The sequence below is a fragment of the Cajanus cajan genome, chromosome 8, assembly GCF_000230855.2.
Source record: "Cajanus cajan strain Asha chromosome 8, NIPB_CcT2T_4, whole genome shotgun sequence".
In the NCBI taxonomy this organism is placed as follows: Eukaryota; Viridiplantae; Streptophyta; class Magnoliopsida; order Fabales; family Fabaceae; genus Cajanus; species Cajanus cajan.
The window spans coordinates 12,961,980-13,026,576 of NC_138524.1; the positions used below are offsets into that span (position 1 = coordinate 12,961,980).

The 64,597-nt window shown below is 31.1% G+C and overlaps 5 protein-coding genes and 1 non-coding gene across 12 annotated transcripts; 2 read left to right on the forward strand and 4 right to left on the reverse strand.

The window, feature by feature from the left end:
* Nucleotides 1-666: 666 nt before the first annotated feature.
* On the reverse strand, nt 667-5,925 carry LOC109815229 (protein ACCELERATED CELL DEATH 6). Its single transcript, XM_020379884.3, has 3 exons — nt 4,771-5,925; nt 2,419-2,966; nt 667-1,435 (listed from the first exon to the last, which is right to left on the reverse strand). The coding sequence occupies exons 1-3, from the start codon at nt 5,540-5,542 to the stop codon at nt 773-775; spliced, it is 1,983 nt and encodes a 660-aa protein (XP_020235473.1). The 5' UTR covers nt 5,543-5,925; the 3' UTR covers nt 667-772.
* Nucleotides 5,926-9,291: 3,366 nt separating this feature from the next.
* LOC109815257 (Tetraspanin family protein) lies at nt 9,292-13,790 on the reverse strand. 4 transcript variants are annotated; one of them, XM_083062095.1, is made up of 6 exons: nt 13,449-13,790; nt 12,498-12,597; nt 11,082-11,162; nt 10,848-10,952; nt 10,179-10,359; nt 9,292-9,585 (listed from the first exon to the last, which is right to left on the reverse strand). In XM_083062095.1, exons 1-5 carry the CDS (start codon nt 13,616-13,618, stop codon nt 10,183-10,185), a joined length of 633 nt encoding a protein of 210 aa, XP_082918221.1. In that variant the 5' UTR covers nt 13,619-13,790; the 3' UTR covers nt 9,292-9,585; nt 10,179-10,182. The 4 variants fall into 4 exon arrangements, with proteins under 4 accessions (XP_082918221.1, XP_082918219.1, XP_082918218.1 ...); XM_083062093.1 differs by having other exon boundaries at nt 9,292-9,590; XM_083062092.1 differs by having other exon boundaries at nt 9,292-9,662.
* A 101-nt stretch (nt 13,791-13,891) lies between these two features.
* Nucleotides 13,892-13,964, forward strand: TRNAV-UAC (transfer RNA valine (anticodon UAC)). Its single transcript has one exon. It is a non-coding gene; the product is annotated as a tRNA-Val (tRNA).
* A 546-nt stretch (nt 13,965-14,510) lies between these two features.
* On the reverse strand, nt 14,511-15,912 carry LOC109815258 (Acyl-CoA N-acyltransferases (NAT) superfamily protein). Its single transcript, XM_020379919.3, has 2 exons — nt 15,541-15,912; nt 14,511-14,861 (listed from the first exon to the last, which is right to left on the reverse strand). The coding sequence occupies exons 1-2, from the start codon at nt 15,773-15,775 to the stop codon at nt 14,632-14,634; spliced, it is 465 nt and encodes a 154-aa protein (XP_020235508.1). The 5' UTR covers nt 15,776-15,912; the 3' UTR covers nt 14,511-14,631.
* A 3,460-nt stretch (nt 15,913-19,372) lies between these two features.
* On the forward strand, nt 19,373-26,643 carry LOC109815264 (CAAX amino terminal protease family protein). Of its 3 annotated transcripts, XR_014428426.1 has the most exons (5): nt 19,378-19,811; nt 19,915-20,076; nt 21,096-21,314; nt 22,423-22,682; nt 23,334-23,473. XR_014428426.1 is itself a non-coding variant. In XM_020379930.3 (4 exons), the coding sequence occupies exons 1-4, from the start codon at nt 19,596-19,598 to the stop codon at nt 23,673-23,675; spliced, it is 939 nt and encodes a 312-aa protein (XP_020235519.2). In that variant the 5' UTR covers nt 19,373-19,595; the 3' UTR covers nt 23,676-26,643. The 3 variants fall into 3 exon arrangements, 2 of the variants coding, with proteins under 2 accessions (XP_020235519.2, XP_082917986.1); XM_020379930.3 differs by lacking the exon at nt 22,423-22,682 and having other exon boundaries at nt 19,373-19,811; nt 23,334-26,643; XM_083061860.1 differs by lacking the exon at nt 23,334-23,473 and having other exon boundaries at nt 19,376-19,811; nt 22,423-22,829.
* Nucleotides 26,644-45,886: 19,243 nt separating this feature from the next.
* LOC109790702 (E3 ubiquitin-protein ligase RMA1H1) lies at nt 45,887-49,540 on the reverse strand. Of its 2 annotated transcripts, none has more exons than XM_020349899.3 (2): nt 49,382-49,540; nt 45,887-46,836 (listed from the first exon to the last, which is right to left on the reverse strand). In XM_020349899.3, the coding sequence occupies exon 2, from the start codon at nt 46,789-46,791 to the stop codon at nt 46,069-46,071; it is 723 nt and encodes a 240-aa protein (XP_020205488.1). In that variant the 5' UTR covers nt 46,792-46,836; nt 49,382-49,540; the 3' UTR covers nt 45,887-46,068. The 2 variants fall into 2 exon arrangements, with proteins under 2 accessions (XP_020205488.1, XP_029125545.1); XM_029269712.2 differs by lacking the exon at nt 49,382-49,540 and adding an exon at nt 49,107-49,367.
* Nucleotides 49,541-64,597: the final 15,057 nt, after the last annotated feature.

Below are 64,597 nucleotides of genomic sequence, written 5' to 3' on the forward strand. Positions count from 1 at the left end.
GATCCACCCGACAAATAATCTCTCCCTCAGCAATTGCTCTTGCTAGGAATCAACCATGCAACCTTGGCTTTGATACTAATTATTGGATTGAGCACTCACCACTAGGCCAAAAACTATAGTTGTTAGTCAGGGTGCAACTCTTTTTACTTAATCGTAGCAGTCCAAACACTATGTATTGACTGTGACTTGACGTACCCACCTGGATTTCTATCATGGGACAATTGATGTCACTTGACAAACAACTTTATTAAACCTCACTTTCATTCATTTAAACACTCAAATCCTAATTCTTTAGAGAAAAGAGCATAAGTTCCCTTATTAAGCATCAATCCCTTAAATATCAAGTGCAAGTTGACTTATAACTATATTCTTAGAATACCTCAACTTTTAATGTTTTTGGGGGCATGATTCCACTCCCCACCATTTTTATGAAGTTCTAATGTGACGATAGTTATGTGATTAATATCCGTGGTGACAGAAATATATTCTAGAAGTGAGCAAATACTTTTAATTTAATAAACTAATTTAAAAATAATTTAACTTCTAATTAAAAAAAATTGTTCAATTTTCAATCAATATTTCAATTTTAATGTAACTAATTAATTATATTTTTGCAACACAAATCCCAAGTTTTCATATCCACATCATACACAAAGAAAAATTAGATAACAGAAACAAAATTGAACGATTTTCATTCTCATTTTATCCGATGAAAGCAGTACAATATACACCAATACATGGTTCAATCTCCTTATTACACATGTATGCTCCTCTAATTAACCATCCTTGTCTTGTCCTCTTTCTGAGGCTTATCATCATAATCTATTAATTTTGTGATTAAAATCCAGAGAACGAGTCTACCAGCATGACGCAATAGAGGAATCTTAAGGCCAATTCCAACGGGAAAAAATCCCGAGAGCAAAGCCAACAAGATGAGAAAAGTGTACAAACCTCCGATGATAGTTATAAGAAGGGCAAGTGCAGAGTCATTGGCCACAACTAAACGTACAGCAGCCATAAATGCTACAGGTACTGTTAAAAAGGCAATAACCAAGCACAACATTGCAAGAATAGTTACTCGTGTTGCCAATTTACGATCAAAAATCATTGCCATCAACATAAGTCCACATGCAATTACGGAGCTATACATAGCTATCACGTTGAAGGTGGTGAATACCCAAAAAAATGGTTTATGAGCCAAAACTGCCATCCCTCTCTTTTCTGGGTCTGGATCATCAGAACCATATACACCTCCTGGCACAGTGAAAGCAGCAGCAAAAGTCACAGTGACCATCAATGTGGCCACCACTAAAAATGTGTTTAGGAGATCTTTTAAACTCATTTCTGGTTTTGGTGATGGTTGGTGATGAGAATATAACACATCATTCACCTTCAAGGGGACGCCAGCTTCTTTAAATACTAGATTAGCAAGGAACTACACCAAGACAGTACAAAATAACATTAGATCTTATGCATCATCAACAAATTGAAACTCTAAAAAGAGAGTAGAAAATAACATTAGATGCTATGCATCAGCAACAAGTGGTATAGAATACAATGAAATAACATGCAGCAAAATAAATGAAAAAAGAAAAATTATAATTCTACCATTTAGATATATTCACACTGAAACCAAATAATTAAACATTTCAAATGATAAAGTATTTTGCTGAATATCAATTTTAATTGATTTTCACATCATAGAAAATAGGTTAAATTAATTTTTTATCCTTTTTTATTTACATTATTCATATAGTTCCTTTTTTTTTAAATGTTAAATTTGGTCTTTTAATTTTAAAAAATATCTGTTGTTATACTTATATCTAAGTTGACATTAATAAATGAAATTGAATGAAAGAACAACCTTGAACATTTTAAGAAAATATATATATGAATTTGAATTTTTTTTTAAAAATAGAAATTAAAAACCAAATTGAATAATGTAAGTACAGGTGAATTAAATTGAATAATAATTGTCAAATAATTTATACTAATCTCTAAATCATATTTTTATTTATCTTATAATTAATAATTGTTTTAGATTAGATTAAATCAGTAAGAAAATAAAAAAAAAAATGTAAATTCTGAAATATATCCAAGTTTTTTTTTTTTTTGAGTTTTGGATTAGATAAGTTGATTCTTATAAATTATGAGATGAATTATGTCTTAGAAGTTAAAGGATTGATCACTATTCTAGTTCCCAATCAAACGGTTAGAAATATGACATGTGAAGTTTGGTTTTCAAAACAATGATTTAGAAAAAAAGATGGATAAAAAATTAATTTAATGTTGAATTTAATACCATTTTACATAATTTCATCCTATCTTTTTATCATCCATTATTTGTTTGAAACATATTATTCTAGTGCATAAAGTCATTATTATATATGGAGCCTTGAGCACTTCTAGAGATCATACCTGTCGAATCGACCTTTGATTTTTCCCAGCCAGACGAACGATATCTTGAGCCCTTAAACCCTTGTTATTCAAGAGATCCACTTTTGTCCTCTTATCTCCGGTCATAAAGTACACAACTCTAGGGAATAAATTCATTGAAGCCAAATGCAGTGGAGTGTTTCCATCATTGTCTGTTTGGTTTATAGTAACGTCATTAATCTTCGGATTTTTCAAAAGGTATTGTACCACATTACTTCTTCCATTTTTGGCCGCAACATGAAGAAGGTTCTGACCCTTTTGATTGAGGAGAAGGTGAAGTTTAATAGGCCATTCATGTTGAAGGAATTTTTTTACCACCTTAATATGACCCTTTTTGCATGCAAGGTGAATAGGAAGATGACCTTTCTTGTTCCCTTCTAAGGCAGTTTGATCTGATTTCGAATTTTGTAACAGTATATGAAATCCTTCATCATAACCAACATAAGCTGCATAATGAAGTGGAGTACCTCCATGTTCATCCCTTAAATACACTAGCTCTGGTCTTTCCTTTAGTATCTCTTCTATTAGATCTATAATTCAACAAAAGGAAAAGTAAAATAATTTTATTAAGCACTTGTGAGGGACAAAGTAAACAATTCTAATTAAATATATTTGTTATAGAAATATTTTTCTAACAAAATTTTGTATCCTATTAATATAAAAAGTATGCTTAATTTTTCTTACAAAGTGGCATTCGGGAGCTAGAATTTATGCTAAACTTATTTAGACTTATAATAAGCCTTTTATATGTTCTTTTATACTTATTTTAAATAAATTTTATGGCAAACTTTATTGTAATAAGCTATTTCCAACTTAGTTTTAGTAATTTTCAAGGTTTTCCATATTATAAGGGGTGATGATATATACATCTCCTATTTTTTATAAATACACTTCCAATCTCTTTTTTTTTTTAAATAAAATTCCTAAAATATCCTTTTAACTAAATACGATTATATTGATGGAAACGTTAATTTTAGCATTCTGGAAAGTATTTTCCGGAATAGTAAAATTATTATTCCAGAAAGCATTTTCCGGAAGTGTGTTTCTTATATAATTCCGGAAATTTCTTTCCAGAACATTAAATTTAGTATTTTGGAAAATATTTTCCACAATTATGTAACAAGCACACTTCCGAATTTATTATTTTTCTAACTTATAATTTTTCAGATTCACACCCTCTTTCTCACCGTTCTTCTTTCTTTTTTTGTGCACCCTGTTTCTTCTTCTTTACTTTTTTCTCCGCACCTCCATACCTCCCCTTCTTACCTTTTCAATTTTTGCATTATCCTCTTCCCATTTTAGTTTTGTTATAAGTTGTAAGTGGGTTCAATATCAAAGGGAAATGTGTCAAACCATATGTATTTTTTCTTCCAAGTAATTCTTCTCACTCTTTGTTCCGGAAAGTGTTTTCCAGAATAATAAAGCTTTTGTTTCGGAAAGTATATTTAGGAATAGTAAATTTTTTATTCTTGAAAGTATTTTCCAGAAGTGTGCTTGTTACATAATTCCGGAAAATATTTTCCGGAATACTAAATTTAATGTTCCAGAAAGAACTTTCTAGAATTATATAAGAAACATACTTCCGGAAAATGCTTTCCGGAACAATAATTTTACTATTCCAGAAAATACTTTCTGGAATGCTAAAATTAACGTTTCCATCAACATAATCATATTTAGTTATAAGGATATTTTAGGAATTTTATTTATATAAAAAAAAAAGAGATTGGAGGTGTATTTATAAAAAATAGGAGGTGTATATATCATCATCCTATTATAAGTAGGGCCGGGCTAGGTATGCAAGCAGGTTAGCTTAGCCCTTTTAAGCCCAATCGATTATGAATCCCCATTTTATGTATTGGACTTGGTTGTTCTATATGGGCTAGTAAAATATTTGGCCCGTGATTAATTAGCCCCTTGACCCACAAATTAGCAAGTTCTTTTAACCCATAACTAGTGCAAAATAAGTCAACAACCCTTACATTTAGACGTACCTATATTATACTAGTCTAATTACCTCACGCAGGCAAGTTGTGAATAATACGATCAACTTGCAGGTTTAATTGTTTAAAATTATGTACACAGCTTTATTTATTAATGCATGAAACCAGTGTTTAATTTAAAAAAATTGTATAATCATAATATTCGTATAAATTATTTATTACCTACTGATATTGATTTGTCTGACATAATTTATTCCATATCTAACATTTGAGTTTCGGATAATTTATGAGTTATGAGGTGGTTCTATTTATATCGACCAATGTTTAATTAAAATAGTATAAGTATAGTTATATCAACGTGGGAAAAAAATAATTTGGTGTAAAGAAGAAATACCAGGATTCCGTTCCAGTATTGCTGCATGGAGTGGAGAGTTTCCAAAGTGCTGTGGAAGCCGTTTATCTGCAGGGAATGGAATTTTCAATAGAAGATTCAGAATGTCTTTATTCCCATTCACAACTGCCAAAAACAGTGGTGATCGCTTTGACTTGTTCAAACAATGGACCACATCCTTATCTGCATCAAAAATCACTTTAACCACACCAAAATCCTTACTATTCACAGCCTCGTGCAAAGGGGTGTCCCCATGTTCATTTTTCTCTCTTGTTATATCCTTCATGCCATCATGTTTTGCCTTCTCTGTGCCATATTGTGAGAGAATGAGCTTGACTATGCCACAGTGCTTGAACCTCACAGCAACATGAAGTGGAGTGTCCCCTCTCACGTTTCTCCTAATAAGAAGCTTAGGAAAGTGACGAGAAATCAGCTCCACAATCTTCTCTTTCCCCAAACGCACTGCCATGTGAAGCATTGAATCACCTGCACGTGTCACTTGATCAAAAACATCGCACAAAGCTAGTTTCCTTTGCACACAAACTTGTTCCAACACATCCACAAACTCATCCACCTTTTCTTTTTCAACACCTTTGTACAACTCAGGAATCATCACGTTTTTCTCCCCAATAAGTTCCTTATGCATTAGTCCCGATGAGGCTGCATCATCACTTGGGAATTGCTTATTCTTCAGCTCCTTCATCCTCCTGTTGCATCTTCCCCTCCAGTTTGCATCATCTGGGTCGATTGGAATTTGCACATGATCACGAGTCATGATTTAGCTATGCTAATCGATTAACTACACTAAACCCAGAAAATTAGGATTGTAATGTATACACTCGCAGCAGATGTAACCCGCATCACCTCTATATAAATCAAGTAACAAGTCATACATCTCTCTATAAATTATTTTATTATATGAATTGAGTAATTAATTCACATCTACTATTATCAAAGATGTTGTATATGAAAAGTTGTTAGAATAATACTCAACTCAAATTTCTTAAGGGATTCTACTCGAGTTTTATAGATAAAAAAAATATATAATTAAAAGAAGAAATCTCATAAAAGATGATCATTCATATCCTCTATAAAGAATAATCATTAATAAAATGGGTAGATATTTTATATTAATAATTTGTATATAAAAAAAGACATGTAGAATGTGAATGTATATGGTAGGTATCGTTATTTCCGTGCATATATAATTCTTGGTTGACGTGAAGTCAGTTTTTTTAACCATTTATTCATGAATTGTGAATACTTAGATCTTATATTTATTTCCTTTCCCACACCACGATCTTATAAGAACGGAAGATGTAGACATGATAAAATTTAAGCTCTCATTATTGTTACAATGATGACCTGTTCTCCGTTTGTGACAGCGAGGCCAATCCAGTGGCAGATTTTATTAAAAGTCAACTTCATGATCTTAATTTCTTTGTTGATTATACGGAAACTTCAATATATTTGTTCTTTTTCTTGTTGACTTACCAACTTTTTAGATTTCTTTGAGTTTTATAGCTAGATCAAGACAAATTAACGTACAATGTTTAAAGCCAAACTATTTTGATCAAGTCATATAATGAATAAAAATGCTTGTTCATACCATATTAATCTAATTTGAATCCAATATTATGATTAAAATTAATGATAATTAAATATATTTTTTAATTTATTAAAAATATAATAAATTATGTCAATTTTGAAAATATCACAATAAATTATATATATTTTGTGTCCTATAAAATAAAAATAGTGATAATACAAATTGAATTTACTATAGTAACTATAAATTAAATGTTATTAAAGAAATTCACCACGAAAATATTATTAATGAAAATGAATGTATTTTTTTTTTGTTAGGTTGTAATTTAATAAAGGACCATTTTGGAAACGAGCAGCTAGGTTAAATTTTTATAAAAGTCAATATTTGGCTGTGGTAGACTTAGGTCATTCAAAGACCTTCTAGAATTAATTAGCAGATCAACTAATTCAGAAAATACGAATAATAACTTTTTTAGTACAGTTATTATATTCTTTTACAATATATTAATATATACTTATATATGTTTTTAATGCATATAAAATGATTAAGTTCTACTTTTCATTCCTGGAAATTTTCTCTTTATTTTTCATCTCCTTACTGCTAAATGACCCCCTTTGCATTATTGGTACTTTTTTTCCCTCTAAAAATATCCTTTTAATTAATTTCCAAATCGTATTTATACTGATAGATAAATATTTCAGAAATTAGTTTTCGAAATGTGGGCCGAAGCAATAAGGAGATGAAAAACAATATTCTCCCCTTCATTTTTCGCCTTTAAATGGTTTTTATTTTTCAGGACATATATTTTAAGAAAAGCCTATGCCCTAGTTCTTGAAAGAAGCTTCGACTTTGACAGACCAAATTTGAAGTATGAAGTGATTGTTATTAAGACACAAAAGAGCTAAAGCAGCTTCGGCAACCACTAATTGATCGGTTCAAGAGTCAGCGTGTAGTTTCTTACTACCTTTCAAAAAGTGAATGTGTTGATGTCTTGTATGGCTAGAAACTACTATGAATAGTCCCTTCAAATTTGTATGCGATTGGTGTCAATCAAAACACATAAGATCATAAAATATTTATTAATATTATGTTTTTCAATGATTTCAGTAGAAAGATTTAGAGGAGTATTACATTAAGATTTTATTTTTTTAAAAAAAATATTATAAAAATGTGCATGATATTTAAATAAAAATTTATTAAGATTTAAATATGTTTTAAGTTTTTTTTTTTATATATAAATATCAATCACTAAATTCATTGCGAAAAAAATTGTCAATAGATCATTGACATTTTTTTTAGTGTTCTATTTTGGACCTACCATTAGCCCCAGTTAATTTAGTGTTGGCATGGTTAACAAAGTGAAAAATATCAATATCATTAAACAAACAAAGAATATTTTAAATTAAATTATTTAAAGCATTTTAGGTGCAGAATTTAATTAAGCTCTCTCTCTCTAATAACATTTTTAACTTACTAATAAAACATAACCTTGTTTTATTTTCATAATTTTCAAATATAAAGACCTCGCAAAATATTTTATTATATTTGCATTTTATCCAAATAAGCACTAAGTTATCTTCAAACTCCAATCATGATGAAACTATGTCTAAGGTGTAGATACAGAAATGATAATAAATTAAACTTTAAATAACAAACCAATAGCTTGACTTATTTAAAGTTTGGTTTAACTTAACCTATTTAATAAAAAAAGTTAAGTTTAGGTGTTTAAAAAATTTATTTATTTAAATAAGTTAAATTTAAACTTATAATAAAATCTAGTAAACCTATTTAGTTATATAATATAATATTATATAAATTAATATACATATTACATTATTGATAATACAAATAAATAATTTATAATATAAAAAATTAAATTATGTATATTTTATGTGTTTCCATTATACTTAATTATTACATTCTTCTAGTAGTTGTCTTTGCCTACTATTTTTCTTCATCATCATAATTGATTATTTAAAATATTTCAAGTAAAGTATAGAAAATAATTTTAAAAATAAAACTTGTGGATAATTATCACAATTTATGTATGACTGTAATTAATATATATATATATATATATATATATATATATATATATATATTGTTTCTCTTACATTAAATTTTTTTTTCTTTTAAAACCTAAATTTTAGTAATAATAAATAAACTATTTTTTATCACTTAAATTAAAAAAAATCACATTTAAAACCATATTATTGACTTATTTAAAATTAAATTTATTAACTTATAAGTGTAAAATAAGTTTTTAAATATACTTCTAGCCTAGACTTCTTTTTTTAAAAAGAACACACCAGACATATGAAAAAAAAATCTATAAAAAGTAATAGATCAAGATTATACTTTAATTTTACAAACCAGACCTAATCAATATACTCAGTCTGGTATACGTTAATCTATTTTCATTCCTAAATTTAGACCTGGTCAAAATATTAAGGTACAAATTTAAGGATTATATATTTTTCCCTCTTGCTTAAGCGCTTTGTAATCTTTTTCTTTCTTGAAATGATATTCATAAGCTATTTCAACATGTATATGAGAATAGAATTCGTGAAATATGTTAATTAAATTCTATATGATTTGCACATCATCCGAGTAAAAAGAAAAGGATAATGCTAAGTGTAACTGCAGCTTGAAAACGGCTTCCATCACCACTTAGGAAATTCAAAACATATTCATCAGACTATACAGCACTTAGACCAAACAAAATAACCTAAATGAAGTTCTCAAGTACCCAAATTTATTTCATTACACATCTCATAATCAGTTATCACTGTTAACTAACATGTCAATTCCAAAGATGACGAAATGAATTTATCAGAATTGCAAGTCTAAAAAATTTCAAAAGAAAAAAGGCGCAGAAACAAAAAAGGACAATCATGTTTTTGTGTAAATGCACCAGGCACCAAAATTCCATTTTGTATCCACAAAGGATGAATGGTCAATGGTGAGTAGCCAGGTTAAACACAAGAATATTTGTTGATATCTATTGATCCAACTTCTGAGATACTTATAACAGAAGATACAGGGGGTCGTTCATATCAAGAGGTTCTACATTATATTTACGATATACAGACATGAATCATATGACACATACATTTGCTCATAACTGTATGAAATTGGTGTAACAGATGCAAGGGTCACGATAGGCACTTGTTTCTTCCATAGCCATTAATCCAAATAGCTAATCCATCTCCAGCATACAGCACACAGGTCCTCTTCTAAGCCAACTAGCATCGAAAAGGACTGCCTAGCTAACCTTCCATGGGTCCAAACGTCAAGGTTCAAGTCAAAGAAATGACCTTACCTATTTGTCTGATTAAGAAGGAAACTTTCATAAAAAAGGAGAGAAGCACAAGCAATAACCAAGGTTTAACATGCTGACTGATATACAATAAAACAAAAATGAATCCTTATCCACCAAGATAACTAATAAATAGTGACTAAATAAAATCCAATAGATATTTCATCAAGTATCTGGCCACTAACCGAACAATGTTAACATTAAAATTAAATCAATATCATTATCACGGGGAAAAAATCATTAGCAGAGGTTAATGGTTTAATTTGTAAACAAATTCTAAAAAAGAGGAATGAAGAAAATTGATATCACAAACATATATGCTACAGATTCTAACCTAATACATAACCAATTTCAAGTTCATAAATTATAGTATAGATCAAAGTACAGTCAATAGCCCTACTTGTCTCTTCAAATCATATAAGAATGAGGTTGATGCATTGTAATAGGTATTCGAATCAAACTAGTGAAATAGATGATAAAGGAGATCCAACATGACACAAATAAGAATATTATGATCAATTATAGAATTCCAATCTTTTTTACCTTGTTACTTAATCCATGATTCGTTTTTAGGTCCGTGTGCATATCCTTGATCAACAACAACAAAATGAGGTGGAGCATTCTTCAAGAGTGGCACCCTGTCAGGAGCATATTCATCATCACTGTCATAATATTGATGTGGCCCTAGCGCTTTGAGTATCATTGCCAATAATAAAGAGAGTCCCTGTTTGTTAACAGCACAGACAGCAATCCATCACTGCATCATTCATTAACCCAAATTCCAAAAGTAACTTCATCTTCAATTTTTAAAACCAGTAATAATCAGAAGATATATGTAACAAAGCAGAAGAAATATGCACTAGCTAATCATGTACTATACTGACAGAACAAATGAATTAAAGAAACAGTGACCAGTTGTCAGTTGTTTTACATACTAATAATATACACAGAATAATAGGTTCAAAATCATCCACAACAGGAGTATTACCTATATCAATCTCTTAATCATAAAATATGCACCCATATTACCAATAACTGAACAAACCAGAATACCAAGTTCTCTTGAATGAAATAACTTAACGGCATAGAAAATTTGTAATCATCTTGGAAGTTGGATCTCAGTAAGAAGTTTTGACATTCAGTAATTAGGATTCAACAGTAGTTGTGTGATAAATTGGTATATTAGTTCCACACAGAGAGAAGGAGATTTACCTGTACAGAAACAAGTGACAGGCCTACCCATTTGCACATCTCATAATTTGACCTGATAAAATTCTTGAACTGATCAAAATACCCCGAGGGATCCTTTGGAAAGTCCTGATTCCAATTTTCCATGTTTGAATGGCTCAGTCAATGGTTTAACACATTTGATATCACTGGAAGAGAAGACTATAGAAGTATTGAATTAACAAACACATTGCAGAGAAAGTTTATCATATACAATACCTTCTCCCAGTCCTGGTTTAGAAACACATCAACAGTTACTGCAGCCTCCAGCATGATAAGCAAAACCACAAAAACCATATACTGTAAGCAGTCAAGGTCAACAGATGAGATATTATTGAAATTGAACACAAAGCTACTGCTGTTTAGGCTGTTTGGAAGCTCAACTCAGTGCATAAAAATATAAGTTTCAGCACTGAAAAATATTAGTGGTGTTTGTTTAATACTAACCAAAGGTGAAATCAAGTAAAAAGTGCCAAAACACTTTAGTACAGAGGAAATCAATGAATACATTCAACGTGGGCCTTTCCTTATTTGAAGTATTAAATGATTATAGTTATCTGAAATTTACGAAAAGAAACACTTCATGCCTCCATATATTTAATTTAAAAAATAGGAATTAATTAATTAAAGTTGAATATGAGTAAGTAGTTAATGATTAAATGTCTGAGCAGTTTTGAGTAGTTTAGAGATAGTTATCTATTAGCAGTTTCAAATATATATATATATATATATATATATATATATATGTATATGTAGTTACAAAATATAAAAAGGGGCAAACATGTAACATAAAAGTGGACATGAAAGGCAATTTCCAAAAGTGGCATCGCATTTATTAATGACTAGTGGAAAAACTTTGTATCTCTCTTGTTAAAAAGAAAACCAAAACAAAAAAGAATATTTATTTGAAAGTGTGCGTTCTCATTTGAAAAAGATTAAAACAAATTTTAGAATAAATTATAATTAAAATGTGTAAACAAAAAAGGCTTATCGCCTTTATTAATAGTTATAGATTATAGATATAAATACATATTGTATAATTATCATTATTTATTTTATGAAATTATTTTTTTTATCATGCATTAGCAATTAAAACTAGAAGTCTCTAATTCAGTGCAGAAAATTATCAGTTTCAGCAGTGAAAAATCATTAGTGTTGTTTGGTTAAAACTTTCTAGAAGAGAAATTAAGTGAAAAGTGCCAAAATCATTAAGTACACAGGGGATTAATAGATAAATACATTCAACAGCAAAAAATTCCTTATTTAAATAGTTAACTAATCATTGCTACCTTAAATATAGCCTTATTTAAAAACAAAATAGCCTTATTTATTTTATTAAATCACAACATTTGTTTCCTAAATATGCATTTAACGCCTAAAATTAAAAGTCCCTGATTTCAAATTGCATAAAAATATCAAGAGTAATCTTATGATGGCTTTATTTATTTATTTATTTTATAATATCTATAGTTCTTCATATATGTGTTATGGTGTATCATGCCATACTTGCAACCAAATTTTTAAGAAATGTCATATCCTTGGGTTGCATCAAAGTCGTATCAGATACCAGTGCCAGCATTTGTGCATCATAAATTGAAATATAATGGTAGAGTGGTACACCAAAGAAAAGGATACCAAATACAGGCAACAGCCATTAGCAGTTTCAGCAGCTACATGACCTAAACAAGTGATTACACAGAACATAACTCCAAGGCCAAGAAACGTGTAAATGAACCTGATTTCAGGAAAATAAATAAATACAATGTGGTCACAATCTATTCATACAATTCAGTAGATATAATAAGAGGAAATTAAATACGCAAATGACATGACACTATTAAAAGATATGATTGGTTATCAGTGTAAAAAATTTTACACTAGCAGTATATGGATGATTAACTCATATAGTAACTGTAAATATGGATCATGCTAGCAGGTAGTGTTTGGACACGATTGTTTCTCAAAAATGTTACCGAAGGTGAGCATTTAGTCTCACCCCACAAATCATGTTGAAAGATTTGAATCATATAAATTTTAAATGCCAAGTTGCCAACCAGTGCAACTCTCAAAATGACACATCAAGGTTTTAAAAAAAAGGCCCACGTCTAGCATCAAGGTTTTTAGAGGTTCCACTACCCCAATAAATTTTCCACAATATCAAGGAGACTGCAATTTGAAACCTTGAACATTATCATATCCTAAGCCGGAACCCCTGCCCTTCTCAAAAAATAAGGTGTATGCATAACTCGGTTGAAATTCCTGGTTCTCTTAATTCCGTTAACAGCTTGGAAGTAGACAGAATGAAAAACTCAACAGCTTTACAATGCCAAACAAAACTCTCCCCAATGAACAATTCTCCCCTTTGGTTTCCCAAAACATTATCTTCCATTTAACAAATTTAATAACAAAAGCAAAAGGTTAAAAAAAATCCATTAGCATCATAAAACCAAATAATAATTTATAATATTCTTTAAAAAAAAAACACTTTTTTATGTGCTCCAATCAACGTTCGCATCCAGGACCTTCAAATCTTATTACACTGATAAAAAGGGGCTAGGAAAAAAACGGAAGTTTTGTTTTTGTTACCACGGAGATGGGTAATCAGAATCGTGACCAAAGGGAAGTTCACCCATCTGCCTCTGCCAAACCCTAATCATCCAAGCGGAGTATAGAATCATGGCTAGCCCCGCCATCCCAATCACCGAGTTCGCCAACTTCAACATCGATTGAATGCAGCTTCTCAACACCCTCGCCATTTTCTTTTATCCAATTCTTATCCTTGCAAATTTCACTAATTAATACAAACAATGTTATAACCCCCTGAATCTAATGAAAACAAAATTCGAAGATGCTGCGGAGAAACCCTAGATTGAAATCTAGGGCTCGAACGCGTATCAACTGATTCGCAGAGAACGAGGAGGTTATTAGTTTTTTATTTTGTTTTATGGCCCTCAGTATTTCAGGCTATTATGACGTCATAATCCTATTTTATAGATTATATAATTTTAGTTTAATTAGAGAGATCAACAGTTGCTGTGGTGTAGTGGTTATCACGTTAGTCTTACACACTAAAGGTCCCCAGTTCGATCCTGGGCAGCAACAAAGTCGATTTGTTGGATTTTTAATTCTCTATGTTTTGAATTTCTCTTCTCTTTTATTTACAACAAAAACAGTTTGAAAAGGAATTCCAGTTTATTAATTTTTCGGATGGAACTATATATATGTGATAAATTGTAAGGTAAATATAAAAGATTTTTTTTCTTCACACTTTCTTTTTCGTACTGTACTATGATGAAATAAATAATTAATAAATACAAAATTTGAGAGTTCGTATCATTGTAGTTGGATATAAATAATTTTAATTTATTATTTTTCATTAAAATCAGAACAAAAATTAGTTAGGATATTAATAACATGTTGAGACTGACAACAGAGATTTACCTAATAAACATCATATTAAAATTTTATATCATTTAATACATTTTATATTATTAATTAAGGATTTTACCTTTAACTTAAGGTAGTAGTTAAAGAATTAACAAATGAAAATTTATGAAAAACCATGGTATATGTATTAAAATATGTAAGAATACTCTAATAAATCTTTTCAATTTTGATTCCAATCATTTCTTATTGAGAAAACAAAAGTAAAACCACAAGCCCTCTATATTAAATGCTTGTCTTTCATGACTCCTTAAACAATCTCTGTTACAAAACTGTTCTTTAAATTAACCACAGATCATGCTAAAATGTTTATTTAGCATCTCCTTCAGCTGGAATCAAAGTCCAAGTACATTCTATACGCATCTCTATCAGAGGAGTAGTAGCCTTCAATCAAAGTGTCAACTTTGAAACCATGTTTCTTGTAAAGACTCACAGCAGGAGTCCTCAAGGGATCCACATGAAGCATTATGCGAGAAACTTTCCTTGTTCTGCATTTCTGAATTGCTGCTCTCAACAGAGCCTCTCCATGGCCTTGCCTCCTCCATTGCTCCTTCACTAACAAAACCCAAAAATATGGCATACCCATGTTGTGAATAACCAAAAAATTGAAGATTCTATACAAGTATTTCACTAGTTGAGGGTTTCAAGACCATGGTCCTATTTCAATAAATATTTATATAAGTACTTATAGGAGAAAATAAGAGTTAAAATCCATTAATCTATTGTAACTTTTATGGAAGTTCTTTCGTCTATCTTTTCCAAAACCTAAAATGCAATAATTGATTTTTACTTGTGGGAACTGGGTAGTATTGAGAATAAGAGGGTGTTAACAATGAGGAAATCTCTATTAATGAATCAGGAACCAATCACACAACTAAATTTAATATCACATCTTAATGCAAAATCATAAAAACATCATATTTAAGAGATTTTGTCTATCTCTTCTCATTCGCACTTGCACGTCAACAGAAAGGAACTCAATTTATGTTACTTTCTTATCTTACATAAGCGAGAATTTTGTCAAAACATAACTCATATCAGTCTCATCTTTACAAGTAGTAAAAAAGCTTTGTTCTTTTTAATTGGGCAATTTCATCAAACAGCTCACGGGCACAACTTGAACTTAGAACGATAACACAAAAACTAACATTGGAGAGACGAAATTTGAAATTTTGAATGCAACCACTATTTCTTGACATAGATATAAGCAAAAAAAACGAAGTGGGGTTGGAACCTGCGAGCTTGGTGATGGAGGCGTACATGGAAGAAGGCCAAGAATACATGACATAGCCTGCAAGTTGGCCATCAATGTGAAGATAAAGCAACCCACTGTTCTTCTTTCTGAGTTCATCGTGAAAGAATGAAGCCAGAGATTCGTGTTTGGGAAAGATTTTTCTCTCGATTTTCACTATCTCTTCCACTGTCTTGGCACAGTTTCTATTTAGCTCCACAATCGCCGCATTCTCCATGATTCGCGAATCATAGAACTTAAGAACTGCTAGCCATGCTTAATTTGTTTGGGACCTTATCAATTATCATAAGATGGAACACGAACTCAAATGTTAAAAAATCTTTCAATCGTCTCAAGTTAGTTTTGTTTTGTCTCTGTATCTAAATTGAATTTTAATAATTAAAAATAATTTTATATCAAATTTAAATTATTTATTATAAATTTAAATCATAATTTATATAGTTAAAAATATTGTTACAAAATTTAAATTTATAAAAATAATATCAACGCACAACTCGTGGTCTTCTTGTATGCTGAAAACATGAACAAATAGATAAAGGAATGAATTGCCCTAAATATGTGATGCCCTTGAAGACTTTTTACTGTACACAATAAGAATTTTGTTATATAAAACCAGGGCACATACCTAACAAGAATACAAGAGAAATAGTGTAACCTTGGAAAGAAATGAGAGGAGTGGGAGTTTTGAAATAATAAGGTGAAAAGGAAATTTTACGAATGAAATATTATTACATAAAATTGGATAAATTAAGCCTTAAAAAATAAATTAAAAGTTTAACTGTTTTTTCAATCTCTATACTTAAACGAATTTTTTCTTTTAATCTTTATTATTAAAAATAGTATGTTTTGGTTCCTACACGACACATTATTTTCCAAACTAGTCACTGTCTTTCAATTTTGTCAAATTTTGTTTGTGAGTAGGGGATGTGGATTTGAAAATTCACATGAAATCCTAACCGTGTTGTAAACTTGTAAACCTTATATTGCCTCCAATCATTGAACTATGATAATCATTTCCATGACGGCTATTGTTCAGTGTTGAAGGACGAAGAGAATAAAACATATCATTTTTAACATTAGAAACTACAAGGTAAAGTTCGTGCAAGTATAGGAATAAAAAAAGTAATTAAATCTAAATTAAATTTGATATTGTTCCTTGGAAGGATAGATTCCTATGTGTGCAAGACATGTTGTCCACCAATAAGATTCAAGTTTGAACTTGAGGCATTAAGACTCACTCCCACGTAAGAAAATGATTTCTCACTATTTTTTCATTTCTTAAACTTTTTGAAAAAATTAATAAGTTGGTGAATACTTTATAATGCGTTACAGTTATACTTTTAAAACTTTAGTAATGAAAAAAATAAAGAGAAAATGAAATGAAGAGAATCATAACTCTATATATAAATGGATGTTTCTTAAAATAACACTCTCAGAACCCTCATAGTGAAGTCATCAAATGGCAACTTCACCTTCAGATCTCGGAACAAACAATCATACGTGAAGAATGAATTCATGTTAGCTGCATGTTTTCCCAAGAAGACATAATCAAGATTCGGCAACACATTATTTCGGCAAGCCATGATGTTGATTAGATAGGGGTCTTTCGAATCTTTAAATGTCAAAAATTTTGTGTATTCTAGCAAGTTGGCCACCACCTGAGTATCCCAATATCGTGAGAATGAGGTTGTCACCTCTTCATTTACCCAAGTAAATTCAAGCACAAAGCCGACCCATATTACTTTCAGCTAGACAACTGTTTACGCATTGGACAAATAGTCAAATCACTACTAGAAGCCTCTTCTAGGCTTTCTTCCTTGTCCCCTCAACGCACTATGGCCTCATTCTCAACGACAACCACTTCAAGATCACCTTTAACCGACCTCATATCCCCACCTATGTTACCACTTGATAACTTAGACGACAACGACAATAAATCTGAAAATTTGGATGACAGTCCTAAGATACACAACCTTATCGAAGACTCTTCATTCGAAGCATGATTGGACCCTCAACCATTATAGTAAAACTAAAAGATTAACGTACTAAGTCAAATGTTGATTGACTCGGTTCAACAAACACAGTAAGATCGCTCAGTTTTAGACAGAAATAGCAATGGTGGAAGTGGACTCCACCACACTCATATTTATAGTACTTTCTCATGAGAAGGTGAAGCGACCCCACTCAACATAATTGTTAGATCTAAGCGATCCAACGATGCACAACGTGCAACTCTTCATCTCAACTATTTCAAAAAACATAACTGACGTGACAGTCTGTAATGATGTTGCCCACCCCTATGGTTTATCTCAATTTTACCCTTGTTCAAGTTCTCTTTCCAAGGTTGGGAGGCATGTATACCAGACAGGTCATTCCACCACCTAAAACCAACAAAATTGGGATCCATTGACACCCTCGGTAACCAAAGGGATGTGTAAATAAATGCAATCCTTCGGCACCCTCGATAGTTGAAAGAGTTGAACCACTTGAATCAATACTTTCGGCATCCTTGACAATCGAAAAAGCTATAAGAACAAGCTCGATTCGTCCCTTTGGTAACTTCGGCAATCGAGTGGTTTGAGATGAATATGAACGTTTAGTTCGACCAATCCCGTTCAACCTTTTGGTAGCTTATATGGTCAAACAACATGTAAAACTCATAAGTTATGATAACCAAGATGATTAATGTTTAATCATTGGTATGAATCAATTATCGATGTATTACTTAATTGGCAACACCCTAACTTACGACCCATTGAGATTTAGACTCATTATGGTCCGTATAAATAGTTTGTATCTCGAGGTAAAACTATTATTTATTAGTTGCATTTAATACATTAAATAAGTAACTTACTTGAGCATTAGAGTACCTTTTGCAGGTGCACCCCCCTCAACATAGACAAGTAACCAGATCAGAGAGTGAACAAGAGTGAATGCATCAGAAAGAGAGTGAAAGAGAGAGAGAGAAGTATCTTCTAGCATGTACTTTTCTAGCAAGTACAAATCTCTAACACAAAATACTCACCTAGAGAAAAACATGAAATTCAATTACAATCAAATATTTACTTAAAGAATAACACGAAATGCAATAAAATGAAATTTTATCAAGTTTAATAAGACTTAACTTGTAAGTATTAAATAAATATAAAATTTTATTCATTTCAAATTGTCCAACTAAATAATTCACGATTCAATACAAATTGATTAAATCAATTTAATCATTTGTATTGAATCTCAAAAGATAAACTAAAATTCACATAGTGTACATAAATTTAATATCAAATATATTTTTTTAAAAATAAATAAAGCAACATATAATTAAATAACATACTAAAAAACAAATTTAAAGTATATAATAGGGTACCTAAATCTCTGTATATAAGGCACCTAATTATTCTATATATTAAGTGCCTAATTAATTATAAGGTACCTAATTAATTTATAGTGAACTCACTAAAAATTTAGTGATTTTTTATTCTAAAATAAATTAATTAATATATAGTAATTTTAACTTATATTTATTTATAATGTACCTAATTAATTAAAAACTTTATTGATTATATATTTATTTCTAAGTTATTAATTTTTAACTAACTTAGAGTGAGCTAACTTAAGTAACTTTTAACTCACTAATTTTTAGTTTATTTTGCTAATTTTTAATTTTTTTAATATAAGGTATAAGGAATAATGAAACATTTATTCATCACTTACATTCACATTCAATACAGCAACACTCATACCTAAATAAGAGAGTGAACGGGGCGACACTACAAGTGGAAGAAACGAAAATAAAAACACAAGAATAAGGGTACAAGTCTGATACACCCAATATATAACAGACATACAACATCAGTTGGTAAGAGGTAACTAATAACCACCTATAAAATCTGTTACTGGAGTAACCAATTTTGTATGTCATATGTTAAACATACAAAATCAAAACTATTTACATACAAAATCAACTTTATTTACAAAAATACCAGCTTCTCACATTTAAAATCGGTTGCTTCAATGGGTAAGAAGGATTAAAGAGGCAAATGTTGTCGGTTTTGGTTCTGGGGTATCCATCTGCTTGTGCTAAATTTGTTCATGATGAATTGGCCACACCCGTTCACTGCTTTCACCTCCCAAATAAAGATAATAGCCTGAAATGTTCACCAAACCTGCAATTGGTATGCTCCTCCTCTCAACGCAACTGTTTTAGGAGCTTTTGCAAAAGGGAAGAACGCGTCACACTCACACCCCTTTCTCAGGTATAACATGGCAAGTTGATTATTTCTCATGCCAGATACCCTCTCATTCTTATGCAATCATCGAAGCTAATATTTTTCTTGTTTTTATTATGGCAAATTACAGGGGTTCTCAGCCTTGCAAGAGGATGATAGTCCATGGGAGAGTGGGAATGTATGGACCAATCTTGCACTCTATCTATTCACTCTGCATATCCCTTTCAGCTTTGGAGGCTTATCCGTGGTTGCCCTATTTACTGGACAGCCTGTTCTTGACCCACAAACTGAGGTCACCTCTATTAATTATTTATCAAATCATTGGAAATTTTATATCGACTAATCATAAGCCAAGATATTATATATAAGTAGGAACAATTCTTTCCTTATATGTCAATTTTAAGTTAGAGACATTCTGAGATGATATTATGATATCAAAGTCTATTCTAGCTATTGTTATTAGTCTATTGGGTCACCCGCTTTCATATCATTAGTAGACCATTTGCAGATTTTCAGTGATGTAAACCTTATGCTTGAGATGTTCAATTTTTAGCTTCCGGAGTGTGTGTTGGAGATCCCATGTTGACCACCGATAAAGCTTAAATAGTGTATATAAATGAAGACAACTTATGGAGTTAAATTAGTTTCAAACTCACATTTTAAGATTTATTATTTCTTACAGTCATTAGAGTCAATCCTAAATCCTCCAAATATCAAGGTGATACTATGTTAATACTCTAAAGGTTTTGATTATTTAATTAGTTCCTTAAGAAATTATCGTGTTACCACATTATTACTCAAAATGTTTTATCACCAAATTGGAACTTCAAATATATATCACTATGATCTTACTGAGTAATATAGTGGCAACACCTTAACTCTGATTGAGAGGGACTAGCTGAGGACCAAAATCTTTCAAAGATTAATGTGGAATAAGGTAGATGATTTACTCTATATTATCATTGCTTTAATAGATATAAATCAACAGTAATTATTTTTTTAGTTCTCACTTCTGCGTTCTGCTATATTAAATTGGAAGTTTCTTTATTAAGGTTTGCACTTTGTTGTGTCCCACTTGTTCTTGTGCTTTTATGTTCACTTGTCTAGTGTCTGCATCAGCGGTTTTAAAGGTGTGCAATAGAGCATCAACCGGAATGTGTTTCTATGGGATATATACTATAAATGGTCATTTATCTTTACATTTAATTCATGGTCTGAATTTACATTCTGTCAGAGCTTAGGTTCATTGATTCACAATGTTTTGGCTTTTGAACAGAAATTTTAACAATCTATATTCATTCAATGATGCAGGCCTTATCATTTCTCACTATTCAGATTCTTGAGCTTAGTGGGGCCCTGTTTTTATTGAAGTATACGGCTAAGCCACAATACAAGTTGTCAAATTTCTTCGAAAAGAACAAATTATTGAGCAACAGGAGCTGGTTTTTGTCATCTGTTCTGGGATTTGGGTTTCTTGTTCTTTTGATTTTCCTAACCTCTCTACTTGCAGACAGATTGTTTGGCTCCAAGGTTAGTGATTATATTTTTTTTTCCGGGTAATTTCTTGTCATTTGCCTAGAAAAATAATATAAACTATATGTCTAGCAGATTTGTCATAATTCTTCTCACATTATCCTTGCTGCTTGCATAGCTTTCATAGTAGAACAATAAGTAGCACCATTTAACTAAGGGGGGTTGTTTTAAGGATTTACATAATGAGTAGTGTTTGCAAAGAAATAGTTTATGAGAGTAAACAAGCAAAGGCTAAGGTGAATGATGGAACGACTGTGAAAATTATGAGATTGGTCTGACTGAGATCCAGAGGGATGACGCCCTGAGTTGTGTGAGATTTATAGGAGATTGGGAATATTTATATGAAGGGAATAGATAATTTGTCTTTATTTTACAAATGCCTTGTCATGCTATTTTTGCATAGTTTACTTGGAGCAGCGCACTAGCTGAGGTGGTGCATGCTACGGCTTCCTCATATCTTAATGATGAGTCAAAGTAGAATGATCAAATATTTTGGTTGCATTTGTTAATCGAGAAAAATAGTATTTAAGGAGAGGTATTGATAGCTTGATGGATCAAACATGATTGAAGAGGTGCTTCTTTACCATTCCATGTCAAGGGATTCCCATTGGAGATCCCTTCACAGGGTTTTATTTATTTTACCATGCCACTGAAAGCATTATTCCTAAAACAAAAGGTTTTGACTCCCAAGAGGTTCCCTAGGCTTTCTCAATGCACATGTAGGACCTCAAGGAACCCAATTCCTTTTCTAGTTGCTTAGCTCTCTCGAGGTGTCCTGTAAGTGCAAGGAATCCTCAGGATTTAAGCTTCCTCAAGGAGCATGGTCTCCTCTGTAAAGCACAATGTGTTATTATCCTACACCGGGTGAGTCTTATTAGTTTGACATCTCAAGGTACCTTCGTTGCTATATGTCTTCATCAAAATCTTTGTAAAAACACATGGTTATAGATTGGAAACGTTGAGAATCTTCTTTCAAACCCCATACCGTTTAATAACAATACTGCTTTAGGTAGTGAATCAGAAAATGGTATCATTATTTATTTATTTTCTCCTTATAAACATATTTTCTTTACAATCATTAATTTATTATTTTATTATGCATTAGTATACAGGTGTGATTGATAAACCTTGTCTCAATAAAATGTCCTACCTGATCATGGAAAATACCCCACATTTTCAAGTTGTACCAGGCATTCCTATGCTAGCCCATGCAGGTAATGTGAGTAAGGGGAAAAGAGGGATTTGGGCTATAACAAACTTGCTTACATGGAAACAGGTGTGGGAAGCAATGGGGTAAAGCTACAGGCTGTGTGGAATATAAGGGAAAATGAAAGATTTAAGCAATATTGACTGAGGATTTAAGAGGTAGACTATAGATCTCTTCAATGTCACGTGTTATCTTTTTCTTTTCTGTATTGACTCGAGTCTTGAGGAATTCTTAAGGTCTACCTCTGTTGGAAGGTGGTAATCTTCAAATTTTCTTAAACAAATCCAAGTTGCTATCAACTACCATTTTGAAAAATGAAAAGTACTTTTTTATAGGGGAAACAGAGAAGAGAAGGGGAAATTTGAAAATGAGAAGTAATAAACGAATTTATTGTGTTTGGCATCTGACTTAGAAGTTAGTTAATGCACTAAAGGAGCTAATTATATGGCTAAATTTGAGTACTGTAACTTTTTTTTTTCAATAGGTTAGACCAGTTTCTACACACCTTATTAAAGTTAAAAGATGTCTAAAATTGTTATGCATTCCAACATACCCAATATCCAGTATTATTTGATATCAAAATTTTGCACTTTACTGTGTGAGCTGTGGAATGTGTCATTATCGTTTATCATGATGCTTAATAAAAGCACTGTTATAGCAAACCATGGAACTATCATTTCGTCCATCCCCTTCCTACCAAACCTCATGATTTTGTATGTAGTTATTCTAAAACTTGCAATATTTTTTTAAACTCTACCTTACCAATGATGGTGTTTTCCTTTATCTTTACTTTTACCATATGCATGCAGCCTGTTAACAACCCCATACTGAAGGACATGCTCCTAAATAGTGACATCTCAAGAGTTTCTTGTGTGCTTGCTTATTGCATTGTCACTCCCCTTTTGGAAGAGATTGTTTATAGGGGATTTCTTTTGACGTCACTTTCCTCCACCATGGAGTGGCAACAAGCTGTTGCCATAAGCTCAGTTATATTCAGTGCAATTCACTTCTCTGGTGAGAACTTTTTACAATTGTTCATCATTGGGTGTGTCCTTGGATGCTCTTATTGCTGGACTGGGAATTTGAGTTCCTCCATTTGTATACATTCCTTGTACAATGCTTTGACCTTAGTAATAACTTATTTTTATTAAATTATATATTTAACAAAATGATTGAGCAAAATTGTTGGCATACTTTATTTATTTTCCTTTAAAGGGTTCTGATATATAGGTCGATGACTTTGGATAAATTTGTTGATGAGTCATCATTTGTCTTTCTTAGCTACGGAGTAAGCAATGCTACTAGATCCTTCTGACCCAATAAACATTTATTTTTTCACTTTCAAGAGCTTGAATGTGAAATGGAAAAATTATTGAGAAGTCATTTTAAACGGAAGCAAACACATTATTAATTGTGTATATAAAATTTGATATACACAATTAGCAAAACAATATCACTTGATTCAAATGACTGGATCGATTAATTTTGCATTTTAGAAAAAATATTAAATGGTCTAAGTACATAAATTTGATATTGAATTAATTCCTGTACCATTATAATCTTGTATAGGGAATTTTTAATGTCCATCCTCTTGCGTACAGGGTGTTATGAAATTCTCGGTTTATATTTTTAATTAATCTAATAAGAATTTTGTTCTTATTCATTTAGCCTTTTTCTTTTTAAGGAAACACAATTATTTCTCCGTAGTAGATTATGTCTGTCATCATATTTTTGCTGCCGTTTGTCCCCTTCAAACCAAATTGGGTCCACTGTTCAGAAACTAATTTTCTGTGACTTAGATTTCCCTTCTTCTTTTCCTTTTAAATTTTAAGTATTTAATCATGAATATGCAATTACTTTGCCCATCTCATTTGGAAGCAAGAGTAAACAAACATGAATATTAACCACTTAATTACTCGTTAACTAGTGATTTGGATATTAAAGATTTGGATTTTTTAATATACCAGTGTTGATTATTTTCATAATAATTTTCCTCAAGTTGGTGGACAGCAGCTACATAAAGCTGGAGCACATTCTACCCAAATCATAATATTTAAACTTTTCTTTTTCCTTTTTAATTTGAGATATTATCCTTCTTTCCATGGCATAAATTCAAATAGAGAGGAATGTTTGGCAGGTACAGAAAATATTCAGCTTTATTCAACTTTATTACTGAAAAAACTAATATATATGCTTATCTTGTTGACTTCACAATCAAATACGTATCTTCCTTCGCATTCCAGCAAGGCTAGCGAATCAATCATTCTGGAGTCTAGACACTCTCTTTAAGTCTAGGCTGGATTTATGCTTTCATGTGGTAAAGTTATTGTTGATTTTTTTTTTATGACTATATTATTAGTATAAAATAGTTATTAACTTTATTTATAACCAAGTTTTTTCAACTATTCTACAAAATTTAAACTCAATCTTATTTAAGAAAATCAAATCTAATTCAGGTGGAACTAATTACTTGTTTATCAGTAACATTGCCATTTATTAGGTCTTTGTTTTTCTTTTTCATCATTTTGAGGAGTTATTTTCTCTCCATTAATAGGTAAATGAAAGATTAGTTTATCAAATCAAATGGAAACTCCTTTCTTCGAAGATGACAGTTTATTTTCACATCAAACAACCCCTCTATTCTCACATTTAATAATTCCTTTTTCAGTAACTTTCCTTAACTTGAGGTGCCGTTTGTACTAGGAAATGAAAAATGATTTATTGAATAAAAACATAAATATAAATATTAATGTATTAAAATATTAATATTTAATTAATTCGAATAATAATTGCTTTAACTCTTAACAAAGAGTCATATATACACCGATGATACGTACTAACAAAATCCTTCTCATTCTTCTTTATTTATTTTGTTTACTTTGTCCAATCACACCTTGCGTGCGTGTGTGTGTGTTCTATGTGTTGGACATCTAGTGGGTGAGGGGGTTATTTATTCATTGAAAAATTAACTTCCTCTTTTAAAACAAAAGATAGACATGCAAACAAATAACATAATGGGTACATGGATTGATGGTTGATTGAACGAGGAAAGAAAATGATAGAATGATGCAAAATATTTTTTTAAAATTGTTTACATAATGACAATAATATTTTTAAGAAATTAAAATGAAAAGTCATTAATTTTTAAAAGACTAAAAACAATCATTTCAAAATTTAAAATTCTAAAACCAAAATCAAAAATCAATTATTATATAGGAACTAAAAATACACAATCAAAAAATTAATTTATAGAATAATAAAATTCAAATACATTTAACATAAAAAATCAACTAAAAGTCATACAATAATTTCTTCACCCTATGCGCTAGCCTGGAGTCACTTTGGTTTGAGATGTGTCAGCATTACTACATACAATACAACCTTAGCTTTGCACTCACATGTCCCCACACACTGATGGCCAACGTGGTCTCTATGCTTATCCCGCAATCAACGTAGGCATCAAAGGACGACTCAGATGAATTTTTATATCAACGGCACCAACAGATCCTCCCCACGTGTCCGGTGATGCGTTGGATCCCACTAGCCCTCTTGGTTTAAACTTTAAAGTGGTTTTTTCTCTTCTTCTAGCACCTTGTAGTATACAACATCACCATTCACCAATTGTTTTGTTCTAACTCTCTCAGCTTTCTCTCTCTAAGACCTTTTTCTTTTGCTAGCATGGCTGGGTTTGAACAGCAGATGAAGGACAGAGCCAGGGAGCTCAAGGTGTTGCTCAAGAAAGGGGTGAAGATTGTTGGAGATTCATGCAAGAAAGGGTGGAACAAAGTCAAACATATCAAACGCTAATAGTTATGTAATGTAATTAATCATTTGCATGCCTTATCTCAATCTCACTTTATTGGTATTGTTTGTATTCTCTTCATAGGTTTGGCTTCCATATATATGGAATGTAGTCCTTCTATTTTTTGGTCCCTCTCTCCCTTGTGGGGTTGTTTTTGTCTCTTCTTAGGGATATAATTTTGGTGTGTCTGAGTTTGTTTGTTTGTTCTGTTAAATCTAAAATTTTGTTTATATGATTATTCTATATGTTCTTCTTCTGGATTGCTATTTAAGGTTGCTAGTGAGGAGCCAAGTACCAGATCTTGGTGTTTCTTTTGATTCAAGTTGTGTGATATCTTTTTTTTTCTTTGTGTTCTTTGTTTATTTAGTAGTTATTTGAAAGTTAAATGGTTCGGGATCCGGATGCACCACCCAATAGCTTTTTTTTTTTTTTTTTTTTCCCAAAATTATGTGTGTGATTTAACTTGGGAAGCTTGCATGAGTACAGATATATAGCATCATCATGCGTGGGTTAAAGATGGTAGTTAAAATAATATATGCAGATTTTTAAATTCGATAACTAGTTATGAATTTGAAAAAAGAGTATGAAACTATATTAACTATTTGTCTATTTGGAAAGAGAGTTTTTCGCCCTCTTATCATGATTCAAACGTAATTATTTCTAATAAAAGATGCTTGGCCTACAAAAAAAAAATAGTGAAAAAATAAAAGTCTAGCAAACAACACAGATTGAATCCATATCCTGTAAAAGTTTTGAAGGTTTTGATGTGAACAGTTTTGTCCTTCATTCATTTGGATTATGTGTTTGGAAAAGTTGACTATCGGAGCAATTATACTTTTGGGTTTGAAGAAGGTGCGAGTGAATAGAGAGACAAGCTTTAGCCCCCAAATCATGATGAATTATGAGGTCTTCTAAACTAGACGTGGTAGAAACATAAAGGAGATAGAAGCATGTTTGGATGCTTTATGCTACTTCTAAAGGGAAAAAGGAACTCAACTTGTGTTACTTTTGACGTTGTTGGTAATTGTTTCATGCTCTGATTTGGGTACCCTTGTTTTGGGGCCCATTGATTTAGGATCAGTTGTCAATTTTAGATTCTACGTGCTCATCTACCAAGCAACTCCCTGTCTAAAAATCAAAGTTGTGAAAATGAAATAAATAAATGTAAAATACAGGCGAGTAAAATTAGACAACTAAATACTTAACTAACACTCATTACTTTTCTTTCTATTTTCATCACATCGTATCACCAATAATAAATATTCATTTATCTATTTTATCTCGCACCAACTGTCTAACAACATTTTTGGGTTGTCCAAAAATTATTTTCCAAATAATCTAATCAGTGTGATTCAAATTATATAGTCTTCTGTTACTTTGCTCTGTTTTCAATTTTTTTCCAAAAGATGAAATTTAACGTCTTAGATTTGTCATCGACCCCGTGTTAATCGATTGACTTTCTAGATGAATTAGTGAACTATAAATCAAACCGATTTATCTGTTTCTCCGAAGTTAAACTTGAACTTTAAGTACTCTTGGATGATAGAAACCTTAATGACCACCCAACTAACATGCTTAATTGAAATATATTTGAAAATATTTTTATAGTATAATTTTAATTTAAAACTATATATTTAATTAAATTCATCCGGAGTTTTGCACTTGTTTCCCGCATCAACCTGCTTGAGGGGTTAAAGAAAAGAACTTCGCTTTTACGCTCATGCTCTATAATTTGAGCATCTCTCTCTCTATACCTGCGTAACAATCATAACAATGGAAAGAAAAAAGAAGGGGATAAAATCTTTCCCAAGCCTCAAATCGTAATTCTAAATAGAGGTGATATATTGACAATTTACTAAAAATATTACCATCACATTGATTCAAATACGAGGCCATATTAATCTTTAAGAGGCGAATGCAATGTGTAATGTGTTAATGACGATTGACAAGAGACTAAAATAGTTTTAAAAAAAAAAACAAGTAGTTATTTTCAAATTAAGGACAAAAAAATATTTATTAATCTGGAGAAAAAAAAAATTGTTCCAAATTTAATATGTCAAAAAATATTTAATCCTTTTTATAGTTAAAAAAAAATAATAATTTTAAAGAAATAATATTTCAAATAATTCCGAAGCATTATTTAAGAGAAGGAAATTTGTGAAGATTTCTTGGCTAAGGAGGGTGACTGCATGAGTTTTTTATTTATCAGTCACCGCCTGTGGGGTTATTGCCATTTTTGCAAGACGACTTGGCAGGGTTTTGTTTCTTTTTTCCTTTTTTCTTATGTACCCCATTTATGAAATATATAGAGAATAATTAAATAAAAAATTTAATAATTTATAAAATAAAAATAATTTCCAAACATAAAATATTTTGTACAAGGGTTCACAATATTTTTTCTATAACTTGATTAAACGAATGAAAACATAGAAAAATAATGTATAAATCAAAGTAATGTACATATTTTTATTTGAACACAACTTTGACAAGAAAACATATTGAAATAAATATTTAACAAATACAAATAATCACTAAGATTAGAATTCTACTCCAATGTCATACTAATTAGAGAAAAACTTTTATTTAGACTTCTCCTTCATCAAACACATCCTTTTATACTTGTTTTAGTCCTATAAGTGACATTCAGCCCAAACACATACAAATACAGGGAATGAAAATACATATACACAACATATATAAGACATAATGGTAAACACACACATCCATAACATCAATAATGTCTCACACACAGATAAGTATCCTACCAAACATCTACAATAATCATCTTTATACATTCATTCCTCATTCATGACCAACAATTCACACAACATATATCAATTACAAATTAAGACTCGTGTGATGAATGCTCCTAACTTTATATACATGTGGTACCAATATCCTCATAATCATTGACAATACAAAATAGCATAGGATTCATGGAATGGGACCACTCCATTGAATAGTGTAGGGATCACTCATCAATAGTGATCCCCCAAACCACCTCAACCAAGAAATGTCTATTAGGATCTTGTTGAAGTGTTATAACTAGCTATAGTAACTTTACATTCCCGTTAGAAGTTTTCCCACCATAACACCTCCCAGGACATTTGTAAATGACTCACATTATCCCATAAACAAAGTATGTTTGCATGAATCACATCATTAACATACAACAATCATTTTCCTCATTTGCCAATTCACAACGCTAGACTTAACCATCACATCTCATCACATTACTCATAGTAACTCAACGCATCATGTATCAATATAATTCTCATATATTAATTCCATCTCATATGCACATCATCATTATTGTACATTCTCACCATTCATTCATCACATATTATAAAATTCATCATTATAATATCATTAACATAATATATCAATCATAATATCATTATCATTGAACCTTAAACATCATCGCACACCATAAATTATTATTACTCATATCAAATATAAGTACTTAAAGAACAACTCACAATTACAACTCTTAAATTATTTCTTCTTATCTTGAGTTTTTATAACATTGTGTGATTTAAATGTTATATCTATAGTTATACCTATGATGTCAAGTTGATATTAATTTTATTAGAAATCTAAGATAATTATATACAGCTTCTATGCTGACTTCAATAGTTGATTTTATCATCTATTATTTTTAAAAAATTATATTACCATAATATTTAAGCTTAAATATGATCATTTGACCTTTACTCACTAATTTGATCATAAATTTAGTTTTAGACTTCCTTTTTGGGTGATTCTAGTGCTGTTGAAAAGCTAACATCCAAGCATAGAACTCTTATGAATACCACGAAACTTAATTTGGTCATCTAAGAGCCCTCATAGTGCTTACAAGTTTTAGACATTAAGTTTTGCGCATAGAACATGAGACTCATCACATAACTTAATTGTGTCTTAATATTTTTATATGATTCTTGAGTCTAAACTATAGCCCTAAAATGTCTAGTTTCTAATCCAGCAAAAAGAAATCTATTTGATTAATCACACAAAGAAAAATCACCTAAATATTGAGATATGTTCATATTAAAATTTTTAAAATTAAACAAACTACACCAAAACTCTCAAATCACACATATAGCCCTAACCCCTAATATATCTATACACATCTTTTTACTTTAATTCTCAATTCAATTAGTCAAATACTTGTTTGTCACTTATATATCCATTCATCATCATCAAATCATGCAAAACATTCAACCAAATCAAAAGCTCCAATTTATCCATCACCACTTCATTTCAACACCAATTTCAATACAACATGAATTAACACATGAATTCATAGAGTAGAATGGGAGTAAATCATCAATTTATTCATATGCCTTTACACATATTAAATTCATCAACTTAAGAGGCTTAGGGATTGTCATTATACTTTTATCCCTCATATATGTCCAAAGGAATTAATAATCTCACTCCCCTTTACCTAGAGAGACGATTCTGGTAAAATAACGCTCCTCCAATAGCTTTTGCTACTAATTCGTGCCTAATTAGTGGTCTCCTCTACGTTACCTTTTGTGAGTGTTGTAGGTTTTTCAGAAGGTGTGTAATGACCTATCCTTCTCTTTATTTTCTTTTATTGAATCTAGCTCAAAATTTTTCGATTTACCCCTTCCTATTTTATTTTTATTAATAAAAAATTTCTCTTATAGTATTCTAATTATTCCAGTTTTTTTTAAAAAAAATAGGATGTTGCAGCTTGTGTCAGGTATCGGAATAGATGAGCAACAAAATGAATCTTTACTTATTTTCTGGAGACATTGCTACATGACTTGATTTGATAGGAATAGTTTAGGGCCTAGGTCAAGTAGAGAAATAGTTCAGTAGCATGCCAAACACTTTAAGAGGTTTCAAGTGTAATGACATGTATAAAGTAGTTGGAACAATGAAGAAAGCAATCTTGGAGGGTCAACAAGGATGGAAGCCTTGACCATTTACTTTGGTTGTATGTGAAAAACAAAGGAGGTTTAGAGTTGGCATTATTTCTCTTCTACTACCCATGATAAATTATTAGGTTATGTGCATGGTGAAATCCTAGAAACAAATGCCTTAAATTTGATGAAAGGAGATAATCATCTAAAGACTAATCAAGCATGAAGATTTTTTTAATAGAATTTCTTACACATATCATGATTTATTTTTCTCTTTTGAAGTGTTATGAGGACATGTGTATATCTCTGTTTTAATTTTGTAAATATTGTTGCAACTTAGCAACTTTTGTGATCATTTTAGATAGAAATTTCTATCTCGATATAATTTTGCCATAAAATTTTAGTCATGTTTAAATGATCGATCTTAATCTTTTAGTCACATGTTAATATGTTCCTGTCAGCCAATGTATGCGTTATGAGTTATATATCAATTTTCTTGAGCAATAAGACATGTGTTTAAATTAATAACTACTAATGGTGGATGTTCACAAAAAAATGTTGCCAAAATAGAAATAATAGGGTGTGAAAACAAAGAATATAATAAAGAACAATAAAGAACAACACTTGTAAAAGAGTAAAATAAGATGTTTGAAGATGAGGTGAGGGTGAAGGGATGCATGACGAACAAAGGGAGAGAGAAGGAGGTGTTAATTGAGAAAGAGTAGAATAGAAATTTCATTAATAGTATGTTTGGATGGGAAATTTAAATGTATTAATTCAATTTTTTGAAAATTTTCAATGTCTTGGATGAATTGCCTTATTTGGATTGAGAATTTTCAAAATATTTGAAATCTAAGCATTTGTGATAACCCTTAAAATAGTAGAATTTCAAATTCTTTTAAAAAAATAAGAATTTAAAATTTTACATATTTTTTTCTTTCTTATCTCACCCATATAAAAAATATTAATAATTTTTTAATTATTGAATATTCAAAATATTTTTTAAATAATTAAATATCATCTAATATTTATTTTTTAAATTATTAAATATTTTAAAATTAGCTAATATTTATTTTATAAAATTTAATATTAAAATATTTCTCTCTCTCTCTTTATATATATATATATATATAATCAATTTTATTATGATGAAAATCAAGTTACCATATCAAAATTAATAATTTAAAAATTAAAAATTTTAAATTGACTTGTTCAAATAAAATATTTATAAAAAAAATGATAAAAATTGAAATCAAAATAATTTAAATTTTCAAATTTTTAAATTTCTTAAATCTCTAAAATCTATCATTCAAATACATCATAAAATAAATTAAAAGAGAAAAAGTGGGGGTTGGGAAGATCATGGGCCGTAGCATTGTCTTATTTTGTAGATGGGCTAAGCCTATTGCGATATTTTGTTCTAAACTTGGTACATATTAACTTTTTTTAATTCATGGAAATCGAATGCAAGGATTAAGAGAGCTTATAAAATTAACACATCTTACTCAAGTTACTGAGTTAAACATACTAATTTGTAGGGTTAAATTTATGTTGTTAAATGTTTGGATATCTATATGTATTAATTTAGTTTCGAAATAATGATTTTACATTATACATAATTAATTAGGAACAATATAACTTCAAACAAAGAATTCTGATATGGAATTAGGTAGAAGGAAGGCATAAAGCAGTTTTTTTTTTTTTTTCATTCTTGAAGTATCCACCGTAGAGTTGTCAAAACGGGCTACCCGGCCCGGCCCGGCCCGGCCCACCACGGGTTGGCCATTTGGTGGGCCAACCCAACCCGGCTCATTTATCATTGAGCTCAAAAAAATCAAACCCGGCCCGGCCCACCACGGGTTGGTGGGTTAAACGAGTTGGCTCACCTTTAAAAAAAATAATTTTTTTCATTTTTTTTTCTTAATATACAACTAAAGCCCAAAAATTCAAACTTATTTTAAAAATCTGAGATTCTTAATTAAGACATCCATAAATGAATCATTCATCCTAAACATTAAATGATAATTTTAAATACAGTCAAATCAAATCTAAATAATCTCAAATAGATAAATATAATCCAAAATCATCTTAAACTTCAAATATAATCCAAAATTATCTTAAACTTCAAATACAATCCAAAATCATAAAAATTACAAATCACAATCCAACATTAAATTATTATTGTCTCATGTTGGAGTGCACCATGACCCAATAATTATTGTATTTTTTCAAAAAAAAAAAATTAACCCGGCTCACCACGGGTTCAACCCGGGTGAGCCGGGTTCAAATTTGACCCGCATTGAAATTTTCAAATTTTTTTTAACCCAACCCGGCTCGAACCCGTGGTGAGCCGGGTTGGCTCACCGGGCCAAGCCCATTTTGACATCTCTAATCCACCGCCCATAATAGTGACTAATCTCCTCGCTAGGAAGAACCTCAAAGGATGGGATAGCTGATCCCAAAATTTAACGCGGCTAAGATAAGATTCGAAACTCTGACCTTATTTACACGTGAATCAATCTCTACCGCTGAACCACACTCTTGAAATTTCATAAAGCAGTTCTGTACTCTCTAACCTAGGAGGCTTCAAAGAACTTGATGAAATTGGGACCTTAAGTCACTTTCATTATTTCATTTTCATTAAAGCCGTCTTCTGTGACCACCGGCTGCCATGGCCCCACTATCACTTTCACGGTCCTGAAATTGAATAATAATTATGTGAAGAAAAAAAAAATCCTTCTTCAATGATGTGATAAATTAATTATAAAAAAAATGATGTTATAAGTTATGCTCAACATTTTCCTATCATTTACGGATTTACAACTAAAATATAGAAGCAACCTCATGCATTGGTGTATCTTTCAATTTTTTTTTATAACGATCATAAATATTTTTTTATTGAAGTCAATCTTATCCAAGTTGAATAGGATTTATTTTACTTATTTCTAGTGTTATATCAAATTTTGATATTTTTAAAACAGTTATAAATAATTAAAATAATATTATTTATTATAAAATTTAGATTAAATTTTATTTTTAATTTTTTTTATCAATTCGTAATTTTTATTCTACTAATTTAAATGGTTACATTTAATTTCTTAATCTTAAAAATATAAATTTTAATTTTATTATTGATTGACATTTATTAATTATTAAATTTTATCTAATCTAACATTTAGTAACATGATATCTAGAATTGAAAAATTAACAAATAAAATACAAATGAGATTTAATAATAATATTAATATTAATAATCATTTAAAATAAATATAAATTAATATTTTTTTTAGGTTTTTAACTTCTTATTTCTAAAAATATAATTAATATTACGTCACTTTTTTTTTATGAATATTACGTCACTTAACTATCAATAAATCATAAGTTTTGATATAAATGAATATTAAATTAAATATAAAATCAAAATTATATATTTTTTAAAATGTGTAACGACCCGGCTGGCCACTACACTTCCAATCACCGCACACCAGAAACACTAGACAGAATAGAACGAGTATATAATTATAGGGTCTAGAATATAAATATATACAGAGTTCCAATCCAACTAGAGTTAGAGCGTACAAAAGAAATTACAATCAAATGCTACTATCCCAAGTAGCTACACCTCAAAAAAAAAATCATAAAAGCGATCAGCTCTACTGGTCTGCCGAAGACTCGTGATCAGACGCCCACCTATCCCTGCTCTGCTCCCATACATAGTATGATCATTGCAGTCCAACATCATGGAGACAACAGAAGGGTAAGCTAGTGCAATTAAAATTCAACATACAAATATATATATATATATATATATATATATATATATATATATATATATATATATATATATCAATATAAATAAACAACAGATACAGTTATCGGCACACTTGTACAGCTTATACCACTCAACAATATCAGCACCGCAATGCGGCAATATCAGCACTGCTTAGCAACAACAACAGCACCACTCGAGTGGCTATAACGGCACCGCAAAGCGGCAACAACAGCACCGCCTTAGCGGTTAGAATTAGCACCACATGTGTGGATAACAACAGCACCGACTTAGCGGCTATAATATCACACACCTCAGCATAGCCCAGCACAGCACAGCACAGCACAACACAACACAGCATAACACAACACAACAATTCAACAAAATTATTATTTTCTACAATTCAGCCCAACAGTCTATAATTCCGCTATACCATAAAATTTCTCTTATTAATCCATTGATTCCAGCTCAACAATACACCTCTAATACAGCTAACATATTTATCTCAGCTTTATCCCCTAGTCATTACAGCATATTCATCAAATTCAACTTGGTTCAGCATATAACATCATTGATTAACAATCTCGGCACAACTCAACAGCCAACATCATATAGGCCATCATCTCCTTGCGCGCCCGGCGCACTCGAGGTCGCGCCCAGCGCGGCTCAACCCGAGAGCACCAGGACCAGCGCGCCCAGCGCAGGAGTACTCGCGCCCAGCGAGACTCAACCCGAGAGCACCAAGGCTCTCCCGCGCCTGGCGCAATTCCAAATTGCGCCCAGCACCTGCTTGGCAGAGACTCAAGGAGTCTCGTGCGCTCAGCGGGGCCTAACCCGCGCCCAGCGTGGGGAAGGCAGAGACCTACCAAGGTCTCGCGCCCAGCGCAATTCGCATTGCGCCCGGCGTTCTCTTGGCAGAGGCTCCCAAGGAGCCTCCACGCCCAGCGAGTCCAAAAGTGCGCCTAGCGCTGCACCAAGTATCCCAAAACATGTTACTCTTGATATCGCGCCCAGCGCAGCTCGAGTCACGCCCGGCGCGGGCCAACCAGAGACTCTCATTTGCAAGCTCGCCCAACACACACAGCCTTGCGCCCGGCGGCTTGCCTAAACAGAGTCTCCTGATGGTCGCGCGCCCAGCGCGAACTCATCAGTAACTTCCCCAAGTTCGAAAAATCTCCAAAAAACCTGCAAAACTTAACAGAAAATCCACATGCAAACGGTTCAAAGTGTCGCATTTTCATCATACATCATGAAAAGCATCTCCTTTTCAGCATGCATTCACAGATTATGAAGATCCCCCAAATTTTCACCCTACCTCGAAAACCCCAGAGGTGAGTGTTCCTCACCACAGCTCATCAATTTCACGAAAATCGGTTATGCCATGTGATTATGCATTCTTTCACAAACCAAACAGCCATAAGTCTAGCTTCCCTTACCTCAAATCAAGAGATCCTAGCTCCGGGAAGTAGAAGAAAATGCTCAACGGGGAAGAAAGGGAGAAGGAGAAGAGGAAGCTCCGCACGGCTCGACTAGAAATCCAATCCTATTCTTGACCAACACCTTGAATCAGCAACTAGAATGAGTCAGAAATGTGAGGAAGGGGGTGAAGGAGAATGCTGAATGTGAAAGCTTGGTAGTGTGTGAATGAGAGTAAGAGAGGGTAAGGGAAAAATTGGGGAAAGAAAAGAGAGGGTCTCACAAAAATTAAATAGACTAAATATTTTTATTTTAAATTAATAGTATAAATTGATAATAATAATAATAATAAAGATAAAAAAAATATAATTTAGTCTAAATCTAAAAGTGATTTAAGTTTTTTTTAATTATTAATAATATAAATTATTGTAATAAATCTAAGCGTAATTTATATTTAAAAAATAATTTATCATAAATTTTAACATTAACTATAGGATAAAATATATTTTAAATTATTTATTTATTATATATTAAAATTATATTAAAAATATTTATCTCATATATTATGCATGTTAAAATATTAGAGTATACATATATATATATAGAGAGAGAGGATGAATCCTTTTACTCCAAAAGTAAGTCTATTTATACTTACTTCGTTCAATAACTCATATTCCGCATTAAGTTTTAATGATCTAACCGTTGAATCTAAAAATTTTAATGCATAGATCAAATCTGCAATTTTTTTAAAAATTTAAAAATCATTTGATATTTTATTTCATTAATTCAAAACAATGTATAAAATGATTTTATGATTATCCGTCAATTTGATATAATGAAATGAAGTATCAAATGATTTTTAATTTTTTTTTAAATTTGAAGATTTAATCTATGCATTAAAAACTTTAAATTCAACGGTTAGATCGTTGAAATTTGATGTGGAACATGAATTATTGAACGAAATAAGTTTAGGTAAATTTACTCATAGAGTAAAAAGATTCCCGCTCGTATATATGAACACACAATCACACATCACTCAAAATAGAAAGTGAGGCATCAAGTTAGGGAAGTTGCAGCTTCCAAAATGACCATAAAAACTTGATAGTTGGCGGCATTTTAGTGTATGGACCACTGCCAGTTGTTTTCATCCCTTGCGATAAGTAAGGCATTACTTTCAATAGCAGCCTATATCCATAGTATGTCTTCCCTAATCAATAAGCAGCAAATCATTCCTAATTTCCTGTCCTCAATCGTCTTATTAGTTATTTGTGCCTCCTTTAATCATGTGTAGGCACTTGTTTTTTTTCTTCTTATTCCTAATTTTGTTATTCATAAGAATTATAGTCACGACAATATGATTAAATTTATAATCTCGTACATATTTTTCTAATATCTTATTATTAAGTTGGCTCTGATAATTTTAAAAACACTTGGTTTGTAACAAGCTAAAAGTAGAAAACCAAGTGAAATTATACAGCCATTTTTTCAAATATGGATACATCTACTCTCACATTCTTTTTTCTTTTTTTTTTTTAAACAATTTTTCCGACTAGGAAGGAGATAGAAAGAGAAGAGCAAAAAATACAGGATAAGACAAGTAAATGCGTAACACGACGAGGAGGGATAAAGAAAAAAAAAATTTGTGGTAAATGTTATATAAAGTTTATGTAAAAATTATTGATACAACTAAGATCACGAACCATAAACTTAACCAATCATGAATTCACTGGATATGGAGCATCTGCAGTTCAAAATGAACTGCACCTTATGCAGTTTAGATCCAATAACTCTCACTAACAGCATATATTTATTTTTAATTTTCTTATGAAACAAAATATTATTTGAAGGGCTATGATGAATACAGTTATGATGAATTGAAAATGTAGGGCCCGATAGTCCACCTGTTGCTCCACCATAGTATGATATTGTCCGCTTTGGGCTAGGCTCGCACGGTTTTGTTTTTGGGCTCCTTCCCAAAAGGCCTCATACTATATGGAATGGTGGACACCCTTATAAACTAGCCAATGTTCCTTCATTTTACAGATGTGGGACTTGAGATGAATCCCAACAAACCTCCCCTCAGACCAAGGACCACATGTCTCGTGACCTCCTCCCCTCAAGCGATAATCCGTCACCATCTTGTACCGCCGTTAACTCTACGGGACACGCCGCCTGAACACCACAATATCAGGAAGACTTTCGACACAAGGCACCAAGTTCGGATCTCCATCGCGAGGCACAACACTGAGGGTCTTCCCGCATCAAACCCAGCCGAACCGTTGGCTCTGATACCACTTGTTATGACAATATGTAAAAGAAAGAGAAGAGAAAGAAGACAACACACAAATTACATGGTTCAGTCAGTGTGACCTACGTCCACGGACAGTTCAAGAGTTTCTTATTTCTGAATGAATAGAGATATCTGATACAGATGCCTTTTAGCCTTATAACAAGGATAAAATATAACAGCCTCATTACAACCCAAATAATAGTGAAATAGTAACGGACAAAATTATAAATTCAAGGCATCTCAACAATTCTCCACCTTGACTTGAATTTTCCCAAGTCACCAGTAACCAAAAACAACTCTCCTGCTTATTCTCCCCGAATGGTCTCAAGCGATGCGAACATTCACCAAGTCCAAGCTATGCTTAATCTTTTCAAAAGACAAAGGTTTAGTCAACATATCTGCTGGATTGTCTACCGTAGCTATCTTCTCTATGGAGAACAATTTGTCTTCAATTACATCTCATATGAAATTCAATCTGACATCAATATGCTTTGATCTTTCATGATAGACTGGATTTTTTGCCAAACACAAAGCACTTTGACTATCACAATAAAGTATACGTCTCTGCACATTCAAACCCAGACTATCAATAAGACCTTGCAACCATATACCTTCTTTAACCCCTTCTGTCAAGGACATGTATTCCGCTTCAGTGGTAGACAAAGCAACAGTAGGTTGAAGTGTTGCTTTCCAACTTACAGCACAACCATAAAGAGTGAAGATATAACATGTCAAAGATCTTCTCCTCACGAGATCTCCACCATAGTCAGAATCTGCATAGCCAATAAGACCACACCCAATATCATTAGAACCATAAACTAAGCAGATATTACTAGTACCTTTCAAATATCGCATAATCCACTTCACAGTCTCCCTGTGAGCCTTTCCAGGATTACTCATAAATCTACTAACCACACTCACAACATGAGCCAAATCTGGTCTTGTACAAACCATGGCATTCATTAAGCTCCCAACAGCACTAGAATAAGGAACCGTATTCATATACTCCTTTTCTTCATCAGTACTAGGAAGAGTGCTAGCATCAAGTTTAAAATGTGTTGCCAAAGGAGTCCTAACAGGCTTAGAATTCTCCATTTGAAAAGACTGCAACAACTTTTCAATGTATTTCTTCTGAGATACATAAAGTAGACCTGCATTCCTGTCTCTCCAAATCTCCATTCCTAAAATCTTCTTGGCAGCACCCAAATCCTTCATCTCAAACTCATTGCTCAACATAGCTTTAAGAGCATCAATATCAGTCTTGCTCTTAGCTGCAATTAGCATGTCATCCACATACAACAACAAATATATATAGGAACCATCTGATAGCTTCCTACTATAAACACAGTTATCAAACTCATTTCAGATAAAATTATAGGAAATCATAAAAGCATCAAACCTCTTGTACCACTGCCTCGGGCTCTATTTTAAACCATACAAGGATTTTTTCAGCAAACACACATGGTTCTTTTTTCCGGCCTCAAGGAATCCATCTGGTTGTGACATGTAAATCTGCTCTTCTAAATTTCCATGCAAGAATGCAGTTTTCACGTCAAGCTGCTCTAACTCCATATCCAAAGCACTCACCATAGCCAACAGAACTCGAATAGTCTTATGTTTTACCACAGGCGAGAACACTTCATGGTAGTCAATTCCTTCTTTCTGTGAAAAACCTTTTGCCACAAGTCTTGCCTTGAATCTGGATGGTTCAACACCAGGAATCCCTTCTTTCCTTTTTAACACCCATTTGCATCCCACTAGCTTCACACCTCTAGGTAATGGTACTAACTCCCAGGTTTGATTTTTCTTAAGTGACTGCATCTCCTCATCCATGGCAATTAGCCATTTCGATGCTTCTTTACTTTGAATCGCCTCCTTATAGGATTTAGGCTCATCAGATTCAAGATTTTCACCTACTAGCAAGGCATATGCAACAGAGTTAGTATCAACATTAGTAACATCTGCATACCTCGTAGGTTTTCTGATTTCCCTCCTTGTTCTCCTTGTTGCTATGCTTTGAGGCTCTTCTTGAACATTACTGGATTGTTCCACAGGATTCAAATTTTCTTTATTTGAATCTTCAACCTCAAACTCCACCTTCTGATGAACTCCCTTTTTTGTACTTTTATTTCCTGCAAGATTTTCAACTTCCTCTTTCTGGCCAAACATAGCAGACTCATTAAAAGTAACATCTCTGCTAATAACAAATTTTTTTGTTCTGTTATTTTTAGTACACCATAATCTATATCCTTTGACACCCGCAGGATACCCAAGAAATATACATTTCATTGCCCTAGGCTCTAATTTACCATCATTAACATGAGCATAAGCAGGACAACCAAATATACGTAAGCCAGAATAATCAGAAGGTTTACCAGACCATACCTCCTGAGGAGTCTTTAAGTCAATTGCAGTAGATGAAGACCTGTTCACCAAATAGGCCGCAGTATTAACTGCTTCAGCCCAGAATTCTTTTGAAAGACCAGCATTTAAACGCATGCACCGAGCACGCTGAAGTAGTGTTTGATTCATTCGTTCAGCAACACCATTCTGTTGTGGTGTATGTCTCACTGTGAGGTGCCTAACTATACCTGCTTCTTTACAGTAATCATCAAATAATGCATTGCAGAACTCCAGTCCATTATTTGTTCTTAGAGTCTTGACTAATTTCCCGGTTCGTTTCTCAACCATAGTCTTCCACTCCTTGAAACGCCCAAACACTTCATCCTTGGACTTCAAAAAATACACCCAGACCTTTCTAGAGTAGTCATCAATAAACGTCACAAAATACCTACTCCTTCCATGGGACTGCACTGGGGAAGGACCCCATAAATCAGAATGAACATATTGCAATATTTCGGTTGAAGTGTGCTTACCGTGACTGAATTTCAGCCTACGTTGTTTACCCATAACACAAGATTCGCAGAACTTTAATTTCCCTATCACCGCTCCACCCAACAGTCCTTGTTTACTCAACACTGCAAGTCCACGCTCACTCATATGTCCCAACCTACAATGCCATAATTTTGTGTTATCAAGATGTTGCTCTAAGGAATGAGATATAGACACCGTTCCCTAAAAGGAATTGTCAAGCATAACATAAATTCCATGTTGTAACTTTCCTTTCATAACAACCAGAGCACCTTTAGAAACTGTAATTTGTCCGTCATTTCCTGAAAAACTGTACCCTTGTTTATCTAAGGTACCAATAGAAATCAGGTTCTTCCGTAAGCCAGGAACATACCAAGCATCAAACATTCTGACCATGCCATCATACATTTTTATCTGTACAGTGCCACTACCTTTTATTCCAAGCTCTTCATCATCACCTAACTTTACACTACCATTCCATTCTTTAAATGAATTGAACAACTTCCTGTTAAAAGTCATGTGATAAGAAGCTCCAGTATCCATGACCCATGTATCAGCAAAACTAGTAGTACTAACAGTCAAAACATCTCCGCCATCTCCTTCATCTGAACTCTCACCAGAGACAGTTGCACTAGAACGAACAACAGCTGCACTGGCGTTACTATTTCTATCTTTCTTCAGTTGTGGACAATTCTTCCTTATGTGCCCCATCTCTTTGCATTTGTAACATCTCACTTTCTTTGACTTTGAAAGTGAATTACTGCGTGTATGACCCTTGCTACTATTTCCTCTCTCCATGCTTCTGCCTCTGTTAACTGTCAGACCTACATCATCCACATTAGAACTAGAGACTACTCTTCTCTTCAATTCTTTAGATTGTAAGCTGTCCTTCACATTGTTGAGAGTAATATTATCCCTTCCATACAACATAGTATCAATAAAATTCTCATATGATTTTGGCAGAGAGCATAACAAAATAATAGCTAGATCGTCATCATCTCTGTAGGTCTAAGATAATTCAGTTAAAATTATCAAGATGATCTCTCACAGACATATTCTCAGACATCTGCAAGGTATAGAGACGTTGCTTCTGATACAATTGTAGGGCCCGATAGTCCACCTGTTGCTCCACCATAGTATGATATTGTCCGCTTTGGGTTAGGCCCGCACGGTTTTGTTTTTGGGCTCCTTCCCAAAAGGCCTCATACTATATGGAATGGTGGACACCCTTATAAACTAGCCAATGTTCCTTCATTTTACAGATGTGGGACTTGGGATGAATCCCAACAGAAAAGTAAGCACAGACTAATCCAAATTCACTGACTCTATTGGTCATAAGTGGAAGTAGTTTGAAACAAACGTGGACATGTTAGAGAAATTTTTCTTAAGCATTTATTTGAGAGAAAAATAGAAAGAAAAATAAAAATAAAAATTTTTATAAACTAAAATTAGCATATACATAAACTAATTTGTAAAAATAATTTTATATTAACTTTTCTAAATTTTAATTTATACATAAATTAATTTTAATTTATAGATCGAAAAATTTATTTTATTTATAAAACGAGTAATTATGAAGAATAGTCTCATACAATTTTATACTATATTCAAAGACTTATGTAGATGGTGAACAAGTCTCTATATTTAACATATTCGTTTAGACTATACATTAAGATAAAAATAATAACTTCAAATCCAACAATATAAAGAATTGTTTTAGTCTTCCAAAAACTTTAATTTATATTTTTTTTCTTATCACCATCTTTTTTTTAAAAAAAATAATAAAATTGACACGATTATTAAATTTGATGATCTTATCGTATTATGTCAATAAAGATGTCACATCATTGATAATTTATTGGGACTAAAAATAAATAAAATAATTTATGAAAATTAAAGTACCATTTTCATGGGTGAAAATTTTCATTTGAGTATTAAAACAATATTAAATTAAAATTAAAGCTTTAATATTAAAATATCCTCCCATTTTATGTACACTTAATATTCTGGCTTTAATATTAAAATATCCTTCCTATTAGATTTTGTATACTTAATATCCTGAAAAACTCGACATTATCAAGTTTATGTAAATTTTTATAGAGTGAAAAATGACCAACACAATTGTCATCTAGGCTTGGCAATCAAATTCTGCCCAACTTGAAGTTAATGAGGAAATCTTGCTTTGATCGAGTTTGAGATCAATTTTTTCCTCTATTGAAGAAATGGGGTAGGGGATGTTGATTGTTGACCCCTCTATCTTACCCTTGCTAGCCTATAACTAACACCAAGGGATAGATTTTAAGCTTTAGAACTTGGAGTATTTCATGTATAGATTAAAGTCTAGTGGATAACCTTCAATTACTGGCATGTGAAGAAAGATAAGATTGGAGTATTTCTTAATCAACATGCTTGGGAAGAAAGGGTGGAGCTTTGTGGAGCCAAAAGGAGAGGAAAGCATATGAGGAGAAGACTTTGATGACAAAGAGGGAACAAAGATAAAGTGAAATAGTATTTTATAATTTAAGTCTTTATTTATTTTAAGGTTAATTTCAAATTTAAATACTTTTATTTTTGCATTTCACTTTTTGTTTTCGTCTTTAATAATTATTTTGTTTTTTTTATCCTCGTAAATTATTGATGATGTGACATGATAATGTCATCAAATTCATTAGCCACATTATCTTTATTATGTCAACACCAGCAGTATGGACAAAAAAAAAATGTTCAAGTTGAAATTTGTAAGGAATAAAATTAGAGAAAAACAAATGCTAAATTATACAAATAATAAATATGTTTAATTTTATTTTTATAGATCACAAATATTCTATATTAAAAACAATCTTATTTAAAATGAGTAAGATTATTATGGTAAAAAAAATTCTCTCTTCGAATATTTAACACAATTATACATATTGGATTCAAATTTGATACTACTAATTATATATATTTAAGTCTTTGAAAAATTAGAATTATTTTTAAGCAACTATAATAAAATTCAATTTTTTTTTAAGTAAAGACTTGAGATCAAGCCTTATAAATAAAAGAATATTGAAAATACATATTCCGTTAAAAGTGATTGGTCATGTTCTCCAAGGGAATTTTTTTTTACATCAATTCTTGAAAGTAAATTAGTTATCAACATATTAATATCATAATTATATTAAAAAAAATGAAACCGAATTGGATAACATTATTTGACATTTCAAAACTGCCAACAGTCACTTAGTAACATTCAAAAGCTGCACTAGGCCAATTTGGCCTATCTCCTGTTGGTGAGCCATGCCTTTTACTAGTTTAGAAATGTGAGACTTTAAGAATTAGTTTAGAAATATCCAACCACAGACACAAGAATCACATTATTCTTTTCATACAGCTAGAGAGCAATTACTAAATACTCATAGCCCAGCATTAATTTGCAACTTTCTAACATATAATACATCTCGATGAATGAGAGACGGTATTCTATACAAGTAAGTAATCCCTGACTCAATTATAAGCAAAATTAGCTAACTTGCTTATTAATTATGAAAGTTAGTGAACATTATTTAATTTTATTAATATCATTTTAAAAAAAGTCCTATATTACCTTTAATTGTAACTTTATATTAGAAATTTTATTATGAGAAAAAATAAAGATTTATATAATACACAGTTTCCTTTAATATGACATCTTTTAGGTAATGATTAAAAATAAATGTATAAGAACCTAGATCCAAAATAGACAATATCATAGTAATGGAGAAACATGTGTGTGTGTGTAAATTCCCATGTCAAACAAGAATAAAAGAGTCATTAAAATATATTTTCAATAAATAAAGAGTATTATAGAGATGATGGTATTAAATAAGATAAAATTAGTTAAAATTTATTTATATCTAGGGCCACCATTTAAATTTTTTTTAAAAAAATTGCTTATATTTTTTTCTGGGAGTAGTATAACTATAGATGAAAAGAATTAAAAAGTTACTCATCTACTTAGGGAAGTCATTACTTGGAATAAGATTAGAAAAACCTAAAGTTAGCATCTTATTGTATGAACCACAGCAACTTATTCCTTCCATGCAATGGATAAGGCATGACTTCTGAGAGCAGGCTTTGTGCATCTTATGCCTGACCCTATCAATAAGCAAAGTCATTCCTATCCTGGGTCCCCTTATTTGTCCTTTAGTTTAGAAGTATAAATTGGTTTGTAACAAACTGAAAGACTATATAGCAAGAATACCAAATGAAATTAGAAGTTATACCACCATCTTCATCTATTCTCATGAATTACATTTTTTATAACTAGGAAAGAAAAGGTCAGAAGAGAAATCAACGTAGGATAAATCAATTGATGTGATGATCATAAGAATAACATCACTCTTTTCATATAGCTCCGAGAGCAATTGGTAATTACACATAGCGTTATTTTGCAACTTTTCTAACATAGAATACATCGGGATGAATGAGTGAATGTATTCTATACAAGGATGTACTGTAACTAAAGATGAAAATGAAATAGAAATCAAAACAATAGAAGACACAAAACTAGGCAGCAAAGGAGGAAAAAACTTATTCTGTTGAGTGATTTATCAACTTGCATTAAATGTCTTCTCATCCTTGGGTTACTGATCCCTGAAAGATTATATGAATTAGCATATGTATGTATGTTTGCCACCTGGTTTCCAAAGACTCTAGCATATATCATCTCACCAAAGATTCCAAATGTGTTGTCTAGTGAACCACCTGTGCTAAGCATTGGTGAGGTATAAGTATAACCGCTTGGAATTGAGTTGAATTGTGGAGAATGATAAGGATTATAGGGATGATAACTTTGAGAAATAGGTTGGTAAACCCTTTCAGTGTTAAATGATCTGGGACCATGAGGTCTTTGGGGTATGACAGTCCCTACTTGATGTGGCTTCCCTTCAGAAGGTACTGTGGTTTGGCCACGGCCATATAATGGAACAAGGGAGGATTGAGTAACTTCTGATTTGCATACAGGACATAGTGGCTTCTGTTGCTCTTCATTTTCCAAAGAGGTACTTTGAAAATGAAGCCATTTGTATATGCAGGGCCAACAATATAGATGACCACAAAGTGTGACCACTGGATCTTGCACACACTCCAGGCAGATGTTGCAGTCAAAGCCACCAGAGGCATTTCTATCAGGCTCTGCAATGATATCGCTGGAAGATTTCAAATTTTCCTTTTGGGGCACAATCTCCTCCATGTGATCTAAGGCCATTTTTTCCTCTTGGTTTTACTATATGTTCTTTTACATGTACTGAACCTGAAATGCACAAGCAGACCATGTATGAATTATGAGTGTCTCATAAGGGATTACAGATTACTTGTACATAGTTTTCATAAATGAAGTTTCTTTAGCATTTTTTTTATCCATCAAAATCAAATTCAAAACCGAGAGATTTACAACAACTCAGGCACCCTGCTGAACTAACTAAACTAGACTCCCTTGGTTGATGTTTTGTTAAGATGAGGGGGGTTAAATTTTAAAAGCACTCAAAACTAAGGTTCTAATAAAAAATGTCAACCCTGTGGCTTGTGGTTGACAATGATGGTTTGGCAGAGAAATTTAAGTCTGTATGTACCATGGACGAAAACTATATCAACTTTAAGCCTTCTCCACATCTAACATACACTCACTGTTTCTCACAATTAATGAATGTGGAATATGTAAATAAAAAAGACACCAAAAATTAATAAAGTGAGATATCAACCAACCAAATGAAGAGCAGTGTTTTCATAAACTATAGGTTAGGAGTTATGGTCTCCTGGCCAGCCATTTTAGTTATAATTTTCCATAAAAAATATCATTATTTGTAATATAAAAAATCCAGAGTCTTCGGATCAAATCAAAAGGTTTACACAATATTCACAGAAATTTGGAAACTACCTTCTATATAGAGTGATAATTATTTCAGTTGGCTAGGAATTGCTCAGTTAGTTGGGGTGGGATCGACTATGGCTAGGGTAGACAAGTTCAAGTTGGCAATCACTCCTTAACTACCAAAAATTAATGTTTCTTGAGTAATTGTATTGAAAAAAGTTAAATTCACATAAATGTATTTTAGTGTCAGAAATAGAATCAAATTCAAATTTGGGAAAAACCAAGCGATTCAACTCTAACCACTTTTCGTATTAGATGCAAAAAATGATGCATGGAGAATACCTTATACTCAGCGACTCTACTGTGAATACAAAGTCTGTGTATTCTGTTTTATTTCTTCAGATTAGTCGAAAACAGAATTGGATTTTATCGTCTAATACTGTTATTAAATAACAAAACATGGTGATGTCGGAGAAAGAAATACACAATTTTTGACAAACATAATTAGCATGTAGTACAACCAATCATGATGAGCTCTTATTTGATAGAAATCAAATAAAAATTGTATTTTCCTCTCTCCAACAAACCATATTATGTTATCCAAATCTGTTAATAACTTTGCGTTTAATCTCAGGTCCTCCCTTTGGAGGAGACGAAAAAAAAAGGTTTTCGGTAATAAAGACTTAAGTCTAGAATCACTTCCTGTCAATAATTGCATGAAAAATCACAGTTACAGTTACAAACATCAAATACATTAGTTGCCCACCTAATTTTTTTCTTTATTTGACAGATCAGAGTGATTGCAGGCAAAGCTCATCAAACTGCATAATTAAAGTATTACTAGTAAATAGTTTATGCACCAAATAGATTGTGTAAAGTACATCTTCCTTAATTACATATTTTCATATGGTAAGTTCTTTTAGCTTAACAATTAGCACCCTAAAAGTCATATTATTTCATCATTAAAAATATATTACATTTACCACATCAAGGTTTAAACCTCACATTAATTATGGAGGGAGGTTGAGATGATTTGACTTTTGTAATTGTTGTAATTTCGATAGATAAAAAATTCTCACCTTATCCATACTATCCCAACCCTAAGTCATATCTAACGTGAATTCTGATTGGTGAACAATTTTTACATAAAAATTAAACTCAAACTATTTTCAAGAAAAAGGCTAGCTAGAGAAAATGTAGTCAATGCAATTTACTAACAATAACACTAATTAAATTAGACTACTACATGAGAGATAGTTATCAGGCAAAGAAAAGAGGTTCCTTCAATTGAAACAAGCAAGTCGATTTCATAATGTTTCTCAAAGCAGAAGACAAGTAGGAAAGACAGAGAAATCCATATCCACAATCTCAGGAAAGTCATGCATCATGTACAAAAGAGAGTAAAAAAAGGGGGGGGGGGGGGGGGAATCTGAAATCCACCGTCAATCACCAAGAACAACAAATTAACAGTATGTTTGATCCTCTTCTCACTTCTTCGTTTCAACAACTGTTTTCTAAATCAATTTTCGCAGAAAATAAACACACTTCACAACAATAGAAGTCCAGAACACCCTCAATATTTTTCTTTCAGATCTGCTGTGAGAGAAAACAAAATTAAACCATTACGGAACTATGTAATATGGTGGCGTGTGTGGAACATAAAAGTGAGAGACAAAAGAATTTATTTTTTAATTTATCAATTGGAAACGTACTAAACCAGGATCTCCATTCTCCAAACAGAGTATTGATAATCCTTGCGTAAAATTAAAGCGCACCCATTAAAGACGAAGCAGTTCCTCACAAGAAGCAAAATAAACAACATAAAAAAAAAAAAAACAAAAAAAAAACGTTTTTGATGAAAAAATTCAACACCCAGATGAACATAAGAAGCTTTTCACACATAGAGAAGGTGAGTGAAGGAAAATAAAAACGAAACTGCATGACCCGTGTTTTTACTTAAGAGAAAGAAAGGTGTTGGAATACTTACGAATGAGTAGAGAAGGGAAGAGTTTGCGTGTGGAGAGTGCAATTATGACTGCGAGGGCGTAAGAAGGTTGGAAGCTCAATAGAAAAGAAGGAAAGTTTAGTTGAAGGTTGGAGATAGAAACAGAAAGAAGAGAAGAGAAGAAGAATTGAAGTAGGAGGAAAAGAAACGTTGGAATTTATAGTACAATAATTGTCTCTTTAATTAATTGCGTATTCTATGAATTCGGCCGCGAAAAGACACAACTGTTCGCAAATTCCTCTCCGCACGTTCTTTAAATTATTGTTTTTAATTCTTATAATTTTTAAAAATTTTATTTTAGTCATTTAGATCACTAATAATATATTTAAAAATGATTAATTAAGACAATTATGTAATATTAACTAGATTTAGTGTAATATTTTTACTAATAGAAATACCGATAAGTAAATTTTATACAATAATATTTGATAAATTTCTTAACAAAATTTGAATATAAAGATTAAAATAAGTTTTTTTTGAAATTATAGAAACTAAAAATAACAATTTTAAATTTGAGGGACCAAAAACAAATTTATCCTAAATTTAAGGGACTAAAAACATATTTAAGTTTATTAAAAAATATAAAACTTAGTTACTTTTATATTTTATTTAATAATTCTTTTTCTTAATTTTGTAATTTTTAATAAATTTTAATAAAAAGAAAGTGTGTATAAGAAGAATGTGATATTAGCATTCTTTAAGTATTTATTAAAAAATATTAAAAAAAAATCAATATCACATATTATTTAAAAAAAATTAATTTTTTAATTTTTAATAAATTATAATTGATATTAAAATGTATAATAAGAAAAATGTCTCGTTAATATTTATCCAATGAAATAAGTCTTGTTATGAAAAATAAAAATAAGTATGTCTGTTAAAAAATTATTTTAGGTTTTTTTCCTAAAATTAATGTTTTACAGATTTAACACTTTACTAAAGATTTTTCTCACAGGTACCTCTCTTAACAATCACATTTAATCCTACAATTACTCTTATTTCTTCCTTTTCAAAACTTTGAGTGTTTTAGTCTTTAATTTTTATTCCAAAGTAATTAATGTTTTATAAATTTCAAATTTCAATAATTTCAAGTCGCAAAATATAATATAAATATTAATTGAGATTATTTTTAACTATGCTTGACGGACAAGAAATTTTTCTATCAGAGAGAACACTTGAGACGGTGAAGTGTGATAATTTGACCCTTAATTTTTAAATTTAATTTATAACAAAATATATTAGAAATTAATTTCACGTTCAGGTTGTATTAGAAATTACTTTTATACAAATATCTAAAATCATTTATGTCTGTGTGCCCCATTCTACCTATCCAAGTAATGGGTTTGGTCCTTGTAAGTTTTTTCCACCTTTTTAATGCGTGTTAATTAGGGGTGAGCATTAAACCGACACCCGAATCGAACTCGAAAAACCCGAAAAAAAATATTGCTTTTGGGTGGGTTCGGACGGGTCTTATAGATAAATCGGGTTAAAATTTTGATTTTATACGGGTTATATTGGGCGGGTTCGGTTTTGAATTTTTAAATCTGCTAAAAACCGAATCCAACCGAAAATGAGATAAGTTTAAATTTTTATTACTTTTGTATAACTAAACAACAATGGTCCAAATTTAAAAGTCTTTATTTCAAGTATAATATAGCCATCAATTTGTAACTTATTTTTTTTCCTTTTTCTCATAACTTAGATATTTATTTTGTCTTCTCCTTCCTCATTCAACTTCTCAACACACTAGTCCATTTTTAGAGTTATCTTTTTGCTCCTTTCTTTGTCTTTCTTTTCCATCTTCTTATCTCCATTTTGAGTACATTTTGTGTGACTGTGATTTCTTATGGTTTTGTAATCTAACTTTATATTTCTTTTCCATGTAACAACTATGAATTTTGTTATCTTTTATTTTTGCTTCTTTAGTTTGTAAATGTTTCAACTACGAATCTATTTACACCATCTATTGTCACTTTCATTCTATTTTTATACACTATTTTAAAAATATTTTTTATCGTTTTAAGCTTCATCTTCGTTAAGATAAATTGGTCTACAAAAAAATTCAAACCCGATTATACCCACCCGCTTAAATCCGAATCCGTTTCAACCCGAACCGACTCAAATCGAAAGCTCAGTCAGTCGGATATGGGTCACATTTTTTCAAAGTCGATTTACAACGGGTTGGACATTTTTCACCCGAACCCGACCAAACCTACCCGTTGCTCACACCTAGTGTTAATAGTAAATTATCTTTAGTTCATAATTAGAAATTAATTTTCATAGAAAATATTGGAGTAAAATTGTCATTCGTAACAAAATCTTACTCATACATATAACTTGAAAACGCTTTCATGGAAGAAATTAACTATCTTGCATTAGAATGTTTTTAATATAATTGAAATCACCTGTAACCAAATTTTGTTCCCCTTCCGTGTTCCTTCAATCATGATATGTCATGTCAATTCAAAAATTGCATTTTAAATTCTCACATTTTAATGTCATCAAATCCATCCACGAATTTTTTAAAACATTTAAATTTATACAATCAATAAAAGTATAAAATAATTAAATAATTTTATCATTCCACATTTCAAAATTATAAAACATTAAAATATAATATGTTAAATATTTTTAAAATTTCAAATACAAAATTCTCACATAATTTTATAAATATTTCAAGAATATATAGCTAAATGTATGTCCACGCGTCAATTAGTGAATGACTAGTAATAGTAAAAGATAAAGTTGAATGAACACTTGTCTTATCCGAAGTGGATGGATAACATTCTCTTACGTGGCGCCACATAGCACTCACGACAAATCTCTGCGCGACTGAAACAAGTTATTTTTTAATGATTTCTTAAAAGTCATTTTTAATATTTTCAATCGTCTAACCAGTGAAGAATTCAAAAACTTTAGACAAAAACATAATATTTATTCATATATTTTAATATTAAAAATTTTATATATAATTTTTAAAAGTATAAATATATATTATAAATTTTTATATTTACAATTATAATTAAAGATGAAAATAAATTAGATCAGATTAAGTTATATTATAATTTAGTAAATTTGAACCTAATTTTCTTTAAAAATACATATTTTAAATCTGACTTATTTATTTATCATAAACATTTTTTTAAATATTTGATTAGAATTACAATCCTAAAGAGTTACTTTATAACAATTTAACACTAATAAAAATATAAAAATAAATATATTAAATTTTATAAAAATTAAGTTTAATTTATTTATGATATAAACATATTTTTAATATATAATATAAATTTAGATGATAATTTATTTTAAAATATATTTTATAATAAAAAATTTTAAGTAAAACATAAATCTTTTGATATTTTTTATTTTGATTTTTTTAATCAATGTATACAATAAATAAAAAGTACAAAATGTAAATATGCATGTTATAAATTTTATTTTATCAAAAATTAATTTTTTAATATATTACATTATAATATATGAGTATTAATGTGTGTATACATATATATTATAATTAAACTTTTTAAAAAAATTTGATTCGTTATTAAGAAGTATTTTTTATTATATATGAGAATTAATTTTCTTTGAAAGTTTAATATATGTCAAATAAATGAACATCTCTTCCAAATTTATATTTTATACATATGATAATTTAAACATATATATTTATTTTATTAGAAAATAACTTTTTTTTAAAATATATTATTTTTTGGATAAAAATAGTATATGTGTATTAAATGGTAGTGGGGGCACTTGTCCCCACTATAACATTAATAGATCCGTCCCTGCGTCTAAGACAATTTTTTTAAAAAAAATTGAAAGTCTTTTTTATAAGATATTTTATAATTTTTATGAAATTTTAATTTTAATTTTCATGTTATGTTTATATTAAAGATAGGGAGAATATGTGTTTCTCTCTCTTACCTTTTGAACACTTCAATTGTCATTTATCAATATTGATAATTTTCTTATTTCTGATGAGAATTTAGTAATAAGTAAAGAAGATAAAATTGATTAATTATAATTTTATTTTATATACCTAATAAAATCAAGTAATATAAATATTTATGTTGGTTTGCGTGATTCATTTTTAAAAATATCTTATAATAAGGTCTAGTGTAATGACTCGCCATGGTCCCTATTCCTAGTGGCATCGCACTACTACTATTGGACTAAGAGAATATTAAAACTAGATAACTCATACACACATGTATATATAAAAATAATAATAACTGTGTTTCTAAGTATAAAATATAACACTATATATGTACAGTCATTCAAAATAATAAACCCATAGTGTCGGTCAAGCACAAACAACAGTTACCCAAGAAGGTAACTTTGACACTAGGACAAAACTCCTCATCTCGCAGCGATCACCTCAACTTCAAGCTAGCCCTGACCTGCTCCCATACAAAGTATGATCATCGCAATCCAACCACATGGAAACAGAAGGGTAAGCTAGAGTTCAAAAAGCAATTATACAAGTACAGAATAAAATATATACTACAAAATGCATCCAAATCGAGTTCCAAAGAGGCTCCCATCTCCAATCAATCATCAATTCATCAAACATGAAGTCAACACCACACATTTCATCATACTAGAAATCATGAAGTAATGACAACTCATGACAGATATCAATGCATATAAATCATCTAATGCGTCGTCACGCATACACATAGGAGATCTCCCTAATAACAGAGCAATATAAGTGACATCTCAATCCTACCGAAACCATACCAATCGTTTTCACGCCCAATGCGCCCGCTCGGTCACAACTAAACATGATATATATCCTCACTCGGATTTACTCGAATGATATCATTTGCATAATTGGAAGTCCAGTTTCACCGTCAGGTATAACACAGCTCGGTACAAGCTTACTACGACCTTTACATGCATTACCAAGTCACTTGTGGAGTTCGCCCACTGACTATCCACAAGGAACCATGCACCTTCCTCAGTACTTGGTTAAGGGAATAACCCTCGACCTCATACCCCGCTCCAACACTAGCTAAGGACTTAAAGGAGATTCACCCAAACTAGTGGCCTACCTGAGCACCACTCTCACCCAAAACTAGTGGTCTATCTAAGCATCACTCTCATTTATATCAGTGGCCTATCCAAGCACCACTCTCAAGAGACTCTATATGAGCTCTTCCAGTTCGAAAATATTTCCCTCTCCTCAAGTCCTAGGCTAGACACATGCCATAAGGCATCACATGCAATCATGCATCATACATCATGGTCAATCCACCATCACGATCAATATCATCCTCATATGAACATATACACATGTCATATCATATTTAAACATTCATAAATATCATTACCAAGCATACATATGAATCATACACCACCATACATCATATATCATACATACATGATCAAAACTTTAACTTTAAACATGCATAAACATCATTTTCAATCCAAAAACATCATATCCACTCACGCCCGGCGCAACCAAATCATGCTCAGCCTAACATCCAACCCAAAAGCTCTAAGGCTCATCCACGGCTGGCGTGCTCAACTTGCGCTCGAGCCAAACCCAACCCGAGAGTCCTAAAACTCATCCACACCCGACGTGGAATCCCTACGCCCAGCATCCTTGAAACAGAGACTTAGAGGAGTCTCCATGCCCGGCACACTCACCCTGCGCCTAACACCACATAAGTAAAACAACAAACAGGTCCACTATCTAATATCATGCCCGGCATGGTTCTCCTCACGCTCAGTGTGACTCATCCAGAGACCTCCTCTCAATTCGCGCCTGGCGTGAATTTGAAATGGTTTCCTTTGATGAGCACACGCCCGATGCCAAGAACTGCGCCCGGTGCAAATTTAAACAACAGCCTCCAAAACTTCAAAATTTTCCTCCAACACTTGAAAATCAGCAAATCCAACCACATGCAAACCAAGAAATACAATGCATAGGCTCCATACAACTCGAAAGCAAACTTAGATTCAACATGCACCCATCCGATGCATTAACCACAAATTCTCCAAATTCATGCATCAATTGAGTTCCTAAACTCATATGCAACCAAACAACATACATTCTAGCTTCCCTGACCTGAAGATTGACTCAAAATGGTCAAGAATTGAGAAGAAGAAGAATTGTCTCCCGAAGCTCAACCCGCGGACTTCAATCCACCAATAGCAAGCTTCCTAGCCTGAATTCCAAGAGAAGATAGAATAGATTAGTAATCTAGAAGAGAAAATGAATCAGACAGAGAAATTTGGGAGAGAAAGGAGCTCACGAACCCAGAGTCCTTCTCTCTAAAACTTATCTCTAAGTTTCCTTGAGAATGAACTTATGAAGTCTCTTTCTTAGAGAAACCCTTATATACTCTTCTCTCTAGAGTCAATTAAACTCTGTAATCTACTCACTACGTTACATTTAGAAGGAGTATAATTTTTTTGACTGAACAATATAAATAACTAGTATTTTAGTTATGCAATACATGAATTAAATATTTATTATATAACTAAAATTTTAAATAATTATACATATAAATAAATACTATGTCTGGATATATAAATTATTTTTAAGATTTAAATAAATAGATATTTTTAAATATATAAATTATATTTTAGATTTATATAAATAGTTTATATTGTAGCATAAGATTATTTATATTTATTAATTTATTTTAAAAATATTAAAATTTAATTCATAAATAATTATAATAAATAAAAAAGTTAGATTTAAAATTTTAAAAAAAATATCTAAAAATTCTTCTATTAAAAAAAATCCTGAAAAATGTTCTCACACCGTGATTTGTATTTTATCTATAATATAAGGGTTGATTTTAAATATTTATACTATATAAAGGAAATATCACTTTTTGATTTTCACTTTCCTTAAAACTCATTTATCATTTAACTTATTTATGTACATTTGTTTAAACTATTTTTATTTCTTCCCCTATTTGTCATTCTAGCCTCTCTTTCAATAATTGCATATTATATTTTTTAATAACAACTAATATTGGATAATTGTCTGTTTCGACTAATTAAAATTACTACCATATAATTTTGGTAACTTCTGTTATATTTATTTATTTTTAAATAAATTAAGTAAATATGTAGAGGTAGGGGTGTGCATCAGTCGGTTTTGAAGTAGAAAATCTTCATCCAATGCAAGCTGAGTAACAATTTTTCTGGATTAACCTCAACTATTTGATCTTTTCGGTTTATGTGAGTTTCATATGCAACAAATTACAAGTTTGTCAGTTGGGTACTATCAGATTGATGTTTCCAAAATCTTCAATGCTCAATTAATATCACCAAGACAAAACTCTCATAGTGTGTTTAGATGAGGAATTTATATAAGGTAAAATTCATTTATTTGAAGAATTTCAAATTTTTTGAGGTGAAATGCTTTGTTTGGATAAGAAATTTACAAAGAATTTGAAATCCAAGCATTTGTGAAATTCCTTAAAATAGTATATTTTCAAATTCTCCCAAAAGTGAGAGAATTTGAAATTCCTCATATTTGTTTTTCTTATTTCACCTATATATTTTATCTTATCTCTTCATTCTTTTAATTATTGGATATTAAAAAATATTTTTAAAATTATTAAATATTATCTTATATTAAATTTTAAAATTATTAAATATTATCTAATATTAATTTTTAAAATTATTAAATATTTAAAAATGAATTAATATTTATTTGTATAAAATTTAATTTAAAAATTTCAACATATAAATATATTTTTAAAATCAATTTTATTATGATGGAATCAAATTATCATATTCAACCTAATAATTTAAAATTTAAGAAATTTGAATTGACTCATCCAAACAAAATATTTTAAAAATAATAGAAATTGAAATCAAAGTAATTCAAATACTAAGAATTTAAAATTCCTTAAATTTATAAAATTCTTCATTCAAACACACTATCAATGATTTCTAACTGCATAAACAAACAACACAGTGCCACTAATTTGTATTTTGGTCCATTCTATTACAATGTCTTTGTCAATGGTGTTTGGATTTGTTGGAAATTAGGGTGGCTGGAAATTTGGAGGTGGGGTGGGGGAAGAGTGGAGATAAGGTAGAAAGTTGCTTGGCATTGAGAAAAGATAATGGTTATTATTTTAACATACATAACCTATAAATATCAAAAATAACAAATTTGATTATTACAAATTTTAATTTTGGTAAATGATATTCACATAGTTTAAGTTAGTAATTAGTTATCATATATTTTAAATTTTTTAAAAAAATTATTAATAAAATGTAACACTAAATTTTAGATTTTTTAATAATATTTCACAATAGAAATTTAAAAAGAATAAACTAAACAATTTTTTTTAAAAAATTATAAAAACTTTTTATAAAATTTTAAAGAAGTTTTATAAAATTCAAATAACGATCATTATTATAATAAAAAGATAATAATTTAAGTAAATATTTTTTAATAATAAAACATAATAAAAAAAACAATATATTTTATTCCCATTGGGTAAAATATATTTTTAAAACAATATCATCAAGTTTAAAATTATAACTAATACAAATAATTACATATCAATTAAAATTTGAATTACTTTTATTGCATTTTACTATCACCATGACTTCTTGATCATATATAATTTCTAAAAGCATAATTAAAATACACTATAAAATTTAATGGTCATTTAAACTATTTATTTTAACATACATAACTCCTAAATATAAAAAAATAATAATAATAAATTTGATTCTTACAAACTTTAATTTTCATAAATGACATGAATATATTTTTATTATTCATTAGTTGTCATATATTTTAAATATCTCCAAAAAGATTGAATTAATAAAATGTGGCACTTAAGTTTAGATTTTCTTTTATAACATTTCACAACAAAAATTTAAAAGAAAATATCCTAAACAAATCTTACAAAATAAATTTACAAAGTCTTTCTATAAAATTTTAAAGAAATTTTATGAAGTTAAAAATAGTCTTTATTATAATAAAATGGTAACAATTTAAGTAATTTTTTTTCTCAATAAAACATAAAAAGTAATATTTGTTGTCTTCATTAAGTAAAGTACATTTTTAAAATAATATAATCAAATTTAAAATTATAATTAATATAAATAATTACATATTAATTAAAATTTGAATTATCATCATTCCATTTTAATATCACCATAACTTCTTGATTATATATGATTTTTAAAAATATAATTAAGATATAGTATAAAAGTTAATGGTCATTTAAACTATTATTTTAACGTACATAACCTATAAATATAAAAAAAATAAGAATAAATTTGATTGTTACAAACTTTAATTTTTAATAAATGACATTAATATGTTTTAAATTAGTGATTAGTTGTCATATTTTAGATTGGTTGTCATATATATTAAATTTTTTTGAAAATTTTGTATTAATAAAATGTTACACCTAAGTTTTGATTTTTTTTATAACATTTCATAACAGATATTTAAAAACAATAAACTAAATAAAATGTTACAAATAAAAATTATATAAACTTTATATAAAGTTTTGAAGAAGTTTTATAAATTTATAGAACGGTCATTATTATAATAAAAAGGTAATTATTTAAGTAAATATTTTTTTGAAACAATAAAACATAAAATGTAATATATTTTGTTTTCATTCGGTAAAATTCATTTTTAAAACATCATCATCAAATTTAAAATTATAATTAATAAAAATAATTATGTATCAATTAAATTTTGAATTACTTTTATTACATTCTACTCTATCATCCCCATAACGTCCTGATCATATATAATTTCTAAAAATATAATTAAGATACACTATAAATGATGATCATTTAAACTAATTATTTAACGTACATAACTTATAAATATCAAAAATAATAAATTTTATTATTATAAACTTTAATTTTGGTAAATGACATTAATATATTTTAAATTAATGATTAATTTTCATTTATTTTATATTAGTTTTCATATATTTTAAATTTCACCAAAAAATTGAATTAATAAATATGATATTTAAATTTATATTTTTTAATAACATATCACAACAAAAAATTAAAAAAATTACAATAAACCGAATTTTACACAAAAAATTATTAAAAAAAAATTACAAATGGACAACATTAAATTAATTAATAATATCAATGTATAATTTCATCTAGAAATGTTAAAGATTACGTATCATACAAATTAAAATTTAATTTTTATAATTCTAAAAAATCTTATAAATTTCTAAACATGTGATTTTAACTTTTGATTTGTCATTTTGAATTTTGACAAAATAATATTCTTTTTTTTTTCTTTCAAAATCAAGTCTAAATCCACAAAGTATAAAATATACTAAAAGAATCAAAAATCAATTCATAAATCAAAATTCATAAGGGTGCATACTTATCAAATATAAAAGGAATTAACACATAAATGCAAATCAACCATAAAATACATAAAATATGCAAAATAAGTCATCATTGATAGGATAATATTACATTTAATATTAATACATACATCACTAAAATGTCTAAGTTTCCATTTCATAGCAATAACATTCAACCCAAAAATACACGTGTTTTGATTTCTAAATAAAATCAACAAAAGATACAAAGACGATTAACATATATCTTACATTGTTGGTCTTCTATTTCAATACCAAAATAAAAAACTAACCAACAATCACTAAACAACAATCCTAAGCAACAAAACATCATTGTTCCAAATATTTCAATAGTTTCATTCATAGGGTTCTAACTTCACAGATTTCAACTTGATCCTTATTCTACGAGCACTTGCACAATCAACTTCAACTTTAACTTTCCCTTTTTTGCAATCATTTTTCACATGATTATCTGGATCATCCTCAACTAATGAAACAAATGTTCTGACACCCTTTACCCCACATTCATAATTACACAATAAATAGAAATAATTAAAATATTTTATAAATAAAAGAAAAATCTCAAATATCTTACGTAGAGGATTCACATTCACAAACTTATAGACAATATCTCCAATCTGGAAATTACAAAAGAAAGAAATTGAGGATTTCAAAATAGTTAAATAGAAACAACATCCTAAACTAGTCCTAACTACGCCTCAATGTCACATATCTTATCAGAGCACGCCCAACTGAAACTTAAGCTTCATCACCAATATCCTCATGTTGATGGTCATCTATAACACAGTAGAAGGCACACATAGAACAAACAGAGGAGTGAGAAACATCTCACTCAAGTTAAGGTGTAAAGATAACGGTCAGGCAACACACACAAATCATAACAAAGCACAGCACAAAGCACAGCACAAAACACACATTAATCAAACACAACTCAAGTCATACATATTAGTAACATATACAGAGTCACCCATTATGCAATGATGTCATGGACTCAACTCACAAATGCATGCATGTGGCGCCAATCATATATCACATATCACTGGTGTGCTGCCTAAACAACACACCTAAGGTAGTCTAGGAATACATGTAGGGAGTTGCCCATACACTCTCAACTAGAAGGGTGTACTACTAGGGTTTGGTCGGGATAGCGAAGCTGCGCAAGTTACGTCTCGTGCTCACAAATGGGCGGAATCGAGACATTTAAACTGCACTATCCCCTAGGACTCCCCCAAGCTGTTACACAAGGAGGGCCTTCCCTAACGATGTACTCTACATCGTACATATCACATAGATGCACATGATGCATGTTACACACCCACACTTCATTGACTTATCATTTCACTTGTCATAGTTTCTCATATATCATGTCTCATTGTCTCATATCATCATGTCTCGTGTCTCATATTCACTTTTCACATTGTCTCATCATATTCACATAGTCTTATACAAGAAACTTCTCATAGGCATATACATCAGAATAACACATAAACCATAACAGGAAATTATCCAACATCATACATATTCAATTCGCAATTCATATAACATACGAAGCATAAAGGTCATAAACCTAACTTCATGATTTCACACTTTTTTTTACAATTAGCCAGGTAATATAATATTTTAATAGGTCAAAACACTCCAAATGTTACCCAAAACACAAAACCATCATCAATTTTACATATAATGTCTTAAAATTCATCCAAAGATCATATCCCTAATTTCACTTCATAGGGTTTATCACAGGAACCCACAGAGTACTCTAATTCATATCAAAACTTGTCTGTTTTCAAAATTAAACACATACTTACATGTTATGTACCACCATGAACCATCCTCAAATACAGTCAACACATTACCCAAAACAACAAATATACCTCCCTATCAGTAAAAATAAAGAAAAAAATCAAAACAATTAAAAATTTTAAAAATTAATTGAATCATCATATATTATTGAGTGACAATATCATGATCATCTTCTCACAGACTTGCAGCTCATCAATCAGGAATTGCATACGTAAAAACACATCAATCATAATAACAATGTGTACTATGTCAAATATCAAATAACCTACCATAATTTTAGGTAATATAAACCTAACTCCAAAATCAAAGAGGCATTACACATCCACATTTTCGAGTTTGAAGACCTTATTCCCCAAAACACGACAAAATTTGGCTAACAAACTAACCTAACAACAACAAATACACTCAATACACGCATGCATCACACCTAACCCAACCAATGTACTAAATAAAAAAATGCCTACGGATCCTGCACATTTCATGAAAAATCAAATAGGGAAAAAATAAAACACAAACATAAAGAAGGAAAAATTAAAAAGGGAAAATCTCAAAAAAATAATCAAATCTCAAATAGAAAATATGAAAAATCGTATTTTCACATTCATATTAAGCATTGCTTCTCCTTACAATTATTAATATCAATGAACGGAAGTCAAGGCCACTGAAAAATGCATTGGACATCAAAGGACATAGGGCCACCAAAAGACGCATTGCACGTTGTGAGACCCCCTTCTGATTTTTCTTCTTTTCTTCCACAAGGCCCTACCCTCTCCCTCTCATTTTTGAACTGAACCCTTCTTTTCCCCTTCGTTTGAACTCAAGGTGGTGGTGCTGGGTTGTGAGGTGTGCTAGCTGGTATTGGGTTCCCCTCTCCTTCCTCATGCATTCAAGCTCCCTAGTTTACTCTTCTCTTCCGCTCAAGCTTTCCGGAGCTCGGAATTTTCACCTGAGGTAAGGGAAGCTAGTATTTTTGTTTCTTTTTCGCTGTTCTTGACTGTGGACGAGTTTTATAAACTCATTAGATGCTTGTTGGTGTCTGATTCATGGCTGGAATTGAAAGAAAGCTTGTTTTCTTTGGGGTTTCGGGGTTGTTGAGAAATTTTGGGGAAAATCTTTGAATTGTTGTTGCATGTTGAAAAAGGTGGTATTTTTGGACTCTTGGATGATATTGTGGTAATTCGAACCAATTGCATGTGGAGTTTCTGGTTGTTTTGCAGATTGTTTGAAGAATTTTTTTGAAAATGGTTGGCTGCTGCTGAGCTTCGCGCTGAGCTTCGCGCTGAGCGCGGTTCTTCGTGCTGAGCGCGGTTCTTCGTGCTGAGCGCGGTTCTTCGCGCTGAGCGCGTGGTCACCAGGAGACCCCATTTGGCCAAGCTCGCCGAGCGCAATGATGAATGCGTTGGGCGCGCTTGGAGATGTGGGTCTCTGGCTGGCCCACGCTGGGCGTGACCTGGACCGCGTTGGGCGCGATACTAGTTGTGGCAGGTTTTGGGTGTCTTGTCGGGCGCTGAGCGCGCCCCTTGTCGCGCTGGGCGTGAGACTCCTTAGGAGTCTCTGCCTTGTGGGCGCTAAGCGCAAAATGAAGTGTGCTGGGCGCGAGACCAAGGGAGGTCTCTGCCTTCCCCGCGCTGGGCGCGGGTTTAGGTACGCCGGGCGCGTGAGACTCCTCTAAGTCTCTACCTGGCCAGCGCTGGGCGCAATAGCCATGGCGCCAAGCGTGAGAGAGCTTTGAGTTCTCTGGCTGAGTCCCGCTGGGCGCGGGCACACCTGCGCTAGGCGCGCTGGTCCCCTGGTGCTCTCTGGTTGCGCTGCGCTGGGCGCAACCACGTGTGCGCCAGGCGCGGAGATGAGACTGTTATGTATGATGTTTCATGTTGAGTTGAATGGAAATGGAAGGTTATGAAATGATGACTAGTAGATAAGTTGTTGTTGACATTGAGTTGTATCTGGTGAATGTGTTGAGAAGTGGTGTTATGTTGTAGATGATATGTTGAACTGTGGAGTTGATATGCTGAGCTGTACATTTGTGTTGTGTTGTAAGTTGTTGTGTTGAGATGTATAAGTTGAGTTGTGTTGGAATGTTGGTGTGAGTTGTTGTAGGCCGCAAGGCTGAGTTGTTGTAGGCCGAAAGGCTGAATTGTTGTAGGAGATTTCCGAGTTGATATGCGTGACGACGCATTGTATGCTTATTGATGATAATGTTAAAAACCGAGGGAATGTATGTTGATGAAGTGTAAATAGTCGTGGTTGTTTATATTTTCTTAAAAATCTTTCTATATGTTGTTTCTTTATGCTAGCTTACCCTTTGTGTTTCCATGTGGTTGGACTGCTATGATCGTACTATGTACGGGAGCAGAGCAGGGATAGGAGGTGGATAGCGATGAGTCGGCAGCTGATAGATGGAGCTGACTTCTATGGATGTTTTGTTTGTTTTAGTCACTTGACATAGTGACTTCTGATGTAATTCTTGTTTTGCATGCCCTAACTCTAGTCGAACTCGGGACATATGTATATATTTATATTCTAGACTCTATATTTATGTACTCGTTCTATTCTGTCTAGTGTTTCCGGTATGCTGTGATTGAAGTGTAGCGGCCTGTCGGGTCGTTACACACGTCACCGAAGGACGCATCGCATCCTCCACCAACGCAAACCCTAGACTAGAAGTAAAACCTTTGAGCAACACCAAGGAACCAAAGGAAATTGAAGTGCAAAAGAAAAAATCGGGTAGAAAACCCTTTTAGGTAAGAAAATCATATACGAAGCCAGATGCATTAAAATAGAACAACGTAAAAAAAAGGATACCATTTCAAATTTCCAACGAATCAACACCAAGAAATCAAACAATTTGAAGTGTAAAAGCAAAAACCGGGTACAAAATCATAAAATCAAAGAAAAAGGCAGATGCATTAAAAGAGTGTAGCACAAAAAAAGGATTCGTTTTAGATTTAAAAAAAAATTATTGTATAAAATAAAGAAATACTCAATGTACAAAAATAACCCTTAATAAATAGAAAATACCAGAAAAGTC

What these genes read in the sequence shown, in the direction of transcription:
- LOC109815229 (XM_020379884.3), bottom strand. Translation starts at nt 5,542, where the DNA reads ATGACTCGTGATCATGTGCAAATTCCAATCGACCCAGATGATGCAAAC. An exon ending in AATACTGGAACGGAATCCTG is followed by an intron (nt 2,967 to 4,770) that starts GTATTTCTTCTT and finishes GTTGAATTATAG; the next exon opens with ATCTAATAGAAGAGATACTA. An exon ending in ATCAAAGGTCGATTCGACAG is followed by an intron (nt 1,436 to 2,418) that starts GTATGATCTCTA and finishes GTCTTGGTGTAG; the next exon opens with TTCCTTGCTAATCTAGTATT.
- LOC109815257 (XM_083062095.1), bottom strand. Translation starts at nt 13,618, where the DNA reads ATGGCGAGGGTGTTGAGAAGCTGCATTCAATCGATGTTGAAGTTGGCG. An exon ending in TCTGATTACCCATCTCCGTG is followed by an intron (nt 12,598 to 13,448) that starts GTAACAAAAACA and finishes TCCTGAAATCAG; the next exon opens with GTTCATTTACACGTTTCTTG. An exon ending in TAAACCAGGACTGGGAGAAG is followed by an intron (nt 10,953 to 11,081) that starts GTATTGTATATG and finishes AATTGGAATCAG; the next exon opens with GACTTTCCAAAGGATCCCTC.
- LOC109815258 (XM_020379919.3), bottom strand. Translation starts at nt 15,775, where the DNA reads ATGGAGAATGCGGCGATTGTGGAGCTAAATAGAAACTGTGCCAAGACA. An exon ending in CTCCATCACCAAGCTCGCAG is followed by an intron (nt 14,862 to 15,540) that starts GTTCCAACCCCA and finishes GGGTTTTGTTAG; the next exon opens with TGAAGGAGCAATGGAGGAGG.
- LOC109815264 (XM_020379930.3), top strand. Translation starts at nt 19,596, where the DNA reads ATGTTGTCGGTTTTGGTTCTGGGGTATCCATCTGCTTGTGCTAAATTT. An exon ending in CACTCACACCCCTTTCTCAG is followed by an intron (nt 19,812 to 19,914) that starts GTATAACATGGC and finishes GGCAAATTACAG; the next exon opens with GGGTTCTCAGCCTTGCAAGA. An exon ending in ACAGATTGTTTGGCTCCAAG is followed by an intron (nt 21,315 to 23,333) that starts GTTAGTGATTAT and finishes ATATGCATGCAG; the next exon opens with CCTGTTAACAACCCCATACT.
- LOC109790702 (XM_020349899.3), bottom strand. Translation starts at nt 46,791, where the DNA reads ATGGCCTTAGATCACATGGAGGAGATTGTGCCCCAAAAGGAAAATTTG.